Source organism: Papaver somniferum, chromosome 4 (assembly GCF_003573695.1).
Source record: "Papaver somniferum cultivar HN1 chromosome 4, ASM357369v1, whole genome shotgun sequence".
Classification (NCBI taxonomy): Eukaryota; Viridiplantae; Streptophyta; class Magnoliopsida; order Ranunculales; family Papaveraceae; genus Papaver; species Papaver somniferum.
This window is the reverse complement of record NC_039361.1, coordinates 10,217,323-10,284,077: the sequence shown is the minus strand read 5'-3', so window position 1 is coordinate 10,284,077 and position 66,755 is coordinate 10,217,323. Positions and strand designations below refer to the sequence as shown.

Sequence of the window (66,755 nt, the reverse complement as noted above, 5' to 3'; positions counted from 1 at the left end):
ATGATTCACATCAGGATTATCATTATCTCCATTTCTGATAGGAGAGAGAACAGGAGTTCTTCTTGGATGATATTTGTCGAGAGATCTATTATGCTTTTGTGCATTTGAGGAACTCCTTGAACTGACTTTCCTGGTAGGAAATATAGGACGTGTACTAAAACCAATTGTTTTAGACATACGAATGTCAGTTACACCTTTAAGAATCAAATCTAAGGTGTGTTGAAGTTGAGTCAACGATTTGTTTTCAACTTGGGTTTCCTCTTTTGCACTATATGTCCTTTTGAATCACAAAATAGGCACACTTTCTGATCATGGGAGTGATTAGAGATTGTAGACCTAACATTATCGTTTGGACATTCATTTCTTCCAACTGATGTGTAAATCCCCTGCACATTAGTTTGAGTGGGAAGAGAATCTGAAAATACTTCTGAAACTGGTGCTCTTTCAGTTTGAATAGAAGTATATGGTATAATAGACTTTTCTGAACATCCTTGAATGGAGAGTTTACTCAAGAGATGTTCAACATATAAAGCATACTTTTTAAGTTTTGCCTCAAGTAAGATGCGAGATGATCGAACTTCAGGATTTTCTTCATAAGAAGCCTTTTCACTAGAGCCACAGTCTTTTACTACACCAAGAAGAACATTGACATGTTTTCTTAACTGTTTGAATCTATCAGCTTGAATTATAACAAGGTTTAGAATTAATTTACTCTGTATAGTTGTTTCCTCTTCAATGACAGAGTCAGATTCATTAGAAAAACACGTGTCAGTGTTAGTTTGTTTCGTTTGAACACTGGGTTTGTCTATAACAGAGATTGATGGATCTTTCTCTTTGATAGACTTATTAGAAACAAAACTTTTATTTCTGGTGACGCGTTTATCATAGATAGTTCTCTTGTCCATAGAGTCATATTGCTACAAACACATACTTTTGAGGTCTTTAAACGTGTTTGCCTTCTCTGACACCAATTGAAAAAGCGGGGGTCTAGCAAACACACCCAATATTTTCGATTAGCAATCTGTAAGGACTAACTCCAATGTACTTTCTAGAGAATCAACTAGACATACAGACTTAATCTAGAGAAAAGTATATTGAGGAGTTAATATCTCTCTCTTGATTTGATTTTTACTCAAGCAAATAGAAATCTGCGAGCCTTTATCAAATACAAGGATCATAAACTTGGATGGTACCAAAGACCAATATCCAAGGATCAATCAATTTCCAATCAACAACCAAAGGTTGGATTTCACAATTGATCGATACAAACGCACAACCTGTGATATTTCAATTATATTACAAAATATAATGCGGAATAGAAATAACACAGACACCAGAAATTTTGTTAACGAGGAAACCGCAAATGCAGAACACCCCGGACCTAGTCTAGATTGAACACCATACTGTATTAAACCGCTATAGACACTAGCCTACTACAAATTAACTTTGGTCTGGACTGTAGTTGAACCTTAATCAATATCACACTGATTCATGGTACAGTTGCGCTCCTTACGTCTCTGATCCCTGCAGGATACTACGCACTTGATTCCCTTAGCTGATCTCACCCACAACCAAGAGTTGCTACGACCCAAAGTCGAAGACTTTAATAAACAAATATGTATCACACAGAAAAGTCTACGATAATAGATAAATATGTCTCCCACAAATAAACCTACAAGTTTTGTTCCGTCTTTTGATAAAATCAAGGTGAACAGGAACCAATCGATAACTCGGAATTATATTCCCGAAGAACATCCTAGAATGATCGATCACCTCACAATAATCTAAATCGTATGGTAGCGAAACTAGATATTGCGGAATCAAAAACGATGAGACGAAGATGTTTTTGATTTCTTTTTATCTTGTCCTATCGGAGATTTAATCTCAAGCCAATCTTACAATTGAACTCGTACGATAGAAAATGGCAAGATCAGATCGCTCAACTACAAGAGAAGTAGTTTCGTCTGGCTTCACAATCCCTATGAAATCTTTAAGTCGTTAACCGACAGGGTCTCGAGAAGAAACCTACGGTTAAAGGAAAATCGACTCTAGCAAACCAACTAGTATCACACAGCAGGTGTGGGGATTAGTTTTTCCATCTGCTAGACGTCTCCCTTATATAGTTTTCAAATCAGGGTTTGCAATCCAAATTACCTTGGTAACAAAGCATTCAATATTCACCGTTAGATGAAAAACCTGATTTATCCAAGCTAATATCTTTCAACCGTTAGATCGAAACTTAGTTTGTCACACACAAATGAAATGTATTCATTTAGGTTTGAGTAACCGTACCTAAACGTGTACACTTAGTTGGTTCACAAATAGTTAACCAACGGTTATCCATATGAGCACTTTCATATTAACCTTTTTCATCTTTCTCATAACTAGTTCAAATGACTCATAAGAACTAGTTCAAGAGTTGTTTAATTGCTTAGATCTTTATACATAGACACAATTGAAACAAAATCGGTTTGATTTACTTGAATCAATTCATGAACAATATAGCCCTGGTTTGCAAAGATTGCATTCCTTATTGATTTATTGTTGAAGTTCATGAAACTACCGATTTGAGAGATATAACCAGCTTAGGAATGCGTACGGGTACGTGTACCATAGCAACCGGACTTGAGGTTGAAAACTCAGCAGAAATTTTCGGTTTGAAAACTTTTGTGGGTACGCTTACGGGTACGCATACCTAGGTGACTGGTTTTCAGTTTGCAAACTTCACAAACTACGACAGAAATTTTCGGTATGAAAACTTCCGCCAGTACGGGTACGCGTACCTAACCTGTCTCCTTCACCAATACCGCATGCACACATATGCACGCACTTGGTTTTGCGGTACATGGATTTATACACTAATGTGCGAATACACTATATATCCTTATATCCATAGTTGGTTACGTAATCTCAACTCTATATTTCAATCATTGTAATATTCTTCTATAATGTTATAATAGTCGTTAGACATAAAGAATCGACTATCGTCATCAAAGCTATTTTCAAGATTGAAACGTCATCATGACTTTCGTCACAGGTAAAGATGAAAATGGTTAAAGCAAAAGCTTACCAACACATATTTCGAGAAAAAGATAGGCGAGTAAACTCGGCTCGAAATAGAAAATGTGTATGTATGAAAACTATCATACTTATACGACTTTTGTCTCAAGAGTAGGAGATAGAGTAGATAGACTTTTGCGTGACAGATGATTTCAAGTCTCCACATACCTTTTGGTCGGATGAAGTTCCACTGGTTCCTTGAGTAGTTCTTCGTCTTTGTAAGATAATCGCCATGGAGTCTGGAGCTCAACTATTCCTAATTATCCTAAACCGAGACTTAGTCATAAGTATATTAGAAATCAAGACATATAGTTTTGATCACTAACATTGACAAACATGTTTGACATAGCAACGCATGCTAGTTCGACCGAGCAATGCTCTAAAACAACCGTTGAGAGGCGATATTATTAGACACTGACATATACTATTAAGTATTAATGAACACAAAAATATTTGGATATGATAGTTTCTTTGGATAAAATCTATATAATTAATGTTGGTATCATTGCACCTGGATCTAATTTATTACCTTAGCTACTTAGGGATATCAAGTAGGAGACGCCCCATAATATTCGTCGGCAGAAAACTTATTGGGACTGCGTTGCAAACTCGCCTTCCCTTTTTTCGTTGGACGTCCGTCTTCAGAGTTAATTGGCATAAAACCATCTTCCGGATGTAGTCTTCATTGCTATGAATTTATGTTATTTAGATTGATCAAGATTCTGGCTTTCATTGTCGGTCTTTGATGTTTCCGAAACTTATGATGGATGTTTCCCTTTGTGTATAAATCTGAATATATAAATGTCTTTATTTGTCGTATTCATTATAGCACTTGCCTTTGGACGATCTGAGTTGTTTGTCGTGGATCTTTGAATTGTAAGGTTGTTTGATAGTTTTGGTGTTCAGTGTGTATTTTATAATGTTTTGCAAATAAACTCCCACAATATTCGGTATGGTTTAACCTTGGCTCTTGTTGATTGACAAAAGTAAGTTTTCATCGGTGTGAACTATTATCCTTGAAATGTACACCCACGATCCTTCATTACCTCAATGACCAATCTGCTTTTCAATTAACTGTGTTCCATTACAAATACCGATGCTCTAAATTATCAACCGTAGTAGCATAATTAGAACTCCAACTTTAAATTGTAACTTATGGTTTGGTATTCTTGAAAATTGCTTGGAATTTAGAAATTCCGTAGGACGCGGAACATCTTCATCTTCAATGGATCAATCCTGTGATCGGGATAATGCTATCAATACTATAAAAAAGATGGGTTTATTTCATATAAACTCTCGTTAGTTGGTGCCAGTATTTCTCTTTCATTTAATAATTTTGTATCCCATATCTATTGATTAAGCAAGGATATATGATGGATGAAATATGGTATGATTAAGTTTTTATCTGGTATCTCTTCCATAGCTGCAACTGCGATTGGCGGATTTGGTTAAAAAACAAAAGTGGTATGCGTCTGTATTTATAATGTTACAGACGATGTGATATCTTAAAGTGGGTTTATAGGCGACTTTTGGTAATAGTATCTGCTACATTTTGTTTCCATTCGAGGGGGTTAAAGATCGTTTGAAAAGTTGTGACCTTTCACTTAATAATTTTGTTCCCATATCTCTGTTTCTTCATTTTGCTCCCACTATGGACTCAACAAACATGAAAAATGGATGTTTAAACCAACAAATTTTTTTGGTTTGTTCGTTGAATTGGAACATGTAGCGCGCGCTTGATGAAAGGTCGGGCGAGCTAAGCACTAAAGCTGGCGGTTGAGCCAACAACGTTGGCGCTTGTATTTCCAACGCGCTGATAGTTGAAACTCCAGCGTTTTTAGTTATCACATCGTGTTCATCTTAAAAGCGCCAACGGCTATTTCAATCCAACGGCTGATGCTCTTTTTTGTTTTCCTATAAATTCAGTTCATCTCCAAACTTAAAACTCACACCTTCTTCATCATTACCTCAAAATTATACAATTTCATACCATCTCTAAAAAAAGAAATTCAAACAAAACTATTCATATCAACTCAATCTACAAGAAAAAATCTCATCTCTACAAATCTATATTTCTAATAAATATGGCATCCTCGCAACAACGATCACAACAACAAACACCAGAACAAGAAACACAACAAAATATACAACAATCACAACCAAGAAACACAAGAATTCGTGGTGTCAAGTATACGATGAATGAAGACGAGTCACTTTGCAGAAGTTATGTATTATATACAATGGATGACATCAATGGTATTTATCAAGGAAAAAAAAACTTTTTATGATAATATTTTACAAAAAAATTGTGAAGAAATAGGTAACCCCAATAAACGCGATGGCGACGGGTTGTCTCATCGTTTTCACGCAATTTCAGCAGTCGTTAGTGAATATGTAGCTTTGATTTTTCAAATGTGGAACAAAAAAAAAGTGTTGAAGGCGAACCGGATGTGGAACGAAGATGTCGGGAAGAGTAGCAAAGATCCCACAAAACGAGTTTCCAACATGAAACTTGTTTCACCATTTCGAGGGTGCTAAACTAGTTTAATCCATACTTGTTGGAAGGTCATCAAGTACCTACAAGATCACCACATGGTCCAATCTCGCAGGATTTTCAGAATGGAGGGCCTGCTTCCTCACCCGATGGAACTCCAAGTAGTCAGGAACAACACAACACTAATCTAGATGCTAACACCAACATCAAGAGAAGAAGAGGAGGCAGTCAGAAATCTGCAAAAGAAGCGAGAGACGCAGCCCAATGAGCATCAGAACGAGGTTCAAGCGAGTTCAACTATGTTGATCACAAGGAATTCGAGATGCAGATAGAAGCAGATAGAGCCAGGGACCGTGGCATTGCTATAAATAATCAACAAAAAAGTCATCTTTCACGAGAACAATACTACAGGGATGGTAAGCTAAACAAGTTACCCTCCTTGAACACTTCAATAATGAATGAACGGAAACTTGTTGCATGAACTAAGGGAATGGATGCGGCCAAAGCTCAACAAGCCTCCGCCGAAGAACAACAAGTCGCGTCCGAACAACCTTATGACCCTGAACAAGTCCCCCCTCAACAAACTGGCCAGTTTGTGAATGTGGAAGAAGACGAAGATGATGCCTCGTAAGAAAACGAAGATGAATACAGTCTTGCTAACTGATTTTAATTCTTGTTTAGTTAATTTTAATTTAATTCAATGTAGTTGTTTAATTTAATTCAGTTTAGTTAAGTTTAATTTAATTGTACTCGTTTATTTGAAATTACTTTTAATATAATTATCTCAATTTTAATTTTAAGTGAAGTCGTTTAAACAAACAACTTTATATTAAAAAACGCAATAATTAAAATAAACAACAACACTAAATTGAAAATAATACTAAATTGAAAATAACATCTATCTGCCTCTCCCTCTGCTTCGCCCCCGCGCATCGTCTCTTGCTCCTTTTAAAGCCCAGAGGTGCTTGGTTAAATCTTGTTTTAGTTGTTCATAGATTCCCCGATTTTGGAGTCTGTCAGTGGAAAGTCTATACTCTCTTACCAGGTTCCCATGCTCTACCACAAGACTCAGCCTCAAATCTTCATCTAGAAAACTAGTCCAGGTTGGGTCACGCCTTGTTTCTTCAATGACCATGTTATGCAGAATGATACAAGTCAGCATAATTTTGTTCATTTCTTGAATATTAAAAAAGCGTGCCGGCCCAGCTATGATGGCAAACTTCATTTTCAGTATGCATGTAGTTGCAGGAAATCCTACACTACACCCCTCACAAGTTTTGATTAACATTCAACTCATTTTAGATTAACAATCTTAATTTTATTGATGAATCTTTGAACAATATTACAAGAAAAGATAAAGGAATAAAGAATAACCACTGCTCTAGATTTTCTCTCTCTTATTTACTTGCTCCTCAATCAGAAAAGATCTCCCCCTTTCCTTTACAACTGAACGACTATTTATAGGGAAATACATAGTGGATGACAGCTAATCTGTCCTTTATTTTCAGATATGGCTTGCGATATTCTCGCAACCTTACAAATATTAATCTCGCAAAATCTCTTATTTTCGCAGAATTATCACATTTTTCTCATGATTTTAGCTGACGTCGTTTATTATGTCATTTCTGAAATTGTTCTGCGACGTTGTTGTGTTGTGTTGTTGATAATTTCGTTGAAGCTTTATTGCTTCGAGATTCTGATCCTACATCTTGCCTCTTCTCATATCTTCTCTGCAAAGTAGACAATGATGTGAGAAATGCCGCAGCTGTTCATCTCTTCATATTCTGCATTTATCACACGTATTCTTTCTTCCATCTGTTTCTTGACACGTCTTCTGTAACCGCTCACGTCTTTTCGTCTTAATGGTGTTTATTTCTTCGAGTAAAAAATCTTCTTTATATGTTTTTCTTACTCTTCTTTCCACTTTCTTTTTACTTTCTCTTCTATTTTTATTCTCTCATCTCTGCAACTCTATTGTTCTTCCGTAAGTTCTGCTACTGTAATCCTTCCCTCTTCAATCTTCTTACTTTTTATTCATTCCCATACTCTATATTCAAATATGCTTCCAAGTGGTCATAAACATGAGAAAAACTTAAAAGACGTCCAAAAAGATCTTGCTGAGAAAGGTTTCACACTTTCTACCATTCCTGGTGAAAGTGCCAAGTCAATTCTTTCTATCAAACTTTTCTCTGATCAATATTGTGATGATCAATCAATCATAATTTCGCTAGGTCAGATTCTCCCAGGTCTCCCCATTCCTCTTTATGACCCAGATATTCCTCTGTTCTATGAAATTCTCGCTCATTCGGGATTTTCGCGAGCTATCTTCCAATTGAGTGGGGATTGCATCCGTCTGATACTAGAGTTCGCTAACCGTGGTGCTGGTAAAGGATCTCTGTACTCCAAATAACTTAGGGATCCTAAATTCGCAGACCTGGAGATAATTGCTGAAAAATACACAGTAGCGAGTTTCTTTGAAAATTATGAATTGATCTCCATGAAGGAAGAGAATACTCGCTGGGGTATTCGTTTGAAAAGGAAAGATAACATTGATTAAGCTAAAATACTCATGCAAGACATTGATTGGCATTCTGGTAAGAACACAACTCCTCACCAATCCAAAGATGATAAATGGTGTGTTTTTCCCTTGATGCTAAAAGGACCTTACATTGCTGGGTCAAATGTTCTTCCTGAGAATCTCGTTACCTATCAACCTTGGGTATTCTCTTGGACCGAGAAGGAGAAAGAGGTATGTTTCTTCCAGCTTCGTTCACTTTATATTTCTTTATTTGTCTTTATTCTTTTGTTCGCTGACTCTTGCGACATTCTACAGATCCAACAACTGAAAGATAGTTAAAACAGGACTGGGAAGGCTAGTACCTTGTTAGGTCTTCGCTCATACACAGATGAGGTAAGAAATATTCTCTTATGATTTTAAACAATATATTGTTTCCTCTATTTCTTATTTCTATCTGTTGTGTGAAGATTATTGCTGAAATAGAAGAGTCTGCCAATGTTGCGAAGATTGGTGACAAAGGCAAAGGTGTTCTTCGCATGGAAAAACCAACTGCTCCTCCTTAAAAGAAAAGAAAAGTTCATTCTTCCTCTCCTTTAAATATTCCTTCTCATGAAAACTCCGAGAATGATGAGGATGATGAGGATAATGATGACCTTGCTGCAAATGAAGATTCTCCATCTGAATCTTCTATGGCTAAGCTCTCTGGCCTCTTTTCTGATTCTTTGCAAGGAATGGGAGATAGTCAATTCGCTAACACCTGTAAAGCTCTCGCTACAATTTGCAATGTTCTTTTGCTGGATGGTGATAACTCTCTTCGTGGAGTTTCTAGATCAGTGACTCCCAATTTCCTGCATTCTCTTAATAGTCTGGTATGCTTTCATCCTATTACTCCTTCATTGTTGTAACTCAAAATCTCTTTCTATTTCAATACTTTTTATATTTTCTCGTAGGATGGAAAAGCTTCTTTCGTTGTTGCCTCAGATCTAGAGAGGAGATGCGAAAATCTTAAAAAGAAGAATCTTCAATTTCGCACAAAGAATGAGGAATTGGAAGCTGAAGTCAAATGTCTTCGCGAGAAAAACAGACAACTAGAAATTGATTCTTCTTCGTGTAAGAACAAAATCTCTAGTCTTCAGTAAGCTAATAATTAGCTCTATGGTATGTTACTTTTCTACTTTCCTTTCGTTCATTCACCCTGTTTTTTTATCTTATTTAATTGATCCTTTTTGCATACATTTATGGTCTTTCTGATGAAGCTACCATTCTTCGTTCATTTCCTAATGCCTTGGATAATGATACCCTTCTTGAGCGTCTTAATAAATCTTTAAATAGTTTCTCAAATGATAAAATTTCGTCTCTTTCGTTGAATGAACTAAGATCCAAATTTCGCCTCTTAGAAATTGACCATAGATCTAGTTTAGGCTTAGACAACCGATTTATGCGTCTCTTTCTTAATTTTAAAGAGAAAATCAATGAGTTGAGAACCAAAATTAGCAGTCTCATATATGATAAGGATCGCATCTCTGATCAAGATGCTAAGGCTTTGGCGAAATTCCAAGAGACCCTTCTTGAAGTTCAACTTGAACGAGATGAAGCTAACCGCAAGAATACCGAGCTCTGTGAAAGAGAAAACCAAATTCGTTCTCGTCTTCTTATAAGTAATGATGATGAATTCGCTTGGGCTGCGAAAATCTTAGATGATGCCAGAAAAGATTTAGGTGTAAATGTTAGTCTCCAAGTTGAGCATACAACCTTGATTAGAGATATGATTTCTGACAGAGAAGGTTATTAACTGTTCTCCAATACTAATCTTTTGTTTCTTATGAATTTTCATCAAGTTATTAATTGATTGCCTTTTGTTTACAGATTCTGAAAGTAGATATCGCAAAAGGATTGAAGAACTTGAAGCTGAAAAAGTTGAACTCACAAAGAATCTTTCTTCTCGCAACGACAAGTATTCTAGATTAAAGAATCAAATCAAGATCATTGTTGCGAACTTTAAGAATGATGCTATGCATTTTCGCAATCAAACTATTCAAATGGTTTGTGATGACCATAGTATTCATCATTCTGATTATCCTTGTCTCTTGGAGTAGATCCCAAAGAACATTCCCAATCTGATTATTTCTGATAGCGAAGCTGATGATGAAAAATCTGATAGTGATGAAGGTTCTGATGGAGATGAAAATTCTGATGCAGACGAAGAAGAGAACAAGTCTGATGAAGATGATGAAGGATCAACTAAGAAATAGTCTTTGTTTCTTTCTTTAATCTTATGTAATACTTGTACATTTATTCCTCATTTCTGTATATTTGCGAATTCTTTTGGTTTCCATATTCCTTAATATATGAGTTTCTTTCATTTTGACCTGCATTCATTAAAACAATTCTTCCTTGCAATATGGTTAATCAATATAATCATTAATTTTTTAATTTTTGCGTAAATCTATCATGTGGAGAGACAAATAACATTTTCTAATTTCATTCATTCCCATACTTGCCTCTGTTATTTGTATCCAAATGAGAGATTTTGCAGATTTTTCTTATTTGTGCCTCAACTTCGCAGTTGTTTATTATAATTTCGCAATCTTATGCGAAGTGAATTTTGATTCTTTTCAAAATCTCATTCCTGTGTGGTCTTATTTTCCTTCCTAATTAAAGGTCTTATTATGCCACCTCTTGTCATTGCGACAAAATCGCAGGACGTTCTTGCACTTTCATGCAAAAACCCATTGATCTTGCCTTAACTTTTTCTTTTGTATTATGGCCTCTTCAGGAATGTTGCGACAATATGACAGGCCTAAATATTCTTGCGAAAATAAAGCCCCATGACATTGCCGTCTTGCGACGAAATCGCAGGACGTCTTCGCACTTTCATGCGAAAACCCATTGATCTCGTCTTATCTTTTTCTTTTGTATTATTGCCTCTTCAGGATTGTTGCACAAATATGACAAGCCTTAATACCCTTGCGAGTAAAAAGCCTCATGACATTTGCGTCTTAAGACACTTATCAGCTCCCTAATGGAGGGTGCCGCCCTTATCTCCCCCTGGTTGCCCCTTCAAGGAGGCGTACTTCTACCATACAAGGTTAGCTCCTCCCATCCAGTCTTAACAACAACCAGTTGTTTTCGCAGCCTCTTATCCCTTTTACCTATAGGGTTATGGTTACGAGACTGCACCCTAAGTGGGGTTTTCTTCGGGCCGAGTGCAGTATAAGCCAAGACTTGTCAAGAATGGCAAGGTACGCTTCAAACGCCCCTGGCACTCTTGACTCAACCGTGTACCTCGGCGCCTTGATCAGATTCTGCACTCCTTGGGAGAGTCCTTATTACCTTAGTCGCCCAACCTAAGTCATATGCTTAAGCTGAGAATCCAAGGTGCCTCTCCCGGATGGGCTTTATTGACCCCAAATCTCCATGACTCAGGTTCCGGTGGCGGTGTAGCCTTTCCCTGAGCCATGCAACAGGTACCCCCTTATATGACGTACTTTAGGTCTTACATTTGCCTCTTGCGAAATTGTATTCGCGAACTAGGGTGTACGCCATAAAGGTTCGCCCCTTTCTCTTTTGTCATTGTTCTCTGATTGTCTTTTGTAAATTCATTATCTCTGCGAGATTCTTGCACATCATCATATTGTATTTGCATTTCGCAATCTCAATTTTGTCATTCAATAAAATGTATTTTTGAGAATTTTATTTATTGCGAGAGTGTCGCAACAAATCAATCATTCATACATTACCTTTGTATCCTTGCTTCTTTTATTTTTGTACTGTTTCCTTGGTAGTGGTATGTTCATCATTTTTTTTCTGAGCTAGCATTAGTTTCGCAACATCTCTTCTTCTTTTCTTTCGATTGCATCCACCATCAACCTCTCACTTCTTTGTGTCTCTTTGATTTTGTGTCGCCAATTTTCCTTCTTGTTTGCTCTTCCTTCGCAGATTCTATCTCAGTTTCGTAACACCTCTTTCCTTCAACCCAATCTCCCTTTATGATTCCTACACCTGGGGTGAGGGAATTTGATGCACTGGTGGAAAGTTGAAGCTACACCTAGAATCCCATGTAGCCAAGGTCGACCAATTAATGCATTGTAGGGTGATTCTACATCAACGACACAATAGGATTTCAGAAGATATTCCCTTCAATGGAATTCGCATAGTAACCTCCCCTTTAGGCTTGTTGGCAGTACCATTAAAACCATATATCTTATATGTTGATGGTATAAGATCATCATCTCTTCCTCCCATAGTTTTATAAGTATGATAAAATAAGATGTTCACAGAGCTTCCAGTATCGATTAGAATCCTATTAATTGCCCATGAATCTTCAGCTTCATCATCCTCATCTTCTTTCGGTTTTGGATTAATTTCTAATTTTACTACCAATGGATTATCATGTACCTCTTCACCTTCGGGATTTCTTCTGCGGTAAAAGAAATAATCTGTTTCTGCATTCCTCTAGTGGCGAGATTTTCGCAATATTCATAATTTCTCTTCCATCATTATCTCTTGCGAACACTCTACTCAAAACATTGTCATGAAAATCTTCAATTGTCTTGTATGAATGTACGATAGAGTGACAGAATAGATTCTTTGCTTTTGCACCAACTTCTATGAAGAATGTTTCCTTCTTTTTCATCGTGTTTACTTTGTGATGTCTGGTGGTGGTGGCAATGGTTGAGATTGTGGGTGCCCTACCAAAAAGTGGTTTAGTTTTCCTTGATCTATCATTCTCAGAATAATTCTTTTTACATTTCTGCAATCATTTGTAGTATGTCCATGAAAATGATGATAAGAACAAAACTCATGACTTCTGTGGTTTGGAGGTGGTTCCGTTCCCATGTTCCATGGTGTTGGTATATTCTCCATCAAAATTATAGCTTCCCATATTTTCTCCACACTTGCATTTAGAGGTGGCATCTTGATTTCTTCCCATACTACCTTGTGACCTCCTTGTCCTCTATTATAGTTTTGTCTTTGACCTCCATAAGTTTCTTGTGGTGATCGAGTCTTTGAATCTTGTTATTTCCACCACGATTGTAGAAATTTCTTTCTCTTCATACTCCTCTTGATCTCGGCTTCCCATAGCCACCAGTTTCTGTTGATTGTTACCCGTCACCTTCTCTTGTTGTACTTGCGAAGTATTCGCCACTGTGTTTATTAGCTTGGGTAATAAGCTTGCATTCGCTGTTTGTGAACTGGTGTTCGCAACTGGGTATGATTCCATTTCATTTTGCCTTTCCTCTAGAGCAATATATTCTTCTTGAAGTTCTCGCAATTCAGTCATTGTGATCGTATTCTTGACTCTGAAAATTTGGATATACAATAGGTTGGTTGCAAACATAGCATTGATAAATGATAAGATAAGATATCTCTCATCTACACGGCCAGCCATTTCGCTACACATAGTCCTCCATCTTTTAGTTAGGTGCTTCAAACTTTCGCCAATCCTTTGTTTTAATCCAAACACGTCTTCAATACCAGGTCGCGAAGAATTATTACTTATATATGCCCCCAGGAATGTAGTCTGCAAATGATTGAAGGATGTTATTGTATTCTTTGGTAGACCTTCGAACCATTTTAACGCCTCCCCTGTTAAGCTGGATGCGAAATACTTGCATAATACGATCATGATTTTCCCATTGCAACATGCACCTCACATAGGCTTTAATGTGTTGAATTGCACAAGTTGTTCCATCAAAAATGCTGGTTAATGCGGGAAATTGCATTTCGGTATTCCTCCTAGTTGTACTTCCCTTGTAAATGGAGTTTTCGCAGCTTCTTCTATAGCTTCATCCAATTGTCTTCTGCCTACTTCTCCTCTATTATTTAGCATTCCTCTCATTTCTTCTAACTCTTTCAAGATTTGTTTATTTACACCTGAATTTTGATCCATTGGTCTTTTTAATTTCGCCTCCCTTCTTCTGCGTTCATGTCTTTCTTCTCTCGCGAAATTTTGCATTTCTTCTTCATTATCCTCATCTCGTCTTCTTCTGCGAGTCTCTTCTTCATCTCTATCTTGAATTCGCATATGATGATGTCTCTCATTTTCCCCTTCATGATTTTGTTCATTTCTTATTAATTCCATTCGCTGTCTTTCAGCCATCCTCTGTATTCTATCATACTCTTCATTGATATTACTTTATTTTTCGGTTTTGTGTACGCCTTCTTTCTCGATTGTCGTGATTGTTCTGGCGAATTGTCTCCTGAAGCTCTTGTTCTTCCATTTCCGCTCTCAATCTTTCACGTTCGCAAATTAAACGTGCTTGTTCAGCATAATGTCTTTCAATTTCTTTGTTGATTTCTTTGAGTTTCTCTTTCATGTAAAATTCTCCTTCCTTCCTCTCGATTTCCTTCGCCATCTTGATCATTTCGTCCCTGACGTTGTCCATTCTCTTGATTTCTACCATTTTGCCTATCATCAAAAGTTTCATTTTGTGGAACGTAACGATCATCAGTTCTTTCTCTATTTTCGCGATATTCTTCATTAGGATTTGATATTTCTTCATGAATATTGTTTCCAGCATTAATTGTGGGTGAGTTTCGCCTCATTTCTCTTCTAGTCGATCTTGAATATGATTTTGAATACTTCTCGATCTTCTACTCTGTAGTCTCATATTTTCCATCCTCAATTCGTGATTTTGCCTTGTTAAATTCGCACGTTCTTCTGCCTCAGCTCTTTTTCTTCGTGTATTCTTCGTCTCAACGTTTCTAACGCTCCAATTTCCTCATCTCCATGAATTATTCCTTCATCTGCTTCTTGATTTCTCTCTACCTGTCTATGGTTTCTGGTTTGCTGCTCTTCTTCTACTTCTTCTGCTGAATTTGATTGCCAAGTGTGTATACTCACCCTATCATAATCTGTATTCCTTCCTTGTATAGTGTTTGTTGAACTGGTGGTTGAATTTGATTTTCTCCATTATTTCTCATTCTAGTAGATTCTCCCATTTCACTTCTTTCCCTTCCAGCAATTCTCTTGCTTCTTCTAACAGTAGTTGGTTGTTCTGATGTATTTCTTCTTCTAGCCATTTCTTCAATATTAATGAATTGCAAGAGATTATGTAAAATTCTTAATCAATCACTCCAAATCTTCACAAATCTGAATATTAATCTTCAATTTTTTCTAGAATAATCTTCAATCTTCAATTTGTCCCTGTTTCTAGCGCCATTATGTAGTTGCAGGAAATCCTACACTACACCCCTCACAAGATTTCATTAACATTAAACTCATTTTAGATTAACAATCTTAATTTTATTGATGAATCTTTGAACAATCTTACAAGAAAATATAAAGGAATCAAGAATAACCACTGCTCTAGATTTTCTCTATCCTATTTACTTGTTCCTCAATCAGAAAATATCTCCCCCTTTCCTTTACAACTGAACGACTATTTATAGGGAAATACATAGTGGATGACAGCTAATTTGTCCTTTATTTTCGGATATTGCTTGCGATATTCTCGCAACCTTACGAATATTAATCTCGCTAACTCTCTTATTTTCGCGGAATTATCACATTTTTCTCATGATTTTAGCTGACGTCGTTTATTATGTCATTTCTGAAATTGTTCTGCGACACTGTTGTGTTGTGTTGTGTTGTTGATAATTTTGCTGAGGCATTATTGCTGCGAGATTCCGATCCTACAATGCCAAAAGCGCGTTCAACATCCTTTCTGCATTTTATTTGTTGGGTGTTAAAGTACTTCATATCGTTCGAAGACGTTGGTCCAAAACCTACCTGTTTATAAGCTTGAACCATTATTGTAGTTTTGGTTTTGCGGTAAATAACAATTCGTTGCTCGGACTTGAAAAGATTTTTAAAACAAAAATATATACACAATATTTGTCACAGGATGAAGAGACACTAGGACGCAGGATTTCACAACTTTTCATATTCTTGTGGTTCAGTCATTATAGACAATATAGCTCAAACAAAAGAAGTTGTGACTCTAATTCTTTGCCAAAACTAGATTTCTTAAAACATTATATGTAAGTCGTAAGCATGACGCATCAAAAGTAATTTAAACTAAGCATACGACATCAGAAAAAATAACAAATAATTAATAGAAATCATTAAACAATTAAATCTATGCAAAAAGTCATATAAAGAATTAATTCATTTACCACAATCATGAAAAGTTGCTTCCTCCGTTGTCTCAGTGATGGGTTCTAGCTCTGCATATTGGAAACACGCTCAAAAGTTGATTTCATTGCTCAAAGGAGGTGTACAAATGATGAAAAGGAGAAAATAATGAAAATCAGATGTTTGCAACGTTTTTAATTGTTGCAAACACCGTTACAAAGAACGATAATTGAAAAGTGTTGTAGTATGTATGACCTACAGATGGCTATCATTGTTACTGTAGCTTAAACGACTGCCACTGTTGGTGCTTTGTTCTTCGTGTTCTCCTTTAATGGCAGTAGCAGAGACAAGCTCTGCAACTTTTTCTTTCTTGTTCCTCTCGGCTCTGTCTCGACCCCAAACTCTTCGTCCCCACTCTCCCAATGACTTTCTTTGTATTTATAGTGTTTTAGGACCGAAAATCCCAACATTACTTGCGTATATTCTCCATTTAATCCGATTATTCTCCGCTGCCAATAATAACGATAATTTCCAAAATTAACTCTGTCACACGTTAGAATTGGTTATGCACACTCCAATTCAGCTCTCCCACGCCTAGTAAGTCGTCGAACGTCCCTTAATCACTTACATGCATAGCCAAAACACACACCACAGCGTGTACAGGGTGTGTTCAGTCCGTGTAGCTCTGTTTTGAGCTCGAGAATCAAATCAATATTTCCAGCCAATTCCAATCAAACTCCACACCCAAACTACCTTCCTTAGGCTAAATCATAACTTCCTACCAAGTTTGAGCGATTGAATCGCACTCTAACCCATTCATTTTGACAATCAAAATTCTGCCAGTTGAAAACTTCATTTCCCGCCAAAAACACAAATTCAAATTGTTGAAGAAGGTGCCTCTTATCCAGAGTGCTGGGGTGCGAATATCAATTGGGGTGGAAATAGTAATTTTTCTGGGTTCCTCCGGGACATTTCTGGGACGCTTCCGGCGCATTTCTCCGGAGTGTAAAACACTGCTTTTTGAGCCCATTTCGACGCAAGGGCTTATTTCTCTAAAATTTCCTACAAGAACACAAAATAACACAATAAGTACTTAATCGAGTCTAACAATACAGAAAATTGAGAACAAAATAGACACATAAATGTGTCTATCAACCATAGTTGACCATTCTGGATAGATTTCGTCTACTAGATAATAACCCTGAGTGTAGTGATGACCGTTGATGGTGAAATTACAGTGCGGCGCGACCCCGTTCTTATGATCTTTAGTGACTTATATAAAACGTTGAGATCGTTATTTGAACCAGGGAGTCCAAAAAAAGCATGCCAAAACCAACAATCATAAGTAGCTGAAGCTTCCAAAATTACAGTTGGTTTTGGATAGTGACCCTTATATTGGCCTTCCCATTCAACCAGACACGTATACCACGTCCAGTGCATGCAGTCTAGACTACCTAGCATTCCTGGGAAACCCCTCGCGGTGTTTTCTACAGTTATTCTTTGAACATCTTCCTGAGTAGGCTTTCTTAAAAAGGCTGGACCAAAATGCTCGACTATTGTTTCGCAAAACAATTTGAGATACCTAAAGGAAGTTGTTTTCCCAATACGGATGTAATCATCTGTGGAATCCGATGGTACCCCGTAACATAGTATACTTAGGGACGCAATGACCTTTTGTTCGGGACTAATGCCTCGTACATGTCGTGCATCATACTGATAATTAAATATAAAATTTGTACCTGACAAAGCTCGGCAATAATCCTTTGCGTCAATTTGCGGCCCATGCAGAATCGTCGCTGAAAATCCTCATCGGAATATACACAATCATGATCAAAGTAATCATGCATTTCGTGGTAAAAATGTCGATCTCGCCACGTCCATCTTCTAGTCGCAACTTCATATGGCTCTAAAGGCTTTGGTATGATCCCGGATTGTAATTGCAACATAAAATGTCGCCTTCTTCTATCTTGATTTGCATCTTCATCCATTTGATGCAAAAACTCCATACATATTTCTTCCTGTTCTTCATACAACATTTCATCCATCTCCATATCTTCCTCAGAAGAATCAAAATCAAAATTCATGGTTGAAAGTTGAAAGAAATTGAAATTAAGAAAATATTAATCGGATGAAAGATTGTTGTGAATTTGTGAGATCAAACTCGAGTCGTATTTATGGAGGTAGAAACTAGCCGTTCCGGTGACCGTTAAAAGTAGTCGTTGGAAACCTTGGTTCAAACGCCAGCGTGTCTTTTACACACGTCATCGTTTGTGCGGTGACCACCAACGATTGTTCCACGAGCGCTAGCGTTTGTTTTACGCTCGCGCGCTTAGTTATCTAACGCCCAGTCCTTTACCATAGTGGAAAATCCAGTTTGGCCATCCACCTGGCTCAACAAAAATTTTCATTTGGCCATTGCCATAGGAATTGCCCTTATAATAATTCTACGTATACCCCAAATCCTTACTTCTTTCTTTCGTATACATCAATGTTCCTGTTTGTAGGTTCTTCTGAAACAACAATTTATAGATTTCTTATTGATATAATTTATTTTTTCGAAGATAATTATTTGAATAGTTATGATTCAGCCAGTTTAATTAACAACCTTTTGCACGTTGGTTCATATTTTTCTTGCAAAATTTTGTTATGGAATTGCTTCTATGCATTTTTGGATCCAACATTTCTCGTTATCGGAAACTAAGTTTCTTCGGAACAAACAATGATTGGTTCTTGTCTTGGCTGTTAATGGATGGGTTCATGTCTTGGACGGCCATTTCTCGCTTGTGGCCATTTCGTAGAGTATAGTCATTGTGCAATTGGAGAAGATGATGGAAGTGATGGATACATGATGCCACTTCACTGGAGATCATTAAAACCCACATGATAACTTAGTTATTTTTTATTTATTTTTTTCATGTTTCTGGGTTCGGGTTACTAGAGGCTTGTCTCTTTCTTGGGTTATTTATGTTGTAGCTCTTGAGCTTGCTTTGCTTACCTCTGGTAGGCGCATTAATATATTGTTACTCTTTGCCGATCAAAAAATAAAAAATAAAACCCACATGATACAAAGACCCAGAGGGATAGATATTTCATTAGCATTTACTACCACATTCATATAGCCTAAATATGTTTTCTTAAGGTATTCTATTGTTTCAGATGTTCAATGTCTCGGTTAGACTGCTAACAAGCTTGTGTTTACTTCCAAATTTTTATGATCACAAAAATAAAGTCCTTGTGAAATTCATTAGTTGTGTCGGCAAGTATATGAGAGTGGTAAAAAGAAATAAATTTGTACGACTTAAATGGCTTATTTTAAAATTTACAGATATAACATTCTCACTTATTGAACAACTCTTGGATATCATTGTTATTATGATCTTACTTGATTATGTGATGTTGATTGTGCATATTTTAAGTGATTTCAAATTTAAGAGTGTTTAGAAAAGAAAAAAATAAATAAATAACTGATTTGGATTAAAATTTTACCAATAAGTGCGACTTAGGGCTTAAGCAGGCGTGCACGCATTGTGATGTACACTGATAACTTTATCATCCACCAGAGAGCCATTATTGGAGTAGTGAGAGTGCAGAAACGAAAGATACTGATGTACAGTGCTGAGAGCCAGAGGTGTTCCGTTGGCACTATTAAATTTTTATCTCCATATATATTAGAATTTGCGGCTATTTTTTTTTATAACTAGATTTCATTTTGTGAGAATTTCCGTTGGATCATACCATAAAATTCACTATCTTCTTGTGAGAATGCAACGACTGGTGAAAAAACTGTTATGCAGAATCATTAGTTTGTAACTAGCTTTCATTTGAGTTTCATAAAAAACTCAGTTCGAAAAGTATAAATAGTATCAATCGTCAATGGAACTACCTTATTGAGTAATAAACTTTTTTTTTTAATGCCAAAGATGTGAAATTTATAGACTGAAAAGATTAACATTGTCTGCAATCAAAAGACTCTCAATGATATTTGGTGGATTATCCAACCAAATTCTACTGACTCTATACTTCCTGCTAAACTTTGCTAATGTATCAGCAGGTTTATTACATGATCTAGGAACAAAATGACAGTCCCAATGAGGGATTTTTTTCAGATAGTCCATGGCATCAAGCAGAATATTTTCATTTCTCCAAGCTATCACTGGTGCTTGCTTCATAATGTAGCTCTTAATTCCTTGTAAATCTGTTTCCAGAACTACATGTGTATGCTGCAGATCAATGCTCCATGTGACAGCTTCCAAAAACACCAGACATTCTGCATGTTCAGGATCCTTCACTCCTGCATAGCATTTAGTAGAGCATCCCTGCCATGTTCCTGCAAAATCATGCAACACAAGAGAAATACCTGTTAGGCTTGTATTCTTAACAAAGGATGCATCATAGTTTATTTTCAAATATGGATATGCAGGGGGTTTCCAATGCAGTGTCTATTCTGATTTGATTCCTTGTATATAAGCTTTCTAAGTAGTTAGAAAAGTTTATAGCCTTCCTTGCAACAGCTTCAGGGTTTTCTTTCTTTTTCTAGAAAATGAACTTCACAACGTTCATTCCATATTGACCAAGAAACTATCATTGCTAAGTTTAACCAACTGTGATTTGAGTTGGTATGTTGTGCAGCTTTCATCCAATCTTCAAAAACAGAAGCAATGTCAGTATGAACTCCTGTAAATATAGTTGAACCTCCTGGTATGAGCATCCAAACTGCTCTTGAGAAAGGGCAGTTAAACAGGATGTGCATAGTTTCTTCATCATGCTGATTACATAGTGGACAAAGACTGTTTATGTATCTGCAAGACCGAGAGAGTCGAGCATTTGTAGGTAAGATGTCAGAGAGACATTTCTGCCAGAAATGCTTGACTCTAGGCCAGATTTAAATGGACCACATCTCCTTCCATTTGATATCTGTATTTGGAATCATTACAGAAACTTCATTATCTCCCAAACTGGCTTCATGAAGTTTATTATAAGATGATTTTAGGCTGAAAATTTCATTTCTTGTGAGATTCCAGATCAGTTTGTCTTCAGTGAATGCTGGTATTCTCATCTGTAAAATTAAACTAGCAGTTTCTGGCTCAAAAATGTATTCTACTAACACAGAATTCCATTATTTGTCTTCTTGAGTTATCAGTTCTTGAACCCATATATACTCTTCACTATTCTCAACACCTTGCCTTGGAACCGGTGGCTCATTCATTCCTGTGATCCATAAATCTAACCAAATTTTAATTTTGGTGCATGTACCTACCCTCCATCGGCTATTGGCTTTGACAAAAGGAATTTGCTTCTGTAATCCCTTCCAAGCCCACAAACAATTTGTTTTGAAGTTTTCATGAAGAATAGAAGTATATGGGAAGTACTTAGCTTGCATTGCTTTTACCCACGACTTATCTGGATTTATATAGATTCTCCAAGTTGCTCTAACAAGAAGTGCTTGATTTAAAATCTTTAGGTCTCGAAAACCCCGACCACCAAGATCTTTATGAAGCCAGAGTTTTTTCCATGAGGTGATGTACGTACCTCTTTTCTCTGTGAAACCCCACCAGAAGTCTCTTTGCAGACTATCGATTTGTTTAATGATCTCAGTTGGAATTTGGAGGCAGTTCATGGAGTAAGATGGTATAGTTTTGGTAACATTCCTTATCATCAAAGACTTGCAGCTTTGTGACATGGAGTCACCATTCCATTTCGACAATATGCCTTTCACTCTGTCCACCAAGCATGTAAAACAATCGACTTTTTTCTTACCAATTAAGAGGGGAAGTCCCAAGTACCTCTCATTTGGTGCCATTCTTGGAACTTTCAGTCTCTTAGTTAGCATTCTGTAGAATCGTTGTGGAACATGTACATTATAGTAAACACTGGATTTGTTGAAATTAACCAGCTGCCCTGACGCAAGACCAAATTCTTTGACGATATCGACTAGATTATTGATGTTATGCATATCAGCATTAATGAACAAGAGACAATCATCCGCGAAAAATAAATGGGATATGGAAGGGGCACCTTCAGCAATTCTGATTCCTTGAATTTTGTTGTTATTTTCTGCATGAAGGAGCTGGCGAGAGAATTCTTTCATAACTATGATGAATAAATACGGTGACAAGGGGTCACCCTACCTAACCCCTCGTGTTGGCTTGTAAGATTGACATGGAGAACCATTAAGTAAAATATATATCTGCATTGTGCTAATGCATTGCATTATCAACTGGCACCATATTTGGCTAAATCCGATCTGCAACCTAACATCCATAAGGAAGGACCACTCGAGCCTATCAAAGGCCTTTTCCATATCAAGGTTCAAATCCAGATATTTGGAATTTCCTTTTTATTTTTGTTCATTGTATGAACAATCTCTGGAGAGAAATGTATATTATCCGATATTTGTCTCCCCGGTATGTATGCTTCTTGTAGTGGGGAGATGATTTTCCTCAACACCTTCTTCATTCTGGTGGATAGAATCTTCGAAATAATCTTATACGATGTGTTGCAAAGAGCAATTGGACGCAGATCAGAAGTAAATTGTTTATTCTTCGTTTTTGGGATAAGTGTGACATTTGTGTTTTTCAAACTTTTAAGAATGTAGCCATCACGAAAGAACTGCTTTACTGTTTCAACCACATCATTGCCTACAATCTCCCAATGGGTTTTGAAAAATCCAGATAAGAACCCATCTGGACCCGGTGTTTTCCAAGACTTCATATCCTTTAGAGCTTTGTAAATTTCTGCGTCGTCTGGTATGCGAGTTAATTCCACATTGTTTGTGTCATTAATATTTGTGGGGATACATTGAAGTATGTCTTCTCTCCTCCTTGGAGAAGTAGTGGTATGGAGTGTGTTGTAGTGATCCACAAGTAATTTTTCTAGTTAATTTCTTGTTGTACACCAGTTTCCATGTTCATCTTTCAAGGTAGCTATGTTGTTCCCAGAGCGTCTTCTATTTGCATTTGCATGGTGATATCTTGTATTTCTATCCATCTCAAGATAAAATTCATCCCTTGCTTTTTGTCCCCAGAAGTCATTCTAAACTTGATGCCAATACTCTAACTGGTTTTCCACCTGCTGTATTTGAGAGTTTGTATCGCTGCTTGGAACTGCTTGCTGAACTGCACTTAAATTTTAGTGAAGCAAGAATATGTTACTTTGGATATTTCCAAATTTTTCTTTATTCCATCTTGAAACAAATTTTCTTGTAGTAATCAACTTGTTAGAGAATTTAAAAGCTTGTGAACCATCTACACTTTGACTCCAGGCAGCTGCAACTTCAGCTTTGAGAGAATCATCTTTCTCATAGCATTGGAAATACTTCCAATTTCTCCTAGTGTCTCCATTTGAAGATGATGTGTCCAACGTGATAGGGCAATGATCCAATCCCAGCTGAGGAAGATGAAGAAGTTTTGCATCTTGAAAATGTAGAAACCATTCTCCATTTATTAGACCTTTATCTATTCTTGATCGCCTAATTCCCGTTCCATGAACATTTCTAGACCATGTGAACGATCTCCCCGTATATCCAAGATCTTCTAAACCAGCTTCATAAATTAAGTTGACATACGGATCATCTCTTGAGGTAGAAGCAACTGAGTTTGAAGCATTATTTGCACCAGAAAGGTTTGGAGAAACTCTAACTCTGTCTTCATCCTTGAATATCATATTCAGATCACCAATAATTGCGCACGGTTGCTGAACAGTATTGCTCAAATCCTTGATATAGTTCCACTGGATCTCTTTTTTATGTTGATACGAAGAGCCATACATGCACGTTAGAAGAAATGCTGGTTTTGATGGATCATCTTGCACCAAAACATTAAAAATCCACGACTCTGCATGTACTACATTACAATGGAAGCCATCTTTCCAAAGAAGAACTAGTCCTCCTGCTAACCCTATAGATGAGATGAGTTTACTATTTGGATATTTAAAGGGTTTAACAAGTTTTTTCATCTTATCAATTCCTATCTTAGTTTCTGAGATGAATATTATATCGGGATCATACCTATACACTAAGTCTTTTAAATGATCTCTAGTGGTTTTGCTGGTGAAACCCTGACAGTTCCATGCAATAACTCTCATTTTTATAATTCTGAATGGTTGAACACGACAGGCTATGCAGTACAGGGCTAAATTATAATAAGCACAACAATCGAAATGTAGAGATGTAGAAAGATTTAAAAGGAAATGATGAAAATAGATAATTACCACAACAACATGCTCCCCTTGATTCTGCATGGTATCCACCTTTGTGTTTTTATCATTTGGATCATTTGCAACAGATTCAGCAACATCCATGAGTTCATCTCGAGTATTATTAGCCTCAACAACATTTACACCCCCTCCATTAGCAGCTAAAATAGGTCCCTGAATGTAAGGATTGGACCCATTAGTTTGGATCACTTGGTTCCTAACTCTCTTAGTTGTTCTATTCTCATCGGTATCTTCCAAAAGTTCTATGTCCTTCTCAACATGGACGTAGTCATCATCATTCTTTTCTTTTTCTTCAAGAATGCCATTAACAACTTCATTTTTAGCAATGCAATGAGCTTCATACTCTTCTTCTGTCATGGCTCTTTCTCGCAAGAACTCAGCAACTTCCAAACAAGTTTCTTCATTATGGTCTATAACATAGCATTTTTCACATAAGCTATGGGGTTGTGATTATGGTTGTCTTGCAGGTTCATACCATAAACTATTATATACTAAAACCATTTTATTTTATTTTAGATCTGATTTGTCTGGATCTGATTCACTTAGGTATCACTGAAATCATCTAACTCATCTGAGTCTAACTTAATATGTATATTTTTTGAGTTAAATCTGACTCAAAAATGTGACCTAGTGGCTTGACCAGTCAAGGGCATTTTATTACCCGACCCAAGCGGGTATTAGTCACAATTTAGATCTGAATCAAGTGGCGAGTAATCCAATTCACAATATATAAAAAAACAAATGGTCTGACAGTAGAACCGTGTTGAGTCAGACGTCGACTGAGATCAACACGTCGAGGGACAAACAAACAGCTGTAAACGTAGGTTTAGATGTTGATTCGGAAAAAAATAAGTGCACTAGCTAGGTAGGTTAGATGAATCTAATTAATGACAAGTTTAATCGAGACGTTTTAATATATCTGATTTACAAGTCAAAGAAGAAGATACGAAATAGTTGAAGATTGTTAAGCAACATTATGGTACGTATTTATTAATGGAATCATCCTGTCAAGTAGGTGTACTATGTTGTTGCGTGAGAATTAATATCAAGTTATCAACATATCATTATCAGCATACCATTCATATGCCCTAAAAGTGACTATTAAGTGAATTATGTAATGTCTGATAAAATTAGGTTACATCTCCTTATCATACTGCAAATAGCATACATGACTTATACGTGAAGGTGGTAGTGTCTGTAATTAAACTATGGATTTGTTGAGTATTAATTAATGTTAATATAGATAAATTTGAAAAACCTAATGGCGCATTTGGATACACATCCAGAAAGACTTCTAAAAGCAAAAAAAAAAAAAATCTGACTTTTTATGAAGCAAACTATCTTTTCTTCTAGCATCGAAAGCGCTATAAATGTATTAGTAGTTGGTACTACTCATCATAAATTCAAAGCAGCGACTTTTGTAACTCAAGAACTTGACTTGTCGAATAACACTAGTCGTCCGATATCAGTGTACTGTTTGGAACCCAGCTGCCTGGTATTACTTATTTTGATGAAAAGAAAAGGACATGCTTGCACAATGTGGTACTACTACTACTTTTAAGTACCCATGTTAGATCGGGACCATAAGTGGTGACTGGCTGTGTTACATGAAGACTCGCTTTCTATACAGCTCCGAGCTGCCACACTAAACACTCTTTTGCCGTGGGAGTACGCGTACTCGTATCATATGAGATTGCACTATCACAGTGGTTGATTTGGGTTCACTTAGTAAGAATTTGTCACATTGATAGACCATAGGCCTTATCCGGCAGCTCAAGCGGCCGCTAAGCAGATTGCATATAGCATGTCGGCTTTTGTTGTAGATTTTTCTTCAAGGTAAATTTTGTGCTGCAATGCCTATTTTGATTCAGATTACATTTTGGCAAAATCCACGTAAGACAAACGTCTCTAACATGGATTTGGTACCCAAGAAGATTGGCATTCCTATCGGCAATGTTGGGCATTTAACCTCCCCGGAAAGTTCTAGCCTAGTGAAGTGGTGATTCAGTATAAATCAACTAGTAATTACTTCTGCTAGTAATTCAGGCCAACTAATTAAACTGACACCTTGTTTGTTTGGATCTGACTTTGTATCTGAGTCGTTCTGATTATTGTTATTTTAGTTTATTTTTCATGATATCTAACCCGAAACTATTTGAGTCTGGTACCATTTGTGCCCGACTTGTTGTGAACAAATTTAATTGGACTAAAAGAAAAAAAAAATTCCACTAGTCAATAGTTTTCTTTGCCAAATTTTATGAGTAAGATCCGTCAGATGCAGACTAGTCAGTTGAGTCATGAAAAAACTGAACAACCTGTGCAACTTGTTGTTTTTCTTTTCCTGACTCAGCTGACCCATCTAGATTTGATTCATCTAACTTATAACATCTGATTCTCACTCTATACATGTGAACCGAAAATTGTAAAATGATATGGATTTCTGTCACACACGTTCATGGCGAGTAAGGTACAAGATAATATTTGACTAAAATAGCTCCGAGACAAATGTATGAGTCGTGTTAGACCTCGAGTCAGACATATAAAAAATTATAAAATTAGACAATCTGACATCTGATTAGACCGACTCAGATAGCTTGCAGATACAAACAAAAATGGTGTAAATTGAAATTGATCGGGTGAAGGACATACGGACAAAGGATTTTATTTCCACAATCAAAATTTTGGTCCCAACTCAAAAGTACTGGTCTATAGCCGATTTATTAGGTGTGGGCAAAACTCCAAGTGGGGGAATATTTTATCAGTACATGAAGTTAAGTGAGAGATATCACATTAGTTGTCAACGTGAAAACACAAATATGTAAGGACATGCTCGCCTCTCATAGATGGATAAAACATTTAACTCGACACATAGAATTCAATTCCAGTCATCCCAAATCTTGATCTTCTGATCACAATGCCATCGTTCATGTAGATCACAAGTTGGAAAAAGCTACTTTTCAAGTCTGTAAAAAAGATAGTCCATCCAAAATTCCATTGCAAGCTTGAAAATCACATTATCTCTTCACATGAAAAAAGGATTCCAAAACTTTTAACAATGCCTTGTGATTTGTATAATGTTTTATTTAACAAGATGATGTACACACACTTGTAGAGTGTAAATGAGTCTTGAGAGATTGGTTTGTTCAAGAAGACATTAAAAGCGTAAACTTTAAGACCTAATTTTTCATGCTGCATTCAAAAGAACAGCCTTGATTTTGAAAGCTACGAGTCATTTCTAGTTGGTACATTTCCAGTTGGTACGATTAATTGGCATCGCATTATTGGGGCCTCCAACATAACTCAAAAGATAACATTTCGTCATAAATGAAATTGCGGAAACTACATTCATGGCACTTTGGCTGCCACAGCATTTGGGAAATGCATTGACATCGCTTTCTCTCAGGAGCCTACCAGGGCTGTACAGAGATTTATCTTTTAGAGGCAAATAAGCAAAGGTGACAAGAAAACTATAATATGGAAAGATTCCTAAAGCATTTCCACAGTAAATAGGTTTCATGGGGTACAATCAACAAAACAGTCGCTAAAAACTAGAAATGCATGATAATCAAAATTAAATTGTAACCTCTAAACAAGGTTTGCACCCCACCCAGAAGCTGAAACCTTTGGGCTTCATGCATATCAACAAAAGAGACTTTTTTTTTCATTTTTACCATAAGCTATGTAACTTTGATTCTCTTTTGATCTGACCAAGATTTCCCTTCCATGAGCTTTTAGATTCTACTGCGGTTTACTCGGTCATTTTTTTCTTTCTCATTTTCTATAAGTTTGCATCTTAGCTTCACCAGCTTTTACTTTATCTTCTAGTCAAGAATCTTTTCACCAGTAGCAAACAAGTTCCATACTAGTGTGCCCACGAGGTACAATACGACGGCCACCTTAAAGACATCATCCCATGAACCTAGATAATTTTGAAATAGAGAATTTTCGGTTAATTAACTCATCATGACAGGAAAAGTTAGAGGGGGACAAAGATTTGGAGTTGGGTCGACGGATTTCACCTTTTTGGAGAATGTATCCTGTGGCAGCAGTACCAAAGACTCCGGCAAGGACTCCAGCGGTATTTGATAACCCTAACAGTACTCCCTGTTTTTCACCAACATGCATATATATTCACACTTGCAGTTAGAGATCACTTTCAGTTTGAATAGAAGACTTGAGTGAAAGAGAAACACTAGAAGCAATAAAATGATGTGTATATTGTTTTGTTTTTCTAACTTAAGCTGCTTCACTGACTGAAATATTCTGGTTCTCAATGACCACTCCATATTTCCTAGTACATGCTCCTATTCAGTTTCTTCATTATCTCAATGCCAATACTTACAGGATTTCTATAATCTGCCATGTTCATACCACCTAGGTCATTCTAGACAAAGCAGCCGAATCTTCACCGAAATAACGACTTATCACACAAATGTTTTGTAATAGCCCAAAAGTGCATATTTGCAACATAGATTATGAAAGTGTTTTGTGTGAATATTCATTTTGATTAAGCAGAGCAGCAACGGCTGTCTTGATGCTTAGCACTATTTTCTGAAAACTGAGCATCTAATAATGTAATAGTATATTATGTAAACATGGGATTTGAAGCAACTTACAGAGTAACGTGGCCCGATATCTTGGTGATTTGAATAAAGGCCAGACTGTGAGAAGGCATCTGCCCCCTGTGACAAACAAATAAAACTTAAGAACTCGTGAAGACAAATTTATTACAAATATTCAGCTGTAATAAGACCCAGGAAGTATTGTCAGAATAGGATAAAAGGAACTGTAACCATATACAACCAGCTGCCTCTTCGTTGGTGTCCAAATGCATGCAAATCGCTTCACTCTCACCACAAAATTTATCCATATTTATTTGTTTGACATCATATAAAGTTTCTTGGAATTCCAACCACAGGTAGTTTGATTCGTCAAACTTCAAAAATGTACATCTTAAGTTTCCTAAAGTTTTCTTAAAGTCACTCGAAGTTTCCTTTCTTAATCCATTGGTATAGCACTAGTTAATCATAACAATAGGTTTTCCACAAAAGATCTTCAAGAAAAAAATCCTCCTATCTACACGTGTTCGGTACTACATGTTCAAGACTTGATACAGGGAAGTTTCTGAATGTTTATAAAAGGTTCATCGCAAATATAAAACAGTCCAATGCCTCTTGTTTTTATTCTTAGACAAATCAGAGATGCATATGTTTCTTCCTAAACTTCGAAAAGAATATAGTCAGCAAAATGATGCTAGTTCATATGCATAATGCTACTCTTTCTGAATTTTTCTTCTCTTATCACAACTAGCTCTCTGTATCTGGGTCACTGAGTGTATATTTAGGATTTGATATTGTCAAGTATTCACGATTAATAACCAAAATACGATATACGCAATCTTATGCAAAAACTTGGACAGGTTTTCTTCTTCAGACAGTTGAATATTCAAGACCCGCATCAAAAACAATTAAGAATCACATCTAAATATCTACTAAACTATTAAACAATGTCAAATGGAGAACTTTAAGGCTCTAACCTGACTGCACGCCATGCATAAAACTGCCATGGCTGGAGTTCGGACTTTGCTCAGCTGTGAGAGAAAGAAGGCTGGGCCTAGAAACCCAATGGATTGCATGATCTGCAGCATGAAAGGTTTTAGAGAGAGAAGAGTTATGCTCAAGGAAAATTGATAATCCTTTCCAGATTTTTTTATGTTCCCGTAATTTAAAGGAAATTCTAACTTGTATCTACTCGAACACTGTCTTTCCCTAAGTTCGGCTACTAGCTTCCCTCGCACATTAATATTTTAAGCAATAGAAATGAAGTAAAAATGTATTTAAATACAGCGAAAGCAATGAGTACAAATCTCTAGGAAAGTGTTAGCAATTGATGAATTAATTTCTTAACACTTTCTCTAACGAACATCAGTGGTTCTTACCCTATAGGCTAACTGGAGTTTCTGTGTTAGTAGCTGGAACATCAGTGATTCTTACCTTACGGACATTAGTTATGGAAACACCTCTGCTCACAAGTGTATCTGCAATCCACCCTCCTATATTTGCAAAGACCGCCATGGTTAGCCATGGTAAAACACAGAATAGTCCAGATTCAGCAAGATTGAACTTCAACACCTGAGGAAAGTGGATTCAATATAAGACATGGTTATGGAAATTGACATATGTGTGTATATCTATTATATTTTTGGATTTTAAGCAACTTATGCTAATTAAAAACTAAACAATATAGCATAAACACTAGATTATAAATATCTCAGATTCATTGAGGACTAAAAGTACCTGATTGTAGTACGTAGGCATCCATGTGAGAAGTATAAAAGTTCCCCAATTATGGCAGAAGTGGGAGACAACTAAAGCCCAAACAGGTCCCTTGGATAAAATCAATTTCCAGGGAATCTCTTTGACAGGTTCCTTTGATACACTTCCTCCCATGATAAGCTTCATTTCTTCTGCTGAAAGGTCTGGATCTTCTTTCGGTGTGCTGTATGCCTAGAAACCAATTTATATAGAGAAATATTCAGTTGTTGCTAGATTGTTACTAATGCATTTTATTAATTAGATATTTACTAGCATCATTATAGACTAAAGCAAATGTAGGACAGAAGATGCTACAGAATCGTTGTTTAGCTTTGACAGAAATGGATAAACAAGGTAGTAATCTTTGCTCAAACGTATCTATTATCAATCTTGCATTCACTAAACCTACTACATCAGATGTAAAACCAAAATCCCGCTTACCTATAGAATGTTAAGAAAAAAGAGCATTTGGCAAATCTTAAAAAGACAGAAACAGAAACTGCTAGAAGCAGTTCTTCAGGCAGCCAAAGGAGCAGCACCAAGTTTTAAAACCACCGAGACTCAATTCTTTCAGAAAGTATGAGTTTAAGTGATTTCATATCGTTAAAATGCAACATTGCAACTAGTGTAGCATTGATGCTTAGCTATTGGAAGAGACCACACAAACTTGGTAAATCAATTCTCTGTCTCTCTATCATACTTAGGAAGGGAGAAGAGAGAATAGGAGGATGTGGGCTGGGTAGCAGCCTATACTACGTCCTGTTCATTAATAAAGGTAAGGAGTAACTGCTTACTTTTTTCAGCCACAACACGAACCAGATACTTCCAAGTGAACCAAAAGTGTAAAACACAGAAGGCCATCCAAATTTCTGGATCAACATCGGGGAAAAGCCCAAGCCAGTCACTGATCCAAGGTACATGCCACTGTATACCAGTGCAAGAGATCTGCTTCTCTCATTTACTGGAATCCACTTCGAAAGAATATTATTCATAGCGGGCATAGCAACACCCTGAATGGACAAAATAATCATTTATTAGATAAAACTCCTGTTTCCAAGGGACAAAATCTAAATGCAATACACTGAACACTAAATTCAGGCAAAATTTCACTAGCAATTGAATGAAATATACAGTGGTCACTCATTTAGCCACACCGATAGGCAAATCATTATTCAAATAGCCATACACATCAAAGAGAAATACGGTTGACCTGGGAAGATTGTCTTCATGTTACTAAGGTATTAATATGAATTTAAATAGTGTAGTATCCAGGTTGACTGTGTTAACAATGCCAGAGAATTCCCCAGCATGACATATTGCATCAACATGATTACCTAAGGGAGGATTTGATGTGATAGATTGTTTGCTCAAAACTCATACTTGGTTAAATATGTTTTCCATCACCCATAACCATGTAAAGTTTTAAGATAACTGCTTTTCCAATGCCTGGAGGACTTAAAATATGTGGCTAACGATGTTAGAAGCAAAATTTTGTGATAGACATGGAGTATGATAAATACAACAGTAACTTTCAAACTGCATGGCTGTGACGCAACACCTCAAACAAGTACAGTTGACGAACTTATCAAGGGGGGTCCTTGCAGAGCATCGTCAGATATTTTGAATATTATCCAAAATAAGTAGATAACGAAAAAATATGGGTTATACCAACCTCACCAATCCCCATAAAAGCACGCATCATAAGTAAGAAAGGCAATCCAAGCCTTGCAGCTATAGGTGTTAGAACTGTTGCAAGAGACCACCAAACCACCCCAAAACCAAGAACACGTTTGCCACCAATTTTATCCGCCCATATGCCTCCAATAATCTGTTCCCGGAAATGAAATATAAGAAGAAAACATCAAAATAAGAAAAGAGAATACAAATAAGCATAATTTGAAAGACTGAGCTGACAATTTGAATTACCTCGGCTACAAAACTCAAATAAATGAATTTGAACTTATTAGCCGCATCAAGACAGACAAGCTAAGCACTTCAGACTAAACATTTTTCATACTGCAGTTCAAGAATCAATTTTGAATATCCAAGCCATACCTGAGTGAGTAAATATCCCCAGAAAAAAGATGACTGGATGAGACCAACAGTAGCAGGATTCCAGTTGAACTCTGCTGCCATTGGTAGTATGGCAATGCTCATGTTCACCTGCCACAGTCATTGGAGTTACAAAAGAGATAAGAAGAGCTTCTAGTGGAGATAAGCACCTCTCTTTTGGAACATATGTTTTATAGAGGTTCAAAGACTGTTTGTAAGTTAGACCACAGACAAGAGAGAAAATCAACAATTATTACCCTGTCCATATTGCAGAGAAGAAACGCTGTAAAACAAAGCAGTACAATCACCCAGCGCTTTGGCAACTGCCACCAAGGAGATGATGAAACCTGGGTACTCTCTCCTACGATAGCTATTTCATTTGAAGCTTCTGAAGTACTCAGTGGATCAAAGTTTGGTCCCTTTATGTCATTTGGATAGCTAGCACGGGTCCTAGTTCCCTTCCTATACTCAGACTGCTGACTTCCCGCATTTGACAAGCGATGCTTATCTAGATTTGTTTGCTGGCCCCAACTATTATTGAAAGAATTAAATGAAAGAAAGCATCCATATCTTCCCTGAGTTCTTCTTTTCAGATTAACCATTTGAGACTTTTCAGTAATTCGTAGAGAGTTTGAGAGAGGCTTCTCCTTTTCACCAAGGAATGAGCTGCTCTTATCTGAGGAACAAACAAGATGAGCAGCTGAACTATACGAGTGTCTAGACATATTTGAGTAGTATCGACTGGTAACATGTATCTTTTTGTGAACAATGTTTCCCCATGGAGAACTTGAACCCGAAACGGCCAAATTATCTCCTATATGTGTCATAGCCGCCTGCTCTTTTTGGAAGGATTTTCCTGCATCAAACACAAGATTATCCATTAGTGATCCATTTCATAAGCAAACAATCAGATTCATCTCCATAGCCATCAGAAGAAGAACACTAGCAGTTTGCAAGACACATACAAATACGCAATTGAGATAGTAGTACCCCCGTTATATCACACTAACGTATGACTAAAATATGTGTCTCTATATGAAGATGAATCCCGCATCAAAAATAGAAAAAAAAAATACATGACTTTCCAATGTATGACTAAAAAACCTGAAAGCAGCATCGGAATAAGCAACAATCGGACTCCAACTTGTGGCTAATCCGTAGTTAGCTGCATTTAACTTAAGAACCTATAAAAGGAAGTACATGCAAAACCCTTATCTCCCATTAAAAGAAGTCGAGTTGGATTCATAATAACCACATAAAAACAACAACTTAAGTACATTCATTAACCTCAAATTCATGAAAAATGTACCAAATACTGAACCTGTTCACTGCTAATAAATCAGCAAACAAACTAAATTCAATTTCAGATTCAGCTGAAAATCAAACACAAATACTAAAATTAATCAAAATGTTAAAAAAAAATCAAACCAACAAAAAGTAATTGAAAATCATTACAATGAAACGAGAAAACACAAAATGCAACTAAAAACAATTTTTCATTCACCCATTTCGTTAAACAGCTACTATGGCTAAAAAACAAATAAATCTGTAAAGAAAAAGAATCATACCTGAACCAAGGAAAGAACCAAAATGTCTATTCGAAATCATTCCACTAGAAGTAGTAGTAGCAGCCATTGCTCTTCCAACCTAACAATTTTACACAAATTATTTACTCAATCATTTCTGATTCAAACAGTAAAAGATAATTGGGTTTCCTCCAAATCTCTTCTTCTTCTTCAGTTGGCTCAAATATGAAATATCTATCACTCTCTGAGAGTCACTCACTTTGAGAGGATTACACAGAGTGTATCGCTGAAGCGGGAAAGCTTTCTGCTTTCTGTTTTTTAGGTGGGTTGAGCTTTTGACACGTCGCGCTTCATCCTCGTTGAAGGAAATTCCTTAAAAAATTTCTTCTTTTATTCGGTTTTTCTGTTCGTATTCTTACGTTAATGCCCCTGAAGTTTGAGGATAAAATGGATGTTGCTTCTTAAAAATCTCTGCTTATTTTGTAATTGATTGAAAATTGTATGGTTTTTATGGAATTGAAGGTAATAAAATTCAGATATTTTTTATTATAGTTTATTTCAGTTTGATGAGAACAAAGTTTTTATTACACGTCAGTAAAAGAGTAGTGAAAAGATTCCTGGGCCGATTCCTACCGTATAAAAATGGTGTTACGTGGGCATATACTATTCGTTGTTTTCTAACTAATCACAACCGTCTGTCAATTCTTCTGCAGTGCACCCTAGGTGGTGGACGGTACAACCTCTGTTGTTGAGTGCCCAGGGTTCTTGTTAAGCGCTGTACTTCTTTCTTTTGTTATTTTCTACCAAGAGAAACAAATTCAAGCCAAACAAGATATATTGCAGTCATCCACTACTTCATTACATAGACGAGGAACAAACACACAAGACCATAGATGAGAGGTAAGTCCCGCCCAGTGAACCATGAAGACAGGAACCATAGAGTTGGGTTCGTGAAAAATGCCCTAACACCTTTATCGTCTCCTTCTTTCAAACATCACTTGCAGAGATTGAAATAGATCTGCCCACTGCATGGCATGAAGAAGACACCATAACTCATTTTGCAATGTGGCAAAAGAAATGAACTTAATTTACCAGTTCGCAAGTACTGAAATACCTGCTGAGAAGCGATCGGATAATCGCAAACTTTAGCAGCTGTGCAGCATACTTCATCAGTTTGCCATTTCTAACAAAATAATTCATCTGTAAGCCCAAAGTTGTAGACTGGGCCTTGGTTACTCAATGTATAACAATAGCGTAGAGACATTCCTTGCCGTAATCCTTTCCTTTCTTTACCAGGAATCAAATGAAACAAGTAAATGAGATACCAGCACACACACCAGATATACAGTGATGGGGCTAGGATTGATAAGTGAGGAGAGCCAGATACCAGTGGCTGACAAGTGAGGGGGGATGGACTCCTTTTTAAATTTTTAGTGCTGAAGAACATTAAACAAAATTCCTTTGGAATTGAGCTTGTGCTTCTCAAATTCCGAGGGGGCCATGAAGCAGACTGCACCCCGGCCTAATTCTGTCACCGGATAATCATGTTCACTGTTTGCTTATCTACCACTGGCGACAATATGGTAGAAATAGTTTTTGTCGCTTTGTTTAGCACCTTTTTTTAATCCAAAGTAGAGTGAGCTACTGGAGTCTGAAAAATGAGAATACTATACCATTGCAATATCAAAAGTGAAATTGCATGTACAATGTCACAAAAGGCTGGTAGGCTAGAGGTCACTACAATTTGTCTTACCCCTTAATTGCCTTTAGCTGTTACTTTGGAGCTACACATTTAAGGTATGGCAAACAACAAGTACATACATTTGTCAATCCATAAATCATGTGATGCTGATATATACACAGTAATCAAGGTTCATGGCGACCCAAAACAAAGAACATGTTTTTGCAGCCTCCAGTTTACATACAAAGATACAAACCCATCATGATATCAACCAATACCTAATATTTGCGGCTCCAATCTTTTCTCACTAAATCTCATTCATTCCTCTTCTAGTTACTAGTTATCTCCTTTGTAAAAGACCAACCAAAACATGTTCGAAAATGACATATAGCTAAATTTGTACCTAGGGGAGATGTATCTAAAACACAAAAACGAACGAACCCTAAAAGATGAAAGTCATTTAAGGTTGGTTGTGTTGTTGTACTGTACCAACAATCAAATCACATCAAAAAAATTCAGAATTTGTAATAATGTCAGTTTAGAATTTAATTTTAGGTTTAATGGTAGATATGTTATGACTTTATTGGTACAATAATCTTCATTAATTTGCATTTAAGAAAGAAAGAAAAGCACGTGTGAGAAATTAGGTTTCTGTATTTTTGGAAAAAGGAAAAGCTATGGGATGATTCTTTGTAATCTTTAATGGGGGTTTAATTTATTTTTCATCCATTGTATGTGTCTTGGTTAGATCTCAATCATCGTACCAATGGGAATCATGCATAGATAAGAAGATAACTTCCTAGGTAATGAAAAAGTAAATTGGGCACCATGTCTTATCTTGGGCTATACATAGATAAAAAGGTCTCTCCCAAATTACTTTTTGCTTGTACATGATGGATAATTCTTTTTGGAAAAGATAGTTGATGGCTATGATTTAATAATCTATAAATGTCGATCCTTAAAGTGCAGATTATGGAGCTCTTGATCTGATGGGAAAATATAGTTCGTGATTCTTAGAATGTGTTTAACTATCCGAGTGTAGATCGTTGAAAAAAAAAATGAAGAATTTTCGGGTAACTTGAATATTTTTAATTGTCCTAATATTAATGAAAGAAAAGAGAGTGAATTAGAACTTTAAAAACGAGTTTTACGAGTGAAAAGACGAGGGTACCCAAATACACCACAATTTTTAAAATATCCACCTATAAGTCATGTTAGGTCTATTCCTATGCATATGTCAAATACTGATTTTTGGCATATATGCATCCATTATGGGTATGTCAAACTGCCAAACTCATATGCCTATATGTCAGGAATGACATATAGGCATACACGACAGAGTTTCCATCGAGCGATAGAGTGCCCATCGCTCGATGGTCAAGTCAGCGCTCGCTGGTCTTTAAGTCGCCAGCGCCAGTCAAGCTAGCGCTCGCGTCTCTGATCATCGCTTATCAGATCTTCATCCAACGGCTACTATTTCCCCCCTCTATAAATACCTAATTTCAATCTCATTTCAACTCACACCAGAATTTCTAAACCTCTCTAGAATTTCTCAATCTCCAATTCTTTTCATCACTCTTCCAATTCCTCAGAGAGTATGGATGATAATATGAGCATTGATGAGTTCGCTGAGTTCGTAGCAAACCAACGTGTTGTCGCAAATCGAAGAGTTGTTGATCGTGCCAATGTGGTCTCAAGCTTGTTGTCAATATTAGATGATCAAGACTGTATATTGATTCCTAGTTTAACAATTCAAGTCTCGGACTAGGTTAGAATTTGGTAGCTGAGTATCAGACATCATCCTTGAAGACTCAAGTTCGGCGAAGACATTTGGAGAACTTTTGAATCAGGTATGTGAAGACTGAACCATTATATTTTAACTACATTTTGAGACGATTCCATATGACTTCTAGTAGATTTACAAAAAAAAAAAATCGAGTCAAGCTTGTGTTGTTAAAAATCTCGAAATATGATTCTAACCAATGTTCAAATATCCTTAACAATATAAGTTCCAAACATTTTATTGTGTGAATATTAAATTGCCCATGTAAATGATATTATCATGCGAGAATGTTTCAAACATCATAAGAGAGAAATATTGAACTCACTGATATTTCTTTCAGGGTAGGTTGGCTAAGCAGTTTGCAAACCATAGATATCCTAGTTTCGGATTTACAGGAGGGTTGGTGAACTAGTTCGCGAACCGCAAGTTCAGTTGCAGACTTTTCATGAGCCGGTATGAACTGAAGTTTGAAAGTTGGATTTAAAGGCTAGCGGCTGACGAACTCGGTTCACGAACCATGGTCAGCTGAGTTCAGTAATCTAGCAGGGTTGATGAACCCGGTTCACAAACCGTTCCACCCTGACTCATGAACAATCATAAAGGTTTACGAATCGTTATACCAATTGTCCCAGTTTAAGTTTAGTATATGCTTTGTTAGACCATTGCTCGGTTGAACTCACAAGTGTTTTTATCTCAAGATTGTTGTCAAATTTAGTTGTCAAAACTATATCTTGATTTCTAGTCTACAATTAGGTAAGTCTCGGATTAGGGTAGAAGATGTAGTTGAAAAATGAATATCACGGCAGTCATCGTTGCGTTCTACCGTTTGAAGCTTTTGGAAAACTTCTTCAAAAAATGGTATAGTGAAGACTGAACCACCTATATCTCAATTTATATTTATCTTTCTATCTATGAGACGATACCGCATAACTAACTAGACAATTGTAAGCATATCATGAATTTTGAGTCAAATTTATCTTGGTAATTAGTTCTCGAAATATATGTTTAAGCATAATGAACATTAGTTCATGCTTGATGAATTTCAGTTAAGGACAATTTATTGTTCGTAATCTAAATAGTGTTTTAAGATTATCGTTCGAAAATATCTTGTAACAGTGATATGTGTCATTGACATTATTTATGGATGTTTCGAATTGATTTAGAGAGAAATATAGAACTACTATTATATTTCGAATACAAGACAATATGCATAGTAGTCTTACAAACTGGGAGAACTGTTATAGGTCCGGAACCGTAGTACATCTACCTAATACAGTACCTGAGTGGCTATGTTTTGGTATGCATACAAGTATGCATACCGTAAAAAGTTTGTGAACTTGTGACCCTGGAACGGTACGCAAATCAGTACGCGTATGCATACCATAAAAAGTTTGTGAACTCGTGACCCTGGAACGGTACGCAAACCAGTACGCGTACTGAAAAAGATATGTCGGTTTTGGAACCAGTGTGGTATCCATACCCGGTACACATACCGGGAAAGTTTTGTATGTTCCGGAACTCTAATTTGTCTTAAGGGTACACGTACCATGAGAAATATGTTCACGAAAAAGGTTTAAGTATATGTACTTTCCCTGTCGAATTATTTCAGATACACATAAAATTATTTCTGTGAGATAATTAGCATTTGAATAATCTCTAAAAACACTATAGATGTAATCGATCACATGATTGTGACTCAAGATTATAGTCTTAAGTGGTTTATGAAAATGCTCAAGCTTATAGTTCAGTTGTCTAGTTTCGGCTAACCATTCATCAACGTTGTCTTTGTACATGGTTCGGTTACGGTTCTTCCTAACCAGAGTGTATATCTTGATATGTCAATCACATTTCAAAGATTCATCTAATGGTGGATATTGCTTGCTTGCTTCCAAAGCTATCTTAGCTTAAACCTAAAACAACCTATGCTTTAAAAGTTTATAAAAGGGGAACCTCGAACAACTTGGATCTTTGAATCCCGACACTACTTTTCTGTGTCCTAGTTGTAAACTAGAGTCGTCATCTTCCTAAAACCCTTCTAGGGTTTAGCGACTAAAAAGACTTCATAGGGATTCGTGAAGCCAGGTCCATCTATCTTTTATCTTGATATCTCAGAGTATCCTGATCTTGTTCGATTGTTGAGCTGCTCACTTGAACAAGATAGATATAAATCATCAAAGTTCTCTTCGTCTCAGAATTTGATTGATTCCACAAGTTTAATTCTTCTGAGGTGAATAATAATCTAGGTTGCACTTCGGGTAGCATAAGTCTGAATATTGAGGTTAGCTAGACTTTGTCTAATGCTATCAATTTCCAGTCTCACCTTGATCTACGATCAAAAAGGAAATCGCACATATAGGTTTACCTGTTGGAGGCAAATTAGTTTAAAGTCTTCAATGAGTTGAAGCAACTCTTAGGCTGTAAAGTACATTAGCTAAGGGAATCGTTTGCGTGGAATCCAGCTGGGATTCAAGAGGCGTAAGGAGCGCGACTGTAACTGAATTGCTTTGAGGGTTTAATTTGGTCTCAACTACATTCTAGTACAAAGTTAATTGGCAGTAGTCTAGTGTTTGTAGCGGCTTAATACAGTTTGGCGTTCAATATGGACTAGGTCCCGAGGTTTTTCTGCATTTGTGGTTTCCTCGTTAACAAAAGTTCTGGTGTCTGTGTTATTTCTCTTTGCATTATATTGTTCATCTATACATTTGAAATATCACATGTTGTACGTAAATCAATCAAATTAGATACGTTCATCCTTGTTTGTTGGACAAGACTTGATTGATTACTTGGAATCATCCAAGTACTCTCACACGTGAATCAGGTTCAAGGAGTAGTCTTTGTAAACTATCTGATTGTGAGAGAAATAGATATAACTATGAATATTATTCCTCGATTGATTCATTAAGTTGAAATCTCGGATTGTATTTAGGTTTTGTTCATACAGGTTGCGTACGAAAAAGTTGGTGGTGTATTTTGGTACCCCCAGTGTTTTCATGCTTAAAGACTTATTTTTAATATATTTAACAATACTAGAACTCTGTTAAACACTTCTAAGACTTCATTGTCCACTCAAACACTTATGTGTGTGCATCATGATTAAATTATTAGGTGTTTAGATAAACATCATATTGCTTTAGTTCTTTGGCATACTTGCCAAACCGGACAATCATTACACACGGTTCCAGAACCGGTTCCTAGTGTATATTTTTTTATTGTATATTCAAGACCTAAAGTGTTTGCTTGAGTCTCAAGTTATCTTAGATTGAATTCTAAGCAACTCATGGTCCTTGAAATCTATAAACAGATAGGCTCTTTCAACTAAGAAGTTCAATCCCTGACACTATGTGTCCTAGTTGATTCTAGAGTCGTCCTTTATAGTCCTGGGTATTCTCTGACAAACATAATTAGGTTACGACTAAAAGACTTTGCTTTAGGGATTCGTGAATCCAGGTTCGACTATCTTTACCTTGATAGTTCGTGTATTCTGATCTTGATTTTTTTGTTCTCGAGGTTTTGGTAATATCTTTCAGGCAAGACAAATAGTAATCGCAAAGTTCTATCCTTTTTAGACTTTGTGATTCCTCAATATAAATATCTGAAAACTGTTCTTAATTGATCTTTTGAAGATTGTTCTTGAGAGGTGGTTAAGAATCTAGGATGCTCTTCGAGAGTCGTAAGTTCTGGATTTGTCAAGTTTGCTAGCTTTGTGTCTATTGCAAACAGATTTCATCACCTTGATCTTAATTTGATCTAAAAGAAATTCAAATAGGCTTATCCTCTAGAGGCATATTGGTTTCAAAATTCTTAACTTAGGTTGAAACAACTCTTAGGTTGTAAACGAAGTCAGCTATAACGGTATCAATTGCGTAGAGCCTTGCGAGGTTAAAGAGACGTAAGGAGCGCGTTTGTAACTGAATGCTTGGAGGGTAGATTCGGTCTCGACTACATTAATTCATGTCCGAAGTCTGGTAGTAGGCTAGTGTTTTTACTCTGTAGCAGCTTTAATATAATTTTGTGTTCAATTATGGACGATGCCCCAGGGTTTTTCTGCTAGTGCGGTTTCCCCATTAACAAAATTTCTGGTGTTTTGTGTTTGTTTTTTTCCGCATTGTATCGTTTATCATTATAATTGGATTTAAACAAGTTGTACGTGGTCAGTCTAAGTATATACGTCCGCCTAATTGGAATCGATTACGAGATTAGTTTTTTATAGAATTTGTACCTTGAAAGATAGATAACAAGTTTAATTACTTGACAGAGTTCCGACTGAATTATTTGGATACGACTATATTGATCTTGGATATTGATTTTCGAGATCCTCCAAGTATTCTGCTTAACAATCAGGTTCAGGGACCTTGTGTTATACTGATTGAGTGGAGGTTGAGATATAATCTCTGTTAAGCACTGCTCGGTTGAACTCAAAAGCGTTGTTATCTCAAGTTTGTTTGTCAAGTTTAGTTGCCAAAACTATAAGTCTTGATTTCTAGTCTACTTATAACTATGTCTCGGATTAAGATAAAATGTGTAGTTGAGATTTAGACTTCACGACGTTCATCGATTGAAGATGAAGAACTACTAAGGGAAGCGTGTGGAACTTCATCAATAAAATGTATGTGGAGACTTTAACTCATCTATCACTCAGAAGTCTATTTCTTTTCTATCACATATTCAGACAAAAGTCAAAAGATGATCATGTGAAAATCGCCTGGTAACATCTGACATGATTTGTGTGAGACAGTCATTTGATGTAGACTCGGAATGTTTCGTATTGATCTATTGATCACTTGAAAATTTCTTTGAAGCTAATAGTTTGTGTGAGATAGCTATTCCCGTCTTCCAAGAATGTTTCAATGATTACCATTGATTGGATATAGTACAATATGCGTACTTGTATGCTAAATGTTGCAAGTCATTCCAAGTCCACGAACTTAGTATGCATACCCGTATGCGTACAGGCTTAAAATTTCAAGTCCTGGAATTCAACTGAGTTTGTCATGTAAGATAGTATGCTTACCCGCTCGCATACTGGCGAACCCAGGCCAAGTCCGACTACTTAGGTATGTGTACCGTTTGCATACTTGAGTGGATTAAGTTCTAAAATCGATTTGTTCATGAACTAATACATTTATATAATAAGGAATGCAATCTTTTGCAAACCGTGGCTATAATGTTCATGAATTGATTCGAGTGAATCAAAATCGATTTTGCATCAATTGTGTCTTGTATACTTTTATGAGAATATAAACAATTGAATAACTTTAGAATTAGTTTCATTTGAGTCATTTGAACTAGTTGTGATTAAGATGAACAAGGTTGATATGAAAGAGTTCATATGGCTAACTTCAGTTAACTATAGTTGAGCCAACCATGTGTACACGTTTAGGTACAATTACTCATATATGAATGAAGTCATATTTCATTTGTGTATAACAAGCTAAGTTCGATCTAACGGTTGGAAGATATTAGCATGACTCTAATCAAGTTTTCATCTAAAGGTGAATATTGAATTCTTTGTTACCAAGGTACTATTGTTTGCAAACCCTTATTTGAAGACTATATAAGGGAGAACTCTAGAAACTAGGTTACCTAATCCCCACACCTCCTGTGTGATACTAGTTGCGACTAGAGTCGATTCTCTTTAACCTAGGTTTTTCCTAATACTATTATAGGTTAACGGCTTAAAGACTTCATTGGGATTCTGAAGCCAGACCGAACTATTTTCTCTGTAGTTGCGTGTTCTGATCTTACTTTGTTCTATCGTATTGAGTACTATCTTCTCTAAGATTTTCTCGAGATTTAATCTCCGATAGGTAAGATAAAAACTAGTCACAAACATCTTCTTCTCATCGTTTGTGTTTCCACAATGTCTTGTTCTGCTACCATACAATTAAGATTATTGTGAGGTGATTGATATTACTAGGCTGTTCTTCGGGAATATAAGTCCGGTGTATCAATTGGATCCTGTTCACCTTGATTTGTCAAAAGATGGAACAAAAACTCGTAGGTATTTCTGTGGGATACAGATTTATCTATTCAATAAACTTTTCTGTGTGAGACAAATTTGTTTATCAAGTCTTCGACTTTGGGTCGTAACAACTCTTAGTTGTGGGTGAGATCAGCTAAGGGAATCAAGTGCGTAGAATTCGGTGTGGTTCAAGGCTTAAGGAACGCGACCGTACCTTAATCAGTGTGAGATTGGTTAGGGCTCAAATACATTCCAGTCCGAAGTTAACTTGTAATAGGCTAGACTCTGTATCGGCTTAATATGGTGTGGTGTTCAAATATGGACTTGGTCCCCGGGTTTTTCTGCATTTGCGGTTTCCTCGTTAATAAAATTTCTGGTGTCTATGTTATTTCTTTTCCGCATTATATACTTATATAATTGAAATATCACAGGTTGTGCGTAGTTCAATCAATTGGTGAATCTAACCTTTGGTTGTTGATTGGCGCTTGGATATTGGTCTTTGGTACCATCCAAGTTATTTCTCATATTAATTCGGCTCACAAATTTCTATCTGTTCGATTGCAGATTGATTTGAGAATGAAGATATAACTCTTGGATGTATTTTCCTTGATTGAGTCTGACTGTCTAGTTGATTGTCTTGGAAATATATTGGAGTTAGTCCATACAAATTTCCTAAACAAAATATTGGGTGTGGTAATTAGATTCCCGCTTTTTCAATTGGTATCAGAGCAGGAAAATACGTTTAACACCTCATAAGTCTGTGTTTGTAGCAATCTGACTCTATGGACAGAAACATTATCTCTATAAATGTACCACCAGTCTTCGATGGATCGAATTATTTTTGGTGGAAAATTTTTATGCGTCCCTTTCTTCAAGCGCGTGATTTTCAGTCATGGGTTCGTGTAGTTAATGGCTATGATCCTCTGGTTGTTACCGAAGGCAATGTAACTGTTCCAAAGGATATTGGTGCATATGATCATGTCGAGATTCTCTCTGCAAAGAAAAATTCTGACGGATTAAATGCTATCATCCATGCCATTATCCCAGATCTTCAGCACCATGTGACTACATGCACTAAGGCTAAAGAATCCTGGGATATCTTAGAAACTGTATTCGAAGGGAATTCCTCTGAGAAAGAAGTTAGACTTCAAAACCTAAATTCTGATTGGGAAAACCTTTGTATGTCTGATGAAGATTTATTTGATGATTTTAATCACAAAGTGTCTGAAAATGTTAATGCATCTTTTGCGTTGGGTAAGACTATTCCTAAAAAGGACATTGTGATGAAAATTCTCAGATCGTTGCCAGCCAAATACGACTCTAAGAAGCATGCCATCGTTGAAAGAAATAACCTTAATACTTTATCCAGAAATACTCTTGTTTGGAAGTTAAAGATCTTTGATCATGAGCATACATCCAAATCTAGGAAAGATATTTCTTTCAAAGAACAAAAGAAAACTAAATTGCTTGATAAAAGTAAAAGTGTTGGCAACTCTGTTTTATTGATCCTATTGAGACTCATTCATCAGATGAAGATCTTAACAACTCAGTTTCACTGATCACAAGACAGTTTATGGATCTTATTTTGAAGAGAAGTAAATGGTTCATCAGAGATAAACCCGGGTCATCAGTCAAACCTCATGACCGTTCTCCTCCTAAAAACAGGGACACCATCGATACTGATATCGAGGATATGCCACAGTGCTTCAAGTGTAAAGGTTTTGGTCATTTTTCTAATGAGTGTCCAAATCGTAGAAAATACACTGGGAACAAAGGTCTTTCTGCAACTCTTGATAAGATCTCTGATCACTATGATTCAGATAAGGATGAAAAGTCAAGTGTTGCACTCCTTGGTGAAAATATTGATTTTGATAATTGTAGCAATACGTACACCAATCTTGATATTCTTCCTGGAGAAACTTCGTCAACCACTATGGAGGATAAAATGGATTTTTCCCTGTCTACTGAAAATTTGTTTTTTATTTTTCAGGTACCTCAATTTGTTTAGTAGCATGCTCAGTTATGGTGTTTGAACCATCCTCCACATTGACATTTTCTTATTGTGCTTTTACGGGTCATGAACTCTCCAAGTGTTACAAGTAAAAACATAAAATAAGATATGACAATAAACTTCAACGGAGAGAAAATCGATTAGCAAACAAGCTCAAACTTGTTCAAAAGTCTAATTCTGAGGTAAGTAAAAAACTCAATTCCTCTCTGAAAAAGTTAATTTCTACAGAATTAATAAGACCTCTCCAGAAAAGAACAAGGTCGAAACATTCTGTGAAAAAGAGTATTAAGAATTCCGTACAAGAGGTGTATGGGGGGTAAATTATTGTTCACCCCAACACAACTTAATTGTGTTGAAAGTGCATCTTGTCTCATGTACCTGACTTCAAAGAGACAAGATTTTTGCACAGTTCAGGCTTTAGGAAAAGAAAGTGTTTTCTTTTTTGGTTTCTTTTTTTTTTGGAATTATGTTGATCTTTTCATATCATAAGTTGGTATTGAAAAGAATTTCCTTATTCATTAAAAAAGGGTTAAAATCGACAATTCTACCTTCTTTAGTGTTATGAATTGGTCGTACGTGAATTCTACTCTGTATATAGGTTCCGTAACCCAACATTCATTTTTCCTTCCCTGAAAAACTCTTTTTATCACAAGATCGCTTGTTGATCTTTATTTGTGTATTTCTTTCACTATAGCATCATGTCTTTTGATAGAAAAGATATTAATATGATTGTTAAGCCATCAATCATGAAGGAAAAAGATAAGTCTCCTTCCTCTACAACTTTAAGGAGAAAAAGCAAGAATATGAAGAAACCAAGGGATAACCCCTCTAATCTTCAGAAGTTTTCTGGTGTTCTTGAAGAGTTGAAGGAAACAAGAAAGGAGATTCAGCAAATAAAGGCTATTGTTTTAAGGAATCTTGAGATTCAGAAGGCCCTGGTTCGACATTAGTCAAGAAGGTTTGTTGGAATTGACTCCTATCCTCATGAACCTTATGTTCCAATGGTTGTTGACGACAAGGAGTTCGAGAACGATAAAGAATTTTTCAGAGGTCTTAATGTCTAGGAAACTTCTTATGAGAATTTATTCTTGTGTTTTAAGAAGGATAACTAGGGTTTGGAATAGCCTATATTGTGATTACACATTGCTATTGCCAACGATTTTCATCTTGCAATATTTTTAGATTTATTTATTTAAATTATGAAGTTTATTTGGAAGATGATTTTGCAGTATTAATCTTTATTGGTTTTATATATTGTAAAAATTGTTATGGGATATGTATGTTTGCGTCCATGAACTGTGATTGTCCCATATATGTCAAAAGTTATGTATGTTGTGTCATTATCCAAATAGTGATGGAAAATAGAATGAACTTTTGGATTGCAAAGATTAATTCAGAGGTCTTAATGTCTAGGAAACTTCTTATGAGAATTTATTCTTGTATTTTAAGAAGGATAACTAGGGTTTGGAATAGCCTATATTTTGATTACACATTGTTATTGCCAACGATTTTCATCTTGCAATATTTTTAGATTTATTTATTTAAATTATGAAGTTTATTTGGAAGATGATTTTGCAGTATTAATCTTTATTGGTTTTATATATTGTAAAAATTGTTATGGGATATGTATGTTTGCGTCCATGAACTGTGATTGTCCCATATATATCAAAAGTTATGTTTGTTGTGTCATTATGCAAATAGTGATGGAAAATAGAATGAACTTTTGGATTGCAAAGATTAAGTCTATGATATCATTATGCAAATATTAATTAAAAATAGAATAAATCTTTGAATATTCCGAGTATTGATCTTTCCCTGATCCACTTTTATGTGTAAGTACTGTATGGCTCCGTAAGTTTTCTTATGTTGAGCATTTCCGATTAAATTAATCATGGGTTCTCTTGTGGTTAATTTAATTGAGTTTTCTGGATACAAATTCATGTTTCATGTGATTTGTTAATGTCCAAAGAAATCCTTCTTTTCTTGTGAAAGTAAGGTCGCTCTTGTTGTTCCTTTCAGGAATGACATTTTATGGGGGAGAGTTTTTAATTGAAATTGTGATTAATTGCCAAATCTTTATGGGGAGTGCGGCTTTGGAATATTGTAGGAGTTTTCTTGTATCTTTATAAACTCCTTGATGAATACACTAAGTTTTGACTATGTGAAATCATCGAAACAAAGTTGATATGTTCTCTTTTAGTTATGAAGTATCTTTATGAGAATTTATTATGATCCCACTAGTTTTCGTACCTTTGCCAATTTATATTGACAAAATAAGGGAGAATTATTGTGTAGTTCACATTACAAATACATATGGTTTACGGATCATTATGTAAGGGGGAGTGATTTTCATTGTGAGATGAAGTATTGACTAAGGGGGAGTGATACATATCACCATAATGTTATTGTCAAAGTTGTGATACAATTGAACTTTGATGTTGTGTGATAATACTATGACATTGCATACCAATAATTGAGATCAATGGTTTTCTTATTGTTATGGATACGGATCTTCAACAACTATGATGCTGAGTTGAACACGTTAAGAATCACTGGAGTATTTGGAAGTGACGAAGATTTCGAGTAATGTTGAAGAACCAAGGAAATAAAGCATTTGGATGAGAAGCTACAAAGTTTATTTATTTTGTAATCCATATGTATTGATAGTTTTGTCACTAAAATTGACAAAGGGTGAGATTGTTAGAGCACTGCTTAGTCGAACTCGCAAGCGTTGCTATCTCAAGCTTGTTTGTCAAGTTTAGTTTCCAAAACTACAAGTCTTGATTTCTAGTCTACTTATAGCTATGTCTCGGATTAAGATAGAATGTGTAGTTGAGCTTTAGACTTCACGACGTTCATCGATTGAAGACGAAGAACTGCTAAGTGGAGCTTGTGGAACTTCATCAACAAAAGATATGTGGAGACTTGAACTCATCTATCACTCAGAAGTCTATTTCTATTCTATCTCCTATTGAGACAAAAGTCGTATAACTATATATACTGTATTTATACACACTTGATATTTCTAGCTGATTTTAACTCGCTTATATATTTCTCGAAATATGTGTTGGTAAGCTTACACTTTAACCAAGTTCATCTTTATTATTGACGAAAGTCAAAAGATGATCATGTGAAAATCGCTTGGTAACATCTTTATTATCGACGGTCATTTATGTAGACTCGGAATGTTTCCTATTGATTTATTGATCACTTGAAAATTGATTTGAAGATAATAGTTTGTGTGAGACAACTATTCCCGTCTTCCATGAATGTTTCAGTGGTTAGCATGTAGTTTAGAACGATTAACCATTGATTGGATATAACACAGTATGCTTACTTGTATGCTAACTTTTGAAAGTTATTCCAAGTCCGGGAACTTAGTATGCATACCCGTATACATACCGACTTAAAAGTTCAAGTCCGGGAATTCAACTGAGTTTGGTCATGTACGATAGTATGCGTACCCGTTCGCATACTGGCGAACCCAAACCAAGTCCATCTACTTAGGTATGCGTACCCGTTTGCATACTTGAGTGGGTTAAGTCCTAAAATCGGTTTTTTCATGAACAGATACATTTATATAATAAGGAATACAATCTTTTGAAAACCGTGGATATAATGTTCATGAATTTATTCGAGTGAATCAAAATCGATTTTTCTTCAATTGTGTCTTGTATACTTCTATGAGAATATAAACAATTGAACAACTCTATAACTAGTTTCATTTGAGTCATTTGAACTAGTTGTGATTAAGATGAAAAACGTTCATATGGCTAACTTCGGTTAACTATTGTTGAGCCAACCATGTGTACACGTTTAGGTACGATTACTCATATCTAAATGAAGTCACATTTCATTTGTGTATAATAAGCTAAGTTCGATCTAACTGTTGAAATATATTAGTTCGACTCTAATCAGGTTTTCATCTAACGGTGAATATTGAATGCTTTGTCACCAAGGTAGCATTGATTGCAAACCCTGTTTTGAAGACTATATAAGGGAGAACTCTAGCAACTGAGAAACCTAATCCCCACACCTCATGTGTGATACTAGTTGCGACTAGAGTCGATTCTCCTTTAACCTAGGTTTTTCCTAAAACCATTATAGGTTAACAACTTAAAGACTTCTTTGGGATTCTGAAGCCAGACCGAACTATTTTCTCTGTAGTTGCGTGTTCTTATCTTACTTTGTTCTATCATATTGAGTACTATATTCTCTAAGATTTTCTCGAGATTTAATATCCGATAGGTAAGATAAAAAGTAGTCACAAACATCTTCGTCTCATCGTTTGTGATTCCACAATATCTTGTTTCGCTACCATACGATTAAGATTATTGTGAAGTGATTGATATTACTAGGTTGTTCTTCGGGAATATAAGTCTGGTGTATCAATTGGTTCATGTTCACTGTGATTTATCAAAAGACGGAACAAAAACTCGTAGGTATTTCCGTGGGAGACAAATTTATCTATTCAATAGACTTTTCTGTGTGAGACAGATTTGTTTATCAAGTCTTCGACTTTGGGTCGTAACAACTCTTAGTTGTGGGTGAGATCAACTAAGGGAATCAAGTGCGCAGAATCCGACGTGGTTGAAGAGGTGTAAGGAACGCGACTTTACCTTACTCAGCGTGAGATTGGTTAGGGTTCAACTACATTCCAGTCCGAAGTTAACTTGTAGTAGGCTAGAGTCTGTAGCGGCTTAATACAATGTGGTGTTCAAATATGGACTAGGTCCCGGGGTTTTTCTGCATTTGCGGTTTCCTCGTTAACAAAATTTCTAGTGTCTGTGTTATTTCTTTTCCGCATTATATTTTTATATAATTGAAATATCACAGGTTGTGCGTAGTTCAATCAATTGGTGAATCCAAACTTTGGTTGTTGATTGAAATTGATTGGCGCTTGGATATTAGTCTTTGGTACCATCCAAGTTATTTCTCATATTAATCCGGCTCACGGATTTCTACCTGTTCAATTGCAGATTGATTTAAGGAATTGAGATATAACTCTTGGATGTATTTTCCTTGATTTTGTATGACTGTCTAGTTGATTCTCTTGGAAATATATTGGAGTTAGTCCATACAAATTTCCTAAACCAAATATATTCGGTGTGGTTGTTAGACCCCCGTTTTCAAACTTTTTACAGTAGAACCTCCATATATTGATACTCCATATATTAATAACCTCTACATATTAATAAACATTTATGGTCCTAACTTGGGCCAGTGAGAAATAATAATCACTGCTCCAGTTTAAAAATGATGATTTTTTCCAGTTATGCCTTAAAGAATTTACCTCCAAATAATAATAATCAATGCTATATTAAAAAAATATATATCTAGTTACATTAAATTTATCATTAAATAAAATACTTATCTAAAGTTGTTTGAGAAAAAAAAGTAATTTTTTTGGATTACTACAAAACCTTTTAACTTGCAGATGCGTAATATCTCATCAACATAGACACCTTCTTGTTGAAGCCAAAACATTTCCAACTTGTCGAGCATGCTTAAAGATTCTTGGAACTAAAAATTCCAAGATATATACATGCACTTATGTATTGGCACTATGAAAATGTATATACATCATCTAAATACAACTACAAATGCATTTCACATACATTGAACTTAAATTTTTACATTTTCTATGGGTACCTATCTATATTAATAACCTCCCTATATTAATAATTTTGTGGATGCCCAAGAGTATTGATATAGATAGGTTCTACTGTATACATATTATCAATGATCATTAAGTTGGTCTGCTTGCAATTGTATCAAGTTTTTTCTATACAGGTTGTCGAACAAAAAGGTTGGGTGTATTTGGTATCCCATGTGTTACCATATTTGACGTGTTCTGTACGATATCTTGTTATTACACAACAATTGGATTTTACATCAGCTCGATGATAAAAATATTCACAACCCGATTACAAACTTAACACAACTTAGTAGTATTTTAGAGATAACAATAACTATGGAATCGATGAATGACCAAGTTAGTCTTTATAACTGGATCTTTCGGTTGCCTCGAGCATAAGGAAACTATATACGCATGCAACGTAGGAGTATTGGAAGGAAATTTAGCAAGAACTCTAATGAGATTCACTGCGTTTTTATATTTCTTTATAGAGACTTCAACTTTTAACTGAAATTAGTCAGATAGATCTGAGAGTTTTCCACCATAATTTTCTGGAGTAAACAAATGAATTTCGTTTCTTAAACCCAAAGTTGTTCTTTGATTCTGTCGAAGCTTCACCAACTATGAGGAGAAATCCTACAAGGTCATAATCATAAGTTTTTTTTTGTCATGAATGTAAAATGAGCTCATAACACATAGTTCGCAACTCAACTTGAATTTTTACCGTTACACCCTAGTGTCAAATATGTAAGCATAATCATTAAGTTGCACTATCCATATCTGACTATAGTAAATTTGTATCTGTGAACTTCTTGGTAACATGCCTAATTAAGTTTTAACCTTTGCCAACTAACATCTTTTGTGGTAATTCGCGGTTTAAATGTCACGCGGTTTAAAGATCACTCTCTTTACTTGAAGATTACTCCCTCTCTTATGAAAGTATGTTTACCTATTATGCAGATGGTGGCATATATTATATTTAATCTTTTTATATACCTGCACTTCATTTGTTGTGCAGATGATTGTAGCAACAATTTATGTATTCTTGTATGGAAAGATTTACTTGTTACCGAGTGGATTGAAAAAAACCATATTAAATTATGCACGATCGACGCGTAATTTGTCTTTACAAGATGCAATCGCATCTGGAGCCTTGGTCCAGATGGGTTTCCTCGCGTCACTGGAAGTAGTTTTATGGTTCGACATGAAAAGTTTTCTGAGTATTATAGTATGGAGTCATTTTTTGAAAGCATTGGAGCTGATTATACTTTTGGTTGTTCGTGGGATATATGGTTCTTCCAATAGTTGATCTTCCATATCAAGTAATTTGATACATCACCTTTAAGTTTAACAAAAACAAAGTTAGTGATGTTTGAAAGGTCAAAGATGTATAAAATTGATTTTAAGAATTGTGTTGATTGATTTGAAGAATTTTTTATGATAACTTCGATCGTTATTAAGATTGTGTTTAGATCTCTCAAGATTTAGTCAGAGAAGAATGTAGAAGAAGATCGAAAATGAAATTTGAATTTTAAAGAAAATAAAAACGATACGACGCCATGAAAGTAACAAGAGTGAGAGAGAATCTCAAATAAGTTTTATTAACGGAATAACCAACATCTGATACAGACTAGACTATATATAATCAGAGACAAAGGATAACTATCCAGTACGACAGGTTGTAACAGAAAAAGAATTAACATTTTTACACTTCAGTATCCTTACAATGTATTATTGCAACAACAAGTTATACAAATGTTTAAGGATAAATTATGATTTAAATTGTATTTTGATTTCCATGAATAACCGTAATCTACTCCTTAATTATTATTTAAATTTAACATGAAGAAATCTGTTAATTTGATTCACATGTATCAGAAAAAAACAAATCCCTAATTTTCTTTTATTTTCTTGTCGAGTACCAATCTCTTTATAATATTTGGTTTTTCTTCGATTTTATAATCTAAATATGCTAGATTCGATTTGAAATTTTCAGATATTTTGCAAATATTTGGTTACATGTATAATTAAAGAGTAGTTTTTTTTTCTTTTTCTTTCTTTCTTTCTGTCTTTCTATCTTTCTTTCTGCGACATTATTTTTTATTTCAATATTTCATCTCTAATGGCTTTTGTATGCCAAATAGTTGATTTAGAAAGCCATACATACGATTCCTTTGATTGTTATAATCATTTCAAATATATCATCGGTAGAAATTCATTGGAAGTAATCGTGATTTTACAATTTGCTGAAGATCAATGACTACCGAAATGATTATGAAAAATGATGAGTTGCGCATATTCACAAGTATATCTTTCGATATCGTTGGTTCCGTCTTTGAACAAGATATCTATTTATCATTTTTTTCCATTTTTATGTATTAATGAAATTAAAAAATATTCTTTACGAAAAGTATATCAGTTTTATTCTAAAGATAGTTGTAATTCAATAAATATATAAATATCAACGGGTAAGTTTTTACCATTTTTTTATAAAAGATTTGACTATGTCATCAAGTATAAACAATAGTTACCTCACTTGTAATATTGCAGAAATTAATATAAAAGCCCAGATATAAAAATTATTTGTATTTCTATAAAATTTCTAGTATATCATTTTTTTTCCAATTTAACATGGAACATACATAATTTTTATCCACTTTAATCATATGAAACCATAATTGTATTATTTTAATTTTTTATTTTTGAACAAAGGCACTTTATTTTTGAAGGCACAACTTAGTTAAATTGATTGACACCATAATTCATGATTTGATTCTTCACCAATAGGTGTTCATAAAATAGGCCAAACAATCAGAACGCATGTTTTCATAGTTAATGTTATTTGATGTGGTTTAATATTATGCGGTGGGACAAACTACCATTTTCTTAGAAGTTGCTCATTACACATGCACATCTTGTAGTGATGGTGTTCATCCAATTTGGTTGTTTTCTATAATTTGGCACTTTACTTTCTAGGTATATAATCATTATCAGATTGGGATCATCATACTAATCTTGGCCAAGTTTTCTAGTTTTACCCAGATGACACGTTTAAGAATGAACAACCATGGTGAATCTTCTTGGAACATTACTTTCGTTAGCATGAGCAATTGTACTTGTGTTTATTGAAAACGACTACATCAAATCTAAATAACAAGGAATTTCCAAGAAAAGCTTAATGAAGTGAGATACACTTATCTTCACTGCTAACTCAACTAGGTGAATTTTTCACTGCTAACTCAACTTTTTTTTTCTTTTTGAAATATTTATGATAAAGTTGCTTATAAGGTTGTTTGGCAACCATTATTATAATAATAGATTATGAGCTTATAATCAATCATCCAGCCTATAATTCATTACTCGGGTGTTTGTTAAAATTTATAATAACCGATTATTTTGATCATAATTGAGAAAACTTAGTATTGTCCTAAATAGAAAAAAAATTGTTTTTAAAAATTATCATAATCAGTAAAAATGATTCTTTGCTTCTCGATCTCCATTTCATTTGTTTAGATATAGGTCAATATATTCAAGATTTTGTATGAAAAATATTTATTAACAAAGTTGAGTTTGATTGTTTTTCAGAAATATTTATTTAAAATTTGGGACAATGTTTTTCATCTTGTTTATCTTCATCATTTCACCAAACTTCCAATTAGTGCGCTCATGAACGAGAGTTTCCTTTGTTTATCTTCTTCTTTGCCTTCAAATTTTCCTTCCCCTGATCTTTTTTTTTGTCTTTTCTTAGTTGGAGGTTTGATTTAGTTAATATCCAAAATTTGTAGACTTTTTTGGTTTTTACCTATTTCTTTGTAACCATCACATATATTACTAACGACGACTTCAAGCACCACTTCGGAAAAATCAAGTTGGGTAGCCAAGTCAAGTTGGGATTCAAACTTTGCCATTTAGTAAGAAGAGATAGAAATTTTTTATGTAAAATATTTGGGGTATTTTTTGTGTTTGGAGTGTCACATTTTTGTAGCGGTGGAGAAAGAGTCTTTGGAGATTCAAAATCAACCAAATGGTAAAGACTCGATCACTTATCTTGTTTCCCATAATGGCACGACCAGTTGCCAGACCAGCTGACATGACAAATGGGTAGGTTACCCACCCCATAGGAACCAACCTTAGCTATATTGAAACCATAGCCAACCATATTTCTTACCTTGAGCTCATCCATTTTCTTGTTCTCCAACCTTTCCATTCCACTTACCATATACGTATGATCATTGATCATTGTTAAATTGAATCAATCATTCTAGAAATAGCAAATCTTTTTCATACCACACAACAAATGGCACGTTTTGAAACAAACCAAATTGGTGAATCTTCTCACAAATCCAAGTGGTTATTGATTATGACTACATGAAATCCAAGTCCTAAGAAATTTCTAGGAAAGGTTAATTAATCATCAAGTAATACACTTTTCTTTCACTCTCAATTTCAACTCATGTCAATTATCTTTTTCTTTTTTTCCCATTTGACAAATGTATTTTGATGATAGAAAAATTCGTTATTTAGTTACAATTATTCACTAATTCTCTTTTAAAGACTAGAGTGGAGAATATTAAATATTTGCCTAGACTTACACGAAAGAGTCAACATTGACTTCACTTGACCTTGCAAAAGGTAAACATTGACCTCAGCATGTGGTCATCAGTAGTGATTCATCACAACTAAAGTGTACACAAATTTGACTGACCCACCTAAGCCACCTTCACTCCCTTTACTTAATTATAGTTGCTCGTTAATGGGACCACTAACCACCAAATTTTTATCATAAAACCAGTTTGTCACTTCTTAACCATTAGATCTAATCAACTAATTCACCCACACTCAACGGCCAAGATGAAAAGGTATCATAACTCACAATTTGCAGCTGCAACTCCGCCAGTTTCTGAAAAAGAGTTTTTCTTTTTCGAATGAAAAAATTTTATATTAAAAGGAAAAAGAATCCAAGAAAACACATGAACTAGGGGATTGTGGTGAAAAAATCCAGGATCAAAAGGTATCGTGACTCATAATTTGCCGCTGCAACAGGTTGTTCATTACTCCCTCAGTTTCTGAAAAAGAGTTATGTCCATTTTAATCTTTTTCAACCCAAAAATAGATCAGATTGAAAATTATATTTATCCTTTTGTGAGAATCAAATTGAAAAATGATAATTATTCTTTTCTAGAAACATGATGGCTAATAAAAAACTATTGTTGGTATAACAATCCCATTTTAGTCGGAACTTATATAAAAGAAAACAACACTATACATATTAAGGATATTCTATCAATAGCTGCTATCATGAGTGTGTATCTATCGATACCGCTCGATATGATGATGGCCAATTTAATTGAAAAAGATTCTGATGCTGGCGAGTATCGAATATAGGTCGTTCAAAGACTTCAGTATTGTGACATCCGCCATCCAAATTTATCAAAACCTATTTATTCTCCCTGCTCCCAATTACACATTATCATAAAAAGAAAAGATACACTGAAATCTAATTTTCATTAATTAATCAAAGAAAAAACATTTTTTTTTGACAACAAATAATAAATTAATAAATAAAAACATGAAATAAATATAATAATCACACACACTCTATCAGACAAAACTCCATTTCTTTGCAGCTCAGACTTGAGACATACTCTCTCTCTTTCAGCTTTCTCTTTCTTCTTCTTCTTCTCTTCTTCGCAGCCCCTCTCTCTCTCTCAAACCCACCCCCACACAGCAATCCTCTCTCTAAATCTCGCAGAAATTTAACTCCTGTTTACTCTTTTCCATTTTCCCCTAAATTTTTTGAATTTTTTTTCTAGGGTTTCATTTTTTTTTGGTTGATTGGAGCCCCCAAATTCAGTTGATTACTTCATGGTTAGTATCATTTTAGTAGGTTACTTTGATTTGGGGGAGATTGGTTACAGTTACTGGATATCAATTTGGAGTAATTTTTTCAAGTGAAGAAGGGGATTCAATTTGGGCGTGTTTTTGGCAGTTTGAAGGTAAGTGGAGTGAAGTTTTTTTTTTTTTTTTTAGTTGAATTGTTGATTTCTGAGTGTTTTGTACTTGTTTTGTTGTGTTTCTGTATGGGTTTTTTAGTTGAATTTGTAGATCTGTGTTGAAAGAGGGGTTTTGATTTGAGGATTTTGGTTTAGCAGTGAGTATTGAGTAGAGGGATGATAAGGAATCTAGGTATGTGGGTGAAATTTTAGGAATTTTTGTTAGAATGATCTGTTAAGTGTACTTAGGGTGAAAAATTAGGATTTTGAATTGGTGGAAAAATTTGATATCACTTGGATATGTGGAGGTGATTGGAATTACAGTGGACTTGTAACCTAGTGGGAAAACAGTGTGAAATTGTGGATCTTTGAACGATGAAATAGTCTTTTTGTTTGTGTTATCATGGCTAGACGAAAGGTTGGGTTGAGGAGAAACATGCAACTGTCTGAGGACAATGTGTTCAAGAGACTTCGTATTGGGTGGCTTATCAGAACAAAATGAAACTAATTTTGGAAATCTTCTATTGTTGTTTTGTTGGTATACTTTGAAACCCAGGTAGATGTTTTGGATGGAAACGATAATGAACTTAGAAAGATCGATGTTTTCTTTTTAGTAGAAGAAAGTGAACCATCTTGGCATTTGGAGTCAATTTTGATTTTAAAGATATGCCTGTAAGTTACTACTATTAGGTGAAGTGTTTAGCAAACAAATACTGAGAAATTTCTAGTCATGCTGGTGCTGATTTTGTTTGGAAGCTTCGTGGTGGAGTTCATATTGTGTTGGATACTTAATTTTCCAGTTGATAGTACCATGTATTCAGCGTGGCCTGGTCGTGCATTTGCCAGTGACCAACTAACCCAAGTCTCTAGGAAGTATATCTATGTTATCTTACGGTTAAAGATGCGATTAAACTTCTGACACATTCTGTTTTTACTAGTGTGTTTATTGTTTTGTCGATGGAGTAACTAGATAATCATATTTGGAAGGGCATTTATTATATGCTCTTTAGCATGTTTTTGAAGGGAACTTACCAGATTGCCTATACGTCTAATTTGGTCTGATTTTAGAGGCATATTTGAGTGATCAGCAATACTATTTGGAGATTGAAATGCTTGTATATAGCAGTAAGTCAGATTAGAGGGTTGATGCAGCTTCAGCGTGCCTTGGTTGGCCATTATGGTATTAATATCATTTGTATTATTTGGGAAACATGTTATTGACGGATGCTGGAACTCTAATGTATTTATCAGTTTACCTTTTATATTCTATATTTACATCATTGTTCTGCATAACTGCAAATTACTAGTCCCTAGTGTAGTAAAATTGCACTCTTAGCGCATGCCAGCATGATATTTGATTGTATGGTAATTTTACTAACTTAAATCTTCTTTATAGGTGCTTCAACCAGCAGTTTCATATTGATAACTGCATTTCAGATAAAATGCAGACTTCAGTAAAATGCTCAGATAGTGGTAGCTGTAGGTATCTGTGACTGCTCTTTTGTTTGGGAGCTCAATATAGACTTCAGCAAGTGGACCTTCTCATAAACGGAAGCAACCTTGTGAGAAAACATCCACCTATTTATCCTACTGATGAGCACAGATAATTCATTTTTTCCTGGGTGCTGAGACTATTGAACTACATCGGTTAATAGTCAAAACTTTGTTGATTTGTATAAGAAAGTAGTTAATCATGCCTTCGTGGTGGGGCAAATCTTCATCCAAAGAAGTAAAGAAGAAAGCAAACAAGGAGAGCTTCATGGACACACTACACCGGAAATTTAAAACTCCGACTGAAGAAAAAGGCACCGTTAAAACAGGAGGATCTCGAAGACGTAATGGTGACATAGTTTCAGAAAGGGGTTCTCGATCTCGAGCAGCATCAAGATCACCATCACCGTCATCCCAAGTATCACGATGTCAAAGTTTTGCAGAAAGGACTCAGGCACAACCGCTTCCACTTCCTGGAGGTCCCTCTGCAAAAGTAGGTCGCACCGACTCGGCCCTTAGTGTACAAAGACCTGGACGTGAAAAATCCTCCAAACCCTTATTGTTTTTGCCTCTTCCAAGACCCGATTGTATTTCGAACAGGACTGATGCCACTGATGTTGATGGAGATTTGGCCACTGCTTCAGTTTCTAGTTCTACCTCTACTGAGAGTGAGGATCCATCCGACTCTCGTCTTCCTAGCCCCCAGGCAACTACTGTTGCCAATAGCCCTTCAAGGTAAGATTGCATGAAACTTTTAGATATTTTTTGTCAGTACACCTACTAATCCACTTTTTTGTTTGGATCTTTTTCTGACTTCTTAGTCGTACCTTGCAGGGGCACACTCAACAAGGATCAGTTTCCTGCTGTCACTTTAAAGAACTCGAGAGAGTCACTAAAGCCGGCTAATTTAGTGTTCAATCATCCAGTTCTTTCAACCTCACCTAGGCGGGGCCCATTAAGCAATTATGCCCCCACATTGCAGATCCCTCAAAACAGTGCATTCGCCAGTGCTCCAGATAGTTCTATGTCAAGTCCTTCTAGAAGTCCTATGAGAGGGTTTGGTCCGGAGCAAGTTGCAAGCTCTGCTGCTTTTTGGGCAGGTAAACCTTACGAAGCTGCTCTTCTTGGATCTGGCCACTGCTCGAGTCCAGGTTCTGGTCATAATTCAGGGCATAATTCAATGGGAGGAGATGCGATGGCGCTGTTGTTTTGGCAGCAGAGCAGGGGTAGCCCCGAGTGTTCCCCGATACCTAGCCCTAGAATGACAAGTCCAGGACCTAGCTCCCGGATCCATAGCGGTGCTGTCACTCCTCTTCATCCACGGGCTTGTGGAACAGTTACAGATGCAGCAAACTGGCCTGATGATGGGAAGCAACAAAGTCACCGTTTGCCACTTCCTCCTTCAAATTCATCTCCTTTCTCTCCATCAAGCTCAGCTGCAGGATCTTCTTCAGTTCCGCGAAGTCCTGGAAGGGCAGAGACTCCGGTACCCCCAGGATCGCGCTGGAAGAAGGGAAAGCTACTAGGCAGAGGCACATTTGGACATGTTTATGTTGGATTCAATAGGTACACCCAGTTTCTTGTTAGTTTTCCCTTGATTTACTTGTTATAATATTCTGTTGTTATTAGTACTGATTTTCTGTGTCATTCTGCCTGAATTTAGCCTTGCAACCTGTCTAGTTCAGAAATTTATATTAAAATACGTCATTTTAGCCTGCCCCATGTACTATATTGTTATTCTCAGTCAATGTATAGGGTTCCCTGCACAAGAAATTTGTAAACTTGATCTTTCTTTAATTAGTCAGCCTCAAGTGATCACGTATTGTTGTTGAAACTTGTGGGAACTCCCCTCTTATTTTATGTTGTTTCTATTACAGAGAAAGTGGGGAAATGTGTGCAATGAAGGAGGTTACACTTTTTGCTGATGATGCCAAGTCAAGAGAAAGTGCGAAGCAGCTGGGGCAAGTAAGACTTCCATTAGATTTTAGGAGCCTGGTTGTCTTCTTTATGTTCTCTGCAATTCATTATATTCTTCCTTTGCATTGATATGTAAATTTTGGATGTCGTTTTAGGAAATTATTCTGCTGAGTCGGTTGCGGCATCCAAATATAGTACAGTACTATGGGACTGAGACAGTAAGTATTTGGATGATGGTTTTAAAAATCTCATACTCTTTCTAGACTTCTTGTGGTTGCCATCTATTGAATATTTTCTTACTATCACGACCTTAACTCTTCATCAATTGCAATGTCACACTGATACTATCTATCCTCCAATAAACATGCTTTCACTATTCAATCTCAAATAAGAGATGATTTCATACTCTACATTGTGCTATGACTTGTGATATTTCTTCCATTCTAAGGAAATTAAATGGCAGTTGATGCCTTGAAGATTTTGCCTTTTTTTTTGGTCAGCTGATGGTCTAATATGTTTTTCTGGAACAGGTAGATGATAGGCTTTACATCTACTTAGAATATGTATCTGGTGGCTCCATCTATAAGCTCCTTCAAGACTATGGGCAGTTTGGTGAACTAGCAATACGTAGCTATACCCAGCAAATTCTTTCAGGGCTTGCTTATTTGCATGCAAAGAATACAGTTCACAGGTACTCTCTTCTCATTTTAAAACATTGCTGGTAATAATGATGTTTTGGTATCTAATTTATGTAACTATTTTTTTGCGTTCAGGGATATCAAAGGAGCAAATATACTAGTGGACCCCAATGGACGGGTCAAACTAGCGGACTTTGGGATGGCTAAACATGTAAATCTTCTCATCTCCTCTCCTCTACCTTTCGCCTCTTTCATTTTTAACGGAGTCCAGTCACATGTTGATAATAGTGTCTCTAATTCTCTGATTTTGGAAAAGATTCTCCTTGTTTAGGATATGTACCCTAGTTTAATTACCTATAAGTTCACTTTTCTACTTCCCTCATGAACTATCTCATAAGTTACTCATATGTTGCCCCCTTTAAAGACGTTAAAAATATATTCATTTGTGGTTAAACTGTACTTTTTTCCACTAAATAATTGTCACCTATTCTCAAATATGAAGTATTTGATTTTAACTTACCCATATCTAGTTCATTATGCTTCTTTTGCCAAGCGATATGCCTTCTTCATTGTGGGTGAAGTTCCTATTTGCTAAAAGCCCAATACTTACCCGTTTTTTTGTTCATAATGAGCTAAAATGTGCGTGGGTTTCACAATGCTTATCCATAACTAGTTCATTTTGCTTCATTTTAACTTGTCCTCTTCAACATGTATATCTCATTTTGTGGCTGGTGAGTGCTCGATCGGTAAAGTTCTACTTGACAAAGTATGCCCAAATGAGTACTCATAGGCATTAGTATTCACAGTTATTTGTCTTGGATTATCCGGTTTTGTTTAGATTTTTAAATCTCGACGGTGCTGATTACAGATTACTGGGCAGTCTTGTCCATTATCGTTCAAGGGAAGTCCTTACTGGATGGCACCCGAGGTAAAAGTTGTTTCATGCTCGAGCTACTGCTGCTGTTTGGTTTTGATCATACTTTCAATTGCATCTAAGCTTTTCTATCTTTCATGCAGGTTATAAAAAATTCTAGTGGCTGCAATCTTGCTGTTGATATATGGAGCCTTGGATGTACAGTTTTGGAGATGGCAACTACAAAGCCTCCTTGGAGCACTTATGAAGGGGTCAGTTGCTTGGATTCAGGAACCTACATGATGTCCTATTTGCATATCAAAATTGATCTAAGAAGTTCAATTTTTACAGACTAAAGATACTAATTCTTTTATCTCTGAATACCTGTAGTCCAAGATAGCATTATTGCACTCGGCATTCTGTTGGCAAATGTCTGATCTTCTTTGTATTCTGTGAAGGTTGCTGCGATGTTTAAGATCGGGAACAGTAAGGAACTTCCTGCAATTCCTGATCATCTTTCTGAGGAAGGCAAGGAATTTGTGAAGCTGTGCTTGCAACGGAATCCACTTCATCGTCCTACAGCTGCTCAGCTTTTGGAGCACCCATTTGTGAAAAATGCTGCTCCAGTTGAAAGACCGATTCTCGGACCTGAGCCTTTAGAATCTCCCGGGGTTACAAATGGCATGGGATCTCTGGTTAGATGCTAATATTTCTCCTTATCTCTGCCATCTATTATTTCGTACCCTGTTACTGTTGTGTTTTCTTTGCTTCTAACTTATTGTTTTACAAAAATAATAATTTAGAAGTCTCCATTTTATTGAAATCCATGCTTATGAGGACTCTAATTGCTTCTTTTCTTATCATGTCTTACACTGCCTTGGACTAATGATTCCAGTTGTAAACCTTGCTTACACTCCCTTCGTTTTCTTTTTCTTTATCAATATTGGTTATAACTTCAATGGTTTGGGCAGTCAACAACAAAGATCAAAACTGATACAAGAGGGCACTGTTCGATCTTAGATTGTGTTCATTTAAGAAAATTTCTTGAGATAAGTGATATAATCTCAGCAAATGGTTGTTGGTTTTTAGTGGTAGAGCATGATTCTTGTAGCTGGCGAGTATTTGGTTACAGAAACGATGATAGGGGGGTTGGTGTTTATCAACATTATTTATATTAGGAAAGAAACAGAAAAAAGAGGTAGGACATTATCTTCCCTCAAAGAAGAGAGGACTAAGAATTTGATAACCTTTTAGGTTCACTGTGGTTTTAGTGATATATGGAAAGTATAGGATGTCACCATTGGATAAAGCACACAAAACACTGAAAAAAAAGTTTTGTTTCGTTACAGTAGATATAATATTAGGATTCTTAGGGAAGACAAGTATGGTTTTATGGGCCTTGACATCCTGAATATGGTATCAATTATTTCTATCCTGATAACTGGGTTGTTCTTGCAAAATGGTGATGAGAGTGTAAAATCTTATGCAATGGGATGTGTAAAGGGGGAGTGAAGGTAAATAAGAGATTTTTGGAAGTTGTCAGGATTATATTGGATCATCTATGGATTTATGGCCTAAATGCAACTTTAGATGTAGCTTGCTTTCACATCTTCCGAATCTTGAATTTGCTTTTAGTTTCATATTGATTTGCCACATTTGTTATCAATGCGGTCATGTGTATGTATTATTCCCTAGAGTAGTAGTGTGAATTATGCGAACCTCTTTGGGAAACATTATTAAAAGCATCTGTTGATACTCGTGGCTTGTGTAATTAGACTACTTTCAGATGTTAATGTGGTTTCATGGTCACTATTCAGGGCGTTGCGCATGCAAGGAACCTTTCTTCCTTGGATTCTGAAGGATTAGGACCAGGGTCAGGATTACATCAGTATAGGGGTGTAAAAACATTTCCAACTTCCAGGTCAGATTTATGTCCTCAGTTTCTTTTATACATCAGTTGTAAATCGAAACTTGAGTTTGACTTGATTACTTTTCTGATTTTATTTGCGTGTTCCTAGTGATAGCCACATGCTGAAAAACTTATCATGCCCAGTATCGCCCATTGAAAGCCCTCTTCTGCATGGAAGATCACCGCAACATATGAATGGAAGAATGTCGCCGTCTCCCATATCTAGTCCACGTACAACCTCTGGATCATCGACACCTCTAACTGGTGGCAATGGAGCCATACCATTTCATCATTTGAAGCAGGGTTACTCCCATGAAGGTTTTTGCATTTCAAGGTCTCCAAACAGCCACTATGGCAATGGCTCTACCTATCATGACACAAAACCTGATCTCTTTCGGGGCCTTCAGCCCTCATCTCATGGGTTCCGGGAATTAATGGCGTCAGATAATGAAGTTCGCGGAAAGCAATTTGGCAGGCCTGCTCATGAACACCAAAGGGAACTTTATGATGTACAGACAGTTTTGGCAGACCGTGTATCTCAGCAGCTCTTGAGGGATCAAATAAAGTTGAACCCATCTCTGGATCTTAATCCTGGCTCTCCAATGCTTGGGCGCAGCAATGGTATATAATATCGCATAGACCCATACAGTCCAAGCCTGACTCTTAAGCAAATCACATGATCTGTCCAGGTCGGTTCATTTTGAGGGTTACAACAAACCCATTTGTACATCAAGGACCAGAAAAGGAAAGTCAAAATTCATGGAATAAAATTATTTTGAAGCTGTGGCTGAAAGGAGAAGATGGTTCTGATAAGTGAAGTGACCGCGTTATTGGGACTTGTTGGCAGATACTCTGGGGATTCAAGTTTGATATGCTTAAAGTCAAGTTTTGAGCAGCTAAACCTTCCTTTCAGCTAAACTAACTTATTGGAAATTGACAAGAAAGTCCACACTCTGAAGTGAAAAACGAGAACAGCTTACATTAATCAAAATTTCGGCAGTTCTGAGAATAGGCGAAAAAGCATTCCTAGTAGTGGAAAGAACTGTAAATTATTATAGGTCATCATAGCACAAATGAAAAAAGAAAGAAAATGAGCATGTTGCAAAGATACTAGTAGCATTTGGCACCAACTTTCTATTTTTTTTCTTCTTTCCTAATATCTTGTTCTGAAATCGGGTGTACAGAAGGTGGGGGAAGGGTTTTAAGGACTGGATTTTGCCAATGTTGTGAAGAATTTTCCAAGACTTTACAAAAATCATGATAAATCTTTAACTAGTAGTTTTCACATAATATTCATTGTGCAAGAAAGACAAAGTTGCAGCATCTCCTAATTACCTCATTCTTTTCTGGTTCAAAACCTCGCTACACATAAGTGCCGGTGTTAAGCGAAACCAAACTCTCCATATAAATCACTGGTTGTATGCGACATAAGGTGATGCTACTACGCTGGAGTTCCTGGACATTCAGTATTCTTTGTGATCCATTGCTTGGATCATATAAAACAAATCCGTAGTCGACATCAAACAGAATTTCACCATTTTTAAGAGACCATATCGGCTTTAAATAAAGATTTTTGGATATTATTTGATTGGTAAAAGTGAATTGTTTAGTCCAAGATGCATCAACTCCATACTCCTGCATCACCCATATATCGGTACGACGATCCAGAGGGTGATTGAAGACTAAACAAAGGCACTCACTTAACATTCCAAGATTTTTTCGGGAATTTTGATTTCCTCGATCTAACATAGTTTCTTCTGGTAATGGAACCTCAAGGACATTCTCATTGCTAATGTCGAAAGACACAATAACCTCAGGAGAGTTTTGTTGGGTGATGGCAACACCTAACCAATGAAGAGCTCCATTGAAAACAATCTTGTTAAAGGGGTGGCAAACCTAATAAGACAAAAAGGGTCATTAGGTGGTAATTCAAGTGTCCCTTATCAAAAAAAATGGAAATGACCAATTAATCCTTATTATTAATAATCAAGATTAGTGATGATAATCAAGATTAGTGTTGTTAATTAATTTTCACTTATAATAACTCTAAAATCAGATTTTTAGAGTTATAAAAAAAAAATTAGTGGAGAAGAAAAAGAAAACTTATGTGATATTTGTGAAACCCTAGATTTTGATTCCCTCAACCAAAATGAGTGATTCTAGTGGCAAATTTGAGATGGGTGAATCTCTATACGATAGAGAAAACAAATACTACATACCCCTTGATGGAGATCCTGATATAGAGTATCTCTTAGATGGTAGAGATGTTTTAACCCATAGTGAAGGTCAATCTCAACCAATTGAAGAAATTAGCCAACAAAGTGAAGAACCAGCAACTGAAAATGACCAGGTATACTTCTAAACTAGTTCTCATTAGCTTTTTGTTACCTAAACTTCTCTAAAGTACGTAAAAAAATCAAATTTTAAAAAATTTCAAAAGAACTTACGGTTGGTAATTAGCTAGTTATCAATCGTAATTGAATGTTACAGTTCGTAAAGTTTCCAATACCAACCGTAACTGGTTCAATTTGGGGAAAAACTCAATCGTAATACCATTTACGGTTAGTATAAAATTTTCGAGTCGAACCGTAATTTCAGTACGGTTGGCTATGTTCTTCAGT

General features: G+C 35.9%; 3 protein-coding genes across 5 annotated transcripts; 1 reads left to right on the top strand and 2 right to left on the bottom strand.

Annotated features, from left to right (window-relative positions):
• Window positions 1-20,314: 20,314 nt before the first annotated feature.
• Window positions 20,315-24,777, bottom strand: LOC113273520. Its single transcript, XM_026523215.1, has 2 exons — window positions 24,361-24,777; window positions 20,315-20,479 (listed from the first exon to the last, which is right to left on the bottom strand). The coding sequence occupies exons 1-2, from the start codon at window positions 24,721-24,723 to the stop codon at window positions 20,438-20,440; spliced, it is 405 nt and encodes a 134-aa protein (XP_026379000.1). The 5' UTR covers window positions 24,724-24,777; the 3' UTR covers window positions 20,315-20,437.
• Window positions 24,778-27,812: 3,035 nt separating this feature from the next.
• Window positions 27,813-34,611, bottom strand: LOC113274723 (ascorbate transporter, chloroplastic-like). Its single transcript, XM_026524116.1, has 11 exons — window positions 34,301-34,611; window positions 32,990-33,588; window positions 32,736-32,843; window positions 32,353-32,508; window positions 31,475-31,690; window positions 30,663-30,872; window positions 30,360-30,497; window positions 29,903-30,004; window positions 28,983-29,048; window positions 28,386-28,470; window positions 27,813-28,285 (listed from the first exon to the last, which is right to left on the bottom strand). The coding sequence occupies exons 1-11, from the start codon at window positions 34,365-34,367 to the stop codon at window positions 28,188-28,190; spliced, it is 1,845 nt and encodes a 614-aa protein (XP_026379901.1). The 5' UTR covers window positions 34,368-34,611; the 3' UTR covers window positions 27,813-28,187.
• Window positions 34,612-56,947: 22,336 nt separating this feature from the next.
• LOC113274722 (mitogen-activated protein kinase kinase kinase YODA-like) lies at window positions 56,948-65,407 on the top strand. Of its 3 annotated transcripts, XM_026524113.1 has the most exons (12): window positions 56,948-57,329; window positions 58,723-59,552; window positions 59,652-60,383; window positions 60,695-60,782; window positions 60,890-60,952; window positions 61,265-61,425; window positions 61,508-61,583; window positions 62,241-62,300; window positions 62,390-62,497; window positions 62,684-62,920; window positions 64,043-64,146; window positions 64,244-64,763. In XM_026524113.1, the coding sequence occupies exons 2-12, from the start codon at window positions 59,020-59,022 to the stop codon at window positions 64,761-64,763; spliced, it is 2,682 nt and encodes an 893-aa protein (XP_026379898.1). In that variant the 5' UTR covers window positions 56,948-57,329; window positions 58,723-59,019. The 3 variants fall into 3 exon arrangements, with proteins under 3 accessions (XP_026379898.1, XP_026379900.1, XP_026379899.1); XM_026524115.1 differs by lacking the exon at window positions 56,948-57,329 and having other exon boundaries at window positions 59,020-59,552; window positions 64,250-65,407; XM_026524114.1 differs by lacking the exon at window positions 56,948-57,329 and having other exon boundaries at window positions 59,020-59,552; window positions 64,244-65,407.
• The last annotated feature ends 1,348 nt before the right edge of the window (window positions 65,408-66,755 follow it).

Coding starts and splice junctions, on each gene's coding strand:
- LOC113273520 (XM_026523215.1), bottom strand. CDS start 24,723: ATGACAGAAGAAGAGTATGAAGCTCATTGCATTGCTAAAAATGAAGTT. Junction 20,480..24,360: donor AAGGGGAGCATGTTGTTGTG/GTAATTATCTAT, acceptor ATGATTTTGCAG/GAACATGGCAGGGATGCTCT.
- LOC113274723 (XM_026524116.1), bottom strand. CDS start 34,367: ATGGCTGCTACTACTACTTCTAGTGGAATGATTTCGAATAGACATTTT. Junction 33,589..34,300: donor TGGTTCTTTCCTTGGTTCAG/GTATGATTCTTT, acceptor TGTTTGATGCAG/GAAAATCCTTCCAAAAAGAG. Junction 31,691..32,352: donor CTTTTATGGGGATTGGTGAG/GTTGGTATAACC, acceptor TTGTCCATTCAG/GGTGTTGCTATGCCCGCTAT.
- LOC113274722 (XM_026524114.1), top strand. CDS start 59,020: ATGCCTTCGTGGTGGGGCAAATCTTCATCCAAAGAAGTAAAGAAGAAA. Junction 60,953..61,264: donor AGTACTATGGGACTGAGACA/GTAAGTATTTGG, acceptor TTTCTGGAACAG/GTAGATGATAGGCTTTACAT. Junction 62,301..62,389: donor CTTACTGGATGGCACCCGAG/GTAAAAGTTGTT, acceptor TCTTTCATGCAG/GTTATAAAAAATTCTAGTGG.